Source organism: Brassica napus, chromosome C9, assembly GCF_020379485.1.
Source record: "Brassica napus cultivar Da-Ae chromosome C9, Da-Ae, whole genome shotgun sequence".
Taxonomy (NCBI): Eukaryota; Viridiplantae; Streptophyta; class Magnoliopsida; order Brassicales; family Brassicaceae; genus Brassica; species Brassica napus.
Window position 1 is genome coordinate 13,460,851 of NC_063452.1, and position 61,824 is coordinate 13,522,674.

The 61,824-nt window shown below is 32.7% G+C and overlaps 5 protein-coding genes, 1 non-coding gene and 1 pseudogene across 9 annotated transcripts; 4 read left to right on the forward strand and 3 right to left on the reverse strand.

The window, feature by feature from the left end:
- The first annotated feature begins 869 nt into the window (after positions 1-869).
- Positions 870-9,053, forward strand: LOC106398032. Its single transcript, XM_048767674.1, has 7 exons — positions 870-1,050; positions 6,447-6,581; positions 6,660-6,930; positions 7,018-7,333; positions 7,415-7,877; positions 7,936-8,259; positions 8,497-9,053. Exons 1-7 carry the CDS (start codon positions 870-872, stop codon positions 9,051-9,053), a joined length of 2,247 nt encoding a protein of 748 aa, XP_048623631.1.
- Positions 6,908-7,014, reverse strand: LOC125593799. Its single transcript, XR_007329690.1, has one exon. It is a non-coding gene; the product is annotated as a small nucleolar RNA R71 (small nucleolar RNA).
- Positions 9,054-18,513: 9,460 nt separating the features above from the next.
- LOC111198360 lies at positions 18,514-20,897 on the reverse strand (annotated as a pseudogene).
- A 16,550-nt stretch (positions 20,898-37,447) lies between these two features.
- Positions 37,448-39,460, forward strand: LOC106401024 (peptidyl-tRNA hydrolase ICT1, mitochondrial). The gene is made up of 7 exons (XM_013841442.3): positions 37,448-37,868; positions 38,429-38,488; positions 38,578-38,660; positions 38,790-38,854; positions 38,936-38,969; positions 39,044-39,114; positions 39,198-39,460. The coding sequence occupies exons 1-7, from the start codon at positions 37,571-37,573 to the stop codon at positions 39,286-39,288; spliced, it is 702 nt and encodes a 233-aa protein (XP_013696896.1). The 5' UTR covers positions 37,448-37,570; the 3' UTR covers positions 39,289-39,460.
- Positions 39,461-39,688: 228 nt separating this feature from the next.
- LOC106401023 (lysine-specific histone demethylase 1 homolog 1) lies at positions 39,689-42,205 on the forward strand. Its single transcript, XM_048770045.1, has one exon. It carries the CDS (start codon positions 39,821-39,823, stop codon positions 41,924-41,926), a length of 2,106 nt encoding a protein of 701 aa, XP_048626002.1. The 5' UTR covers positions 39,689-39,820; the 3' UTR covers positions 41,927-42,205.
- A 9,466-nt stretch (positions 42,206-51,671) lies between these two features.
- On the forward strand, positions 51,672-55,396 carry LOC106399919 (aspartate aminotransferase, cytoplasmic isozyme 2-like). The gene is made up of 12 exons (XM_013840362.3): positions 51,672-51,829; positions 51,974-52,045; positions 52,162-52,223; positions 52,310-52,393; positions 52,577-52,676; positions 53,247-53,367; positions 53,527-53,690; positions 53,776-53,913; positions 54,028-54,149; positions 54,405-54,499; positions 54,585-54,705; positions 55,192-55,396. Exons 1-12 carry the CDS (start codon positions 51,776-51,778, stop codon positions 55,274-55,276), a joined length of 1,218 nt encoding a protein of 405 aa, XP_013695816.1. The 5' UTR covers positions 51,672-51,775; the 3' UTR covers positions 55,277-55,396.
- Positions 55,397-59,351: 3,955 nt separating this feature from the next.
- LOC106401515 (non-specific lipid transfer protein GPI-anchored 7) lies at positions 59,352-60,635 on the reverse strand. 4 transcript variants are annotated; one of them, XM_013842049.3, is made up of 3 exons: positions 60,207-60,635; positions 60,085-60,126; positions 59,352-59,643 (listed from the first exon to the last, which is right to left on the reverse strand). In XM_013842049.3, exons 1-3 carry the CDS (start codon positions 60,517-60,519, stop codon positions 59,546-59,548), a joined length of 453 nt encoding a protein of 150 aa, XP_013697503.1. In that variant the 5' UTR covers positions 60,520-60,635; the 3' UTR covers positions 59,352-59,545. The 4 variants fall into 4 exon arrangements, with proteins under 4 accessions (XP_013697503.1, XP_013697504.1, XP_048626004.1 ...); XM_013842050.3 differs by having other exon boundaries at positions 59,352-59,640; positions 60,207-60,633; XM_048770047.1 differs by having other exon boundaries at positions 59,352-59,640; positions 60,204-60,619.
- Positions 60,636-61,824: the final 1,189 nt, after the last annotated feature.

Below are 61,824 nucleotides of genomic sequence, written 5' to 3' on the forward strand. Positions count from 1 at the left end.
AATTATTTCCTCTAGATATCGTTGTTTGCAAGCAAATCATGAATCAACACTATCGATTACAATATCTTATAAACATATAATCATACTCTCATTAGCACCATAAACTAACATTTTTTATTAATAACTTGTTATGTGAGTTAATGTTGTAACCAATCATCACAAAACTTGTGGTTATTTATTTTGTTTTGTTAAAAACGTATGATCTTTTACTCATACATGAAGGGGTGACGTATATTCCTTATCAATTATAGTTCAATGGCAACAACGCCAACATTTTTGAAATAGTATAGTATATCAGCACCAAAGTTCAGATATGTAATGTTTAACTTTAATATAGTTGTATAATAATCTGAAGTCGGACAGTATAGGATCAGTATGCGGATATATATATAAAACGTGTTACGATAAAGCTATAGTTAAGACTTAAGAGAGTGACTGACAATCTGCTCTCTTTCATAATTGATGTTTGTTTTTGAGACAAATCACGTTTATATCGCCTTTTCTTAATTAGGTATGGAAGATTCTACTAGTTTGACAAATATATGAACTAAAGTCCGTTTTGCTTTGCCGTTGTATGTGCTAATAATAAGTTAGTTTAAAGAAAGAAAAAAAATACTGCTCTTCAACCAATTGACACAAGATTTTCCTTTTCCAAATTGGCACACTTTCAGATTAGTAAATATTTGCATTAGCACATGCCTTTATTGGGTAAAGAATTCTAGAGGAGTTATTAAATTTTGAAATTCCATTCTTATTGGTCTGTGAATTTTTAAAATCTAAATAGAATCCATTGTTATTGGAGTGATGATTTTTAAATTCCACTCAAAATCCTTTGTTATTGGAATAATAAAGTTTTCAGCAATTTGGATATGGACCATATGGATACGCTTAAATTGGCGGAAACAGAATCGACATTGTGGGCTGAGGCACAAGTTGTGAATGACCAGAGGATGCCACCACCAATAATAGATATGATATTGCCGTCGATCCCAGGAAGATGGTGTTTCACAGATGGCTCGTGGAAAGAGGGGGTTACTTTTTCAGGGCAAGGTTGGCTTAGTACTTTGGAAGGTTTTAATGGATTGTTGGGGGCGAGGAATGTTCGGGCTAGTCTTTCGCCTCTTCATGCGGAGATGGAAGCGCTACTATGGGCAATGGAATGTATGAGGAATTTACGTCAATTTCAGGTCACGTTTGCAACAGATTGTTCTCAATTGGTGAAGATGGTTTCGGAACCAGAAGAATGGCCAGCATTTGCAAATTATTTGGATGATATCAAGATCCTGAAAGAGAGTTTCTCCCGATCAGAGCTTATCTATGTACCACGAACGCACAATTCAAAGGCGGATAGTCTAGCACGCAGTGCTAGAAAGCAATCGTCTTTCGTCGTTCACATGGATGAAGATTACCCGGTTTGGTTTACAGAGTCAGTATGAGTCTGTATTGTTGATGACAAAAAAAAAAAAAAAGATTCTATTAAAATCTATTGTTATTGGGATGTAAATTTTCTTTGTTTTTACTCATAGTACTCAACTTTGAGAATATCATCTATACCCATAAGATTTTTGAAATCAATGTAATAAAATACACTCACATACAAAAACTCAAATTGAAGAATGAAATAATATACAAATCACAATTTTAACATAATACAATTCACAACTTAAAAAAATAGAAAAAATTAAAAATAGTTTTAAAAAAGCACTTTCGTATTTTTTAATTAAATATTTCAAAAATAATAATTTAAAATTTTTTTACAAAAATTCAAATTTAAAACATATATTTCGAAACTATATAATTTTTTATTATTATATATATATCTATATAAAGTAAGAAGTATAAATTAATTTTTTTGGTCATTTTATTTCTTGAGATCTTTTTTTATGACAAAAACTTTTTTAAAAGTTGTTTAAGAATTGCCTTAATTGAAATAATTATCTTTCCTTTTTTTTTTCTACCACCATTAATTTCTTAATTTAAAAGTTAATAACAATCAATAGAATTCTATACACAAGTAATGAAAATCTGTGTAAAAGTATTTGATAAAATCTGTTAAATCTAGTTAACTTGTAAAATCCTCTCAATTATTAAAATCATCAAATTCCACAGAAATTCATGTTCCAATAACCAATAAGTTACAGATTGATTTTCGATATGACTGACTGTTTTTAGAAAATGGTGTGAAAGGCCTTAAATACAATAACAAGAGTTTATACCATTTGGGTTTACAACTTAGCTTATTTTATGAAACAACAATTATTGGGATTAATTCATTTACATATATATGACAATAATGCTCAATTCTTTCCTTACATAAAAGCTACGGAATTACCTAATATGATTAACATATATATATATATGACAATAATGCTCCATGATTAATATATATGAGATTTAATAACAATGTTTGTATCATATTTATTTTATATTTAATTTTATATTATTAATCATATTAAATTGTATGAAAATTTTAGATTTTTTTTATGTATTATTTTTTAAATTTTTTAAAACAACTATAAATTACTAAAAATGTTAAAAGTCCCACATTAAAAATTTGTGATCAATGATTTAACTTTTTTTTGTCCAAACAAGATAAAAATGATCATAAATAGTATGAATATGAAGTCTCATTAATAGATATTCATATTATATATACATATATTAATATAATTTAAATTAAATTATATACTATATAAAATATATAAAAATGTTAATTTCAAAATTTGCATTGAAAAATTATTGAGATCTTAATATTTTACTTTTGAAATTTGTGTTGAAAAATCTCACATTAAACGTTTTGTGATTCACGGTTTAAATTTTTGTTACATCAAATATAAAAATATTAATAAAATCATATGAGTAGTAAGTGTTAATAATAAATATTTATATTAAAATATAATATATATATATATATATATATATTTCAATATCACTAAAGTTTAAATATATACCATATAAAGTAAATAAAATAATTGCTTTGATTTATTTACCAAAAGCATGATTGTAAATAAACAAAAGATATTGGTTTTGATTTATGTGCTTACTTTAATGTATACAAATTATTTTTTAAATATGTGGTTTCTAATATGTTATTTGATCCCGACAATCCTAAAACTACACTTCTTCAAATCGAAATGATTTTTAATACTGGAACACTATATATATATATATATATATATATATATATATATATTATTTCATTCTGATTAAATAATTTAGTCTTGATTTTTATTCCTAAAAATTTTTTAATGAAATATCATGACAAGATTCCAATCACCTCATTTTGAGTTTGTTCGAAGAATGAGAGATTTGATCATCCGTCTAATGTTTGTTTCTCCCTAATATCATACCTAACTATAATAATTGTAAGAACGGGATATTTGAACTATTTATTATAAGTTTTCTGATTTATAATTCAAACAGTTCTTAGTTTATACATATTTTACATATACTAAAATGACAAATTATTATATATATTTTTATTGGTATACTCTTAAGTAACAAACCTCAAAAGCATATGTTAATAAAATAAGTAGTTTGTTTTGTTGTTCTTAAATTAGATGATTTTTAGATCGAACCGGTGAATATATACTAGACAAATATTTATATTTTGAGTCTGCATTTATATTCTATAATAAATTGATATATTATATTTGAACACTAAACTGTGAATAGAGCTTGCCATTGATTTTCGTCGAAATTTTGATTCTTAGATATGTTACAAATGTTCATCTTTTTGAATTAACACTTATGTAATTCACCGAATTCACAAAAGAAGTTAAAAAAACAACAAAACTTATATCATTGAAACAGAAACGAGAACAAAAGCACAATTTTATAGAGGTAGAAAATGAAACCACTTATGGAGAGTCAATAGTAAACAAATCGAGAGCAGAAAACCTAATCCCCTTTCGTCATTTTACAATCGATGTTGCCTTTCTGGTTTTGTTGATTTGTGTCATCCGCAAAACCTATTTTTTTGTGCATAGGAAGTCTTGAAAATAATTAAAATTTTATGTAATATGTTAACTCTTCACCAACGATGATACATTTAACAGACCAACATTTTACAATAGATAAAGATTGTAGTGTTGCAAAATATTAAAAATATTTAATGAACAAACATTAATATAAAAAACTCATCCCGTCCATCCGCGCGGGTTATCATCTAGTTAAACTAGTACTAGTAAAACAAATAAAATTACAAAACTTCAAGTACACACTATACGACACACACAAAATAGCAAATAAAAACAGATAGTTTACAAAAAAATAAAGCAATTAAATCACTAACAGAAATTAAAAGTGATTTTAAAACACCAAAATAATTGATTAGGAGCTAATATAAAATAATAATGAAAATAACGTTTTTATGTATTCAAATAAAATAAGAGTAGTCTCTATTTTTATATTATAAAAATGATGAATTTTGTTATAATTTTATTTAAAAAAATTATTGCAAGAGAAATGATTTTATATAAAGTTTTAATTTAAAAATTTATGTAAAAATCAAATGAAAATTCTCTATTTGTACAATTAGAAATGTTGAACTTTTATATATAATATAATAAAAATAAATAAATTGATTATAAAAATTAACTTCAAGTAATTGTAATGAAAAAATTACAATTATTCAATAATATTACAACACATGTCATTGACTATATATAAATTGCTTTAGTTGATGACATGTGTTCTTCATGACCCCACATTTTTAATTTTCAAGTGAATTGAATCTACCTAATCAACTTCCTTCTTTCAGCATGTCCATTGCATATGGCCTAAAAATTTACCAAAACAGTTAGAACATTTATACAAACAGTATACCAATGAATTTTTTCATTTATGGTCTATGATTAACTATAAAAAACTAAACACTAGATGAGTAAAGGATAGATATCAATACGAAAATGTCTAGAAAACTTTGTAAAATGCTTTTTTATACAATATACAGAATGTTAAACAAAAGTTAAAACCAAAATATTTTATAATATGAGTTCGAATAGAAAAACCCAATTACTTAAAATTTATTTCTGATTATAAACAAAAAAAGTATGGGTTTCACGTTATAGAAAAAAAGTAAATTATACATTATAAGAGATTTTAGTATGATGCAAGAAGTTCTTTCAGACGTGAATCTCATAGTGCAGTTCACGATGGTGCAATTGGACTTAAATTCTTATAAAAGATGTAAAATTGTCCACTATACTTTAATATTCTGTAACATGATAATTAATCAGCGATTTCATCATCTTTTTCTTATGATATCTGGTGGAGTCGTGCGCTGTCATTAACTCTCTTGGTGATAGATTTTCCTCGATTCGCTAACTGGCCATCGGTGTTTGTCCTCTTCGTATTTGGTGTGGTGATTTTCCTTTTAATAGGGTGTGATTTTCTGATACTTGATTTTCGATTTAATGTCAGCTTTTGTCCATCAACATTCAGGTTTGGTGGTGTCTTTCCGGTGGTAGAGATTCGATCATTCTATATTCAACCTATCAGTTTATGTTTGTTAGTCTTACGGATTAATGGTTTGTTCCATGTTCAGTCCATCAAGGGAAATTTCAAACATGACCACCATCGGCGTTCCTCTTCGGTGAACTGATAAGAAAATCCTTCTCAATAGTTTAAATAAGTCCAAGCGTTAGGCAGTGGTTTATGGCTTTGGTGTTGCAAGAGATTGTTTCAAGGATTGTGCGGTCATGGCCACTTGGATGAAGCAGTTGGGATGTTAGATACTTTTTTATAAGATGTCAAGAATGTTTGTACCGGTTAATACATATAAGTCTCTCCTTTATGGTTTAAAAAGAAGAGGATATGCTTTCCATGGAGTTTGTTATTCGAAAAGACGAAGATATCACTAGGAAGCAATGGACGGTTGTTTAGGATTGTGTCTAGGTCTAAAGTTGATAGATTGATTGAAAGATACTACCTTTACATTGAAACTTGATCACCCAAGGTCAATTCCCTTAGCCCATGAATTCTCCATCTCATAAGAAAGAAATGCTTTGTTCTTTATTGCATTTTAGTAGTATTCTCTCTTCAAAATCATCTTGCCAATTGATAGCATTTAGATTAACCATGGTCTTGCATTCTCTTTGCTTTAGAATCACTTAGAACTGGTTGGACATACTTTATACTATAACATTTGATTAGGAGCCTTGAAAACTTCTAACATCAAATTGGGGCCGTTGTCAAATTCTAAGTTGATTGTGACATTGAGATTTAGTCACTTGCTTGAGACTAAGTCAATTTTTGTTTAATTGTGTTATTGCATCTCTTTCTTTTTCTACCTTTGAATTTCAGGTGTATGATCACAAGAAGCAGATGTGCAACAAACCTAGTTCCAAGAGTGGAACACATTAGAGCACTTGAGAGGGAGATTGCAAGACAGAGAAGAGAAGTAGAGCAACATGCTCACTTGCAAAGGTTGGGGTTTGATATAGAGAATCTGCCTCAAGATGGTGATGCCCTAGGGGGCATTGATCCAAGAGCTGATCACCTTCGACCACAGCGCCAGCCACAACATCCACCGCGCCAAGCTCGTGCCATTGGAGCCTATGATCAACCTCACATTAATGGTCATAGGTTGGGAATCAGAGCACCACCAGTGGAGAACAGCAACTTTGAGATCAAGTCAGGGCTGCTCAACACCATAGAGAACAACAAGTATCATGGCCTTGCTGCTGAAGACCCTTTTGATCACTTGTACAAGTTTGATAAATATTGTGGCTTGTCCAAGACAAATGGTGTTTCTGGAGATCCTTTCAAGTTGAAGTTGTTCCCTTTCTCTTTTGGAGACAAGGCACACCAGTGGGAGAAGACTCTCCCAAGTGACACTGTCACTACTTGGGAAGAGTGTAAGAGAGTTTTCCTAGACAAGTTATTCCCTACTTCAAGAACAGCTAAGATCAGGAATGAAATCTCTGGGTTTCAACAGAAAGGTCTAGAGAGCTTCAGTGAAGCATGGGAGAGGTTCAAGGGCTACTGTTCTCAATGCCCTCATCATGGTTACAGCAAGGAGATTTTGCTTAGCACTTTCTATAGAGGAGCTCTACCACAGTGCAGAAACATGCTTGATACTGCCAGCAATGGTTTCTTTTTGGGAAGAACTGAGGAAGAGACAGAGGAACTGGTAGAGAACATGGCCAAGAGTGACTCGGTCTACAGTGAGGAGCATGATAGGGTCAACAGAAGTGATGATCAGCAGACAGAGAAAGAGATCAAGTCCTTGCAAGAGAAGATGGATTTGCTTCTTTCCAACCAAGCTAAACAAGAGCAGATGAACTTTGTGGGTGGTCCTAGTCAAGAGGTTCCTCCTAAGGTCAATGAGGTTGATGGTTTGGAAGGCCAAGAAGAGATATGCTTCATCAACAACAATTGTACTTGGTACAGGAAGGAACCTAACTTTCAGTACAACAACTACCAGCAAAGGTCTTACTCCAACAACCAGCAAGGAGGCTACCAGCCAAAGCAGAACACTCAGCAAGGGAGCTATCAGCCTAGGCAAAACATCCCTCATGGTTTCAACAATCACAGCAATCAGTCTACTCAAGTCCAAGGAAGTTCTTCACAAGCTCCAGCTTCAGATACAAGTGTGGATGGAATGTTCAAAAAGCTCTTGGATTTTCAGGCAAAGAATGAGAAAACAATGGGCTATGAGTTCAAAAACATTCACTCCAAGATTGATGGAAGCTACAATGAGCTCAACAACAAGATCCGAAATTCGGAGAACCAGTTTGCTTCTATGAATTCTCAGCCAAGTCGCCAACAAGGGTCATTACCTGGAAAGCCAGAGCAAAACCCCAAGGAAACAATGAAGGCAATCACCCTAAAGAGTGGTAGAGAGTTGCCTCCAAGAGTTCTCACCAAGGATGGTGAAAAAACAAGGTGGGGAGGTGGCCATCAACATTGATGATGAAGTGGTGATTGTAGATGAGAAGGTTGATGAAGAGATTCTGGAAAAGATTGTTGAAGCTAAGGGTAAAGAGAAGGTTGGAGAGGAGAAGAAGATAGTGAAACATGGTGAAACTGCTACTCTAACGAAGGAATCGTCTTTTGTTCCTCCTCCCTTTGAGCCAAAGCTGCCATTCCCTGGAAGATTCAAAAGACAGCTATTGGAGAAGTACAAGGCACTCTTTGAGAAACAAATGAGTGAAGTTCAGGTCACAATGCCCATCATTGATGCTTTTATGTTGGTCCCTCAGTACAGCAAATTCTTGAAAGATGATGTGGCTGCAAAGAAGAAAGATATGGAAGGTATGATGATCTTAACACACGAGTGCAGCGCCATTATCCAGAGGTTAGATGTTCCAAGAAAGCTAGAAGATCCATGATGTTTCACCTTACCTTGTGCTCTAGGACCCATGGTGTTTGAGCGGTGTCTATGCGATCTTGGAGCTAGTGTCAACTTGATGCATTTGTCTATTGCAAAGAAGCTTGGATTTACTCAATACAAGAAGTGTAGACTCTCTTTGGTGTTGGCTGATGGATCAGTGAAGATTCATGTTGGTATCCTAGAAGACATTCCCTTGATGGTTGGTAACTTTGAGATCCCTACTGATTTTGTTGTGTTGGAGATGGGTGAGGTAGCCAGAGACCCTTTGATCCTTGGAAGACCATTCTTAGCCACAACAGGAGCTATTGTGAATGTTAGAGAAGGAAAGATTGATCTTCATCTTGGAAAAGGGAACATCCTCCACTTTGACATCAATGAAGTGATGAAGAGGCCAACCATCCAGAACCAAATTTTCTACATAGATGAAATGGATGACCTGGCTGATGAGCTTCTAGAGGAGTTGGCACTTGAAGACCATCTACATCATGCTTTAACAATTGAAAGAGAGGTCCAAGTGATTGAGAACAAGGAAAGTGATGCCTATGTGAAGGTGTTGGATTCTCACAAGGGGATTGGTGGTGAGGATCAAAATGAGGAGCTTACACATGAGATTCAACATGCTGCCTCAGCTACTCAACAAGAAGACATTCATCAAGAGGACTGGAGTGAACTAAGGCGCCTAAAGTGGAACTTAAACCTCTTCCCCAAGGTGTAAGGTATGCTTTTCTTGGCCCTAATGAGACTTACCCTGTGATAGTGAGTAATGAACTGAATGAAAATGAATTGTCTAAACTTTTGAATGAACTGAAAAAGTATAGAAAGGCAATAGGCTACTCACTAGATGATATTAAAGGGTTATCACCTTCTTTATGCATGCATAGGATACATCTAGAGGATGAATCTATGACTTCTATAGAACATCAAAGAAGGTTGAACCCCAACTTGAAAGATGTTGTTAAGAAAGAGATTCTAAAACTCCTAGATGCAGGAGTAATCTATCCTATTTCGAATAGCAAATGGGTGTCTCTTGTGCATATTGTCCCAAAGAAGGGTGGATTAACTGTGGTTAAAAATGATAAGAATGTACTAATTCCAACAAGAACAATAACAGGACATAGGATGTGCATAGATTATAGAAAATTAAACTCAGCATCTAGAAATGATCATTTTCCATTGCCATTCATTGATCAAATGCTTGAGAGACTTGCAAATCATCCCTATTATTGTTTTCTTGATGGGTATTCAGGGTTCTTCCAAATACCCATACATCCAAATGATCAAGAGAAAACAACATTCACATGCCCTTATGGTACCTTTTCTTATCGAAGGATGCCATTTGGGCTATGTAATGCTCCAGCCACCTTCCAAAGGTGCATGATGTCTATTTTCTCTGATCTTATAGAAGATGTTGTGGAGGTGTTCATGGATGACTTCTCTGTCTACGGATCTTCTTTTTCTGCTTGTTTGTCCAATCATAGCAGGGTCCTAAAGCGTTGTGAAGACACCAACCTTGTGCTGAACTGGGAAAAGTGTCACTTCATGGTTAAAGAAGCGATTGTGCTTGGACACAAGATTTCAGAGGAAGGGATTGAGGTGGAGAAGGCTAAGATTGAAGTGATAGTTGGGTTAGCTCCACCAAAGACAGTGAAAGACATTAGAAGCTTCCTTGGTCATGATGGGTTCTATAGAAGATTCATCAAAGACTTCTCCATGATGGCTAGGCCAATGACTAAGCTTCTATGCAAGGAAGCTGCATTCAACTTTAATTGGGAATGTCTAGAAGAATTCAACAAGTTGAAGGACAAGATGGTTAGTGCCCCCATTGTGCAGCCACCAGATTGGGATCTCTCCTTTGAGATAACGTGTGATGCTAGGGACTATGCTGTGGGAGCTGTTCTTGGCCAAAAGAAGGACAAGAAGACTCATGTGATCTACTATGCGAGTAAAACTCTTGATGAAGCCCAAATGAAGTATGCTACAACTGAGAAGGAGCTGCTAGCCATTGCCTATGCCTTTGAGAAGTTCATAAGCTATTTGGTTGGATCAAAAGTCATAGTCTACACTGATCATGATGCATTAAGACACCTCATGGCCAAGAAGGATGCTAAGCCAAGACTGTTGAGGTGGATCTTGCTGTTACAAAAGTTTGACCTAGAGATCAAAGACAAGCCAGGAGTTGAGAATGGTGTAGCTGATCACTTGTCTAGACTGAAGATTGAGTGTGGGATCCCCATTGATGAAGGGCTTCCAGAAGAACAAATCATGGCAATTAGAGCAGTGGTAACAGTTTGTGACACTGGAAAGAAGCTTGAAGAGGTGAAGGCAAATGAAGAGAAAGGTCCTTGGTATGCTGATTTGGTGAACTACTTAGCTTGTGGAAGAGAGGCAATGGGTCTTGAAAGATATGCTAAGAAGAAGTTCTACAAAGATGTGAAGAGATACTATTGGGATGAGCCTTACCTCTACGTCATTTGTAGAGATCAACTCTATAGAAGAGTAGTAGCTGAAGAATAAGTTGAAGGGATCCTTACACACTGTCATGGATCATCCTATGGAGGCCATTTCGCTACTTTCAAGACTGTTTCGAAGGTGTTACAAGCTGGGTTTTGGTGGCCTCATATGTTCAAAGACACTCAAGACTTTGTCGCTAAGTGTGATTCATGCCAAAGGAGAGGGAACATCACCAAAAGGAATGAGATGCCCCAAAATCCAATTCTAGAAGTGGAGGTGTTTGATGTATGGGGTATTGATTTCATGGGACCATTCCCATCATCTTTTGGCAATAAATACATCTTCGTAGCCGTTGACTACGTCTCCAAGTGGGTGGAAGCTATAGCAAGTCCCACCAATGATTCTAGAGTGGTGATCAAGATGTTCAAGAGCACTATCTTTCCAAGATTTGGAGTCCCAAGAGTTGTGATCAGTGAAGGAGGATCTCATTTCATCAACAAGTTGTTTGAGAATCTTCTCAAGAAGAATGGTGTGAAGCATAAGGTTGCAACCCCTTACCATCCTCAAACAAGTGGTCAAGTTGAGATCTCCAACAGAGAAATCAAGTCTATTTTGGAGAAAACTGTGGGAACTACAAGAAAAGATTGGTCTATCAAGCTAGATGATGCACTTTGGGCTTATAGGACTGCTTACAAGACTCCTTTGGGAACCACACCTTTCAACCTTGTGTATGGAAAGGCTTGTCATCTACCAGTTGAGCTTGAGTACAAGGCATTGTGGGCTGTTAAGTTGCTAAATTTCGACATCAAGAGTGCCAAAGAGAAGAGACTTCTCCAACTCAATGAGCTTGATGAGATTAGACTGGATGCTTTTGAGAACTCAAGGATTTACAAGGAGAAAACCAAAGCTTTTCATGACAAGAAGATCTTGAAGAGAGAATTTAGTGTTGGAGATCAAGTGCTTCTCTACAACTCTAGACTGAAGTTGTATCCCGGGAAGCTCAAGTCAAGATGGTCCGGTCCTTTCAAGATAAAGGAAGTTAGGCCATATGGGGCAATTGTGTTATGGGACAAGAATGGTGGAGACTTTACAGTCAATGGACAAAGAGTTAAGCTCTACATGGGAACCACAATGGAGGAGAAACGAATCTCGGTTTCACTCTCCGACCCCGTCACCGCCTAGCCAAAGGAAAACAAAGTCAAGCTAGAGACTTAAAACAAGCTCACTTGGGAGGAAGTCTCATGTCTATCCTTGTAAATAAAAAAAAATGGAGTAACTCACGCGGGATTGCTTACCCGCGTGACGCGAGCTGGAGAGATCTCGAGCGGAGCAAACACGGGTTACCTTACCCGCTCGCACGAATTTGGTCGGTGACGAAAATCTCACGAGGGTTGAGGTCACGCGGGTTCCTCTACCCGCTCGCACGACAGTCGCATTCGGAGATATTATGACGCGGGGTAAAGCACGCGGGGTCGCACGAGTTTCTCCTACCCGCGTCGACGGGTCAAAACCCGCTCAGGTATGATTTCTACCCTTAAACCCGGTGACCCGACCCAACAACCCGACAAACCGACCCGGTTCAACCCTAAAACACCCCCTACCCGCGTCTCTCTCTCCCTTTTCCTCTATCTCGCTTTCACAAAACATCCAAACCTCTCACACCAAATCACCCCATATCTCACTCAATTCTCCACCAAACCACTCCATTCTTTTTCCTAAATCCAAGCTTTCGCCCCTGTAGTCTGTTTTCTTGATTCAACTTGTCATTTCCTTTCATCCAAAGCAAGGTATTGTATCACAAAGATCAATTTCGTAGGCCTCATGAACCCTAGAAATTTGAACTTGAAATTTGATTTTTCTCTTGCTTGATTCTTGTGAAATAGACTGGGGAAAACTTATATATCATGTTGGGTTGTTGATTCTATGGTGAATTTGAGTTGAATTTGAACTTTGAAAATTAGGGTTCATGAGATTTGGGGATTTTTCGAAACTACTATAATTCCATATGACTTTGGCTTGGTTTGGTTAGTTAGGGTGTTTGAGAACTTAATTAGAGAACTTTCTAATTGAAGAACTCATTTGATGCTTAAATTTTGCTTAAAGGCCTTATTCTTTGCTTACATCCATCTCTTGTGGCCTTATATCAATAACTTGTGTGCAATGTGATAGTTTTGCTTAAGCTAAGTGATCATGAATTGAATTCACATTTGCATTATCAAGTTTCCTACTTCCATTTGCTTATCCTTTTCCAAGGTTTAATATTGTCAGGTACAAATGGGTAGAAAGGATCAACACAAGATAGAGACCGAGAAACAAGAACTTGCCAAGCAATAGACTGCTAGACATGGGAAGCCTTTAACCTCCAAATCTACAACGGGAGGAACTTCTAGGAAACAAGCCTTGGCGGCAAAGAAGAGAGATGGCAAGCGGGTTATAACTGCCGAGGGAGTGGATGCTAGTGGTAGAATGCTAGCCCCTCCCAAAAGATCTAAGGAACCAAAAGGCAAGGAAGTAGCTCTTCCTCAAGTGGAGGAAAATGAAGACATCACTGAAGAAGATCAAGCTCCCCTCAAGAAAGCCACAGTGTTTAAAGGGAAGAAGGTTGATACTGAGAGGGATAGAACCAAGACACCAACTGAAGATGAGCTATATGGGCATTTGAAGAATGGTGTGTTATGGCCTCCAACTCGATTTGCGGATATCAAGATTATGGAAGAGTTGGAGATAGGTGACGACATTACGCAAATGTTGGAGCACATGAACATGCAAAGCTTCTTCACTATGGCCTACCCTCCCTATGAAGATGAGTCATGTCAGTTCTTGGCATCATTAGAGGCCACCTTTCACACCACCAAACATGTGAGGCAAGGATGGGGAAAGATCAAATTCAAGATCCATGGGAAGGTTTACTACGTGACCTTCAAGGAGATTGGACAAGCACTTGGTCTTAAGGATTTGGAGGAATCATCCATCCCCATACCTTATGATTCAACTAAGGAGGAGAACATTGCCAACATTGTTTGGAAGGTGTTGGCGGGGAAGAGTCGCAAGGCAAGCCGCGACAAGAACGCCTTCATTCGCCATCCTTCCGTGTGCTATCTCCACCGGTTGATTGTCCACACCATTTTCCCAAGGAAAGAACCAGACACTGTTAATGATGAGGAGCTACAACTTCTTCACCAAACCGTCCAACATTATGCTCACCCATCTCAGTTGCCTCTTGTCAGCACTGATTTCTACAAGAATTTTGGAATGGTGGGATTCTTTGTGAAGCGCCTCATCCACTACAAAGAGTGGGCTTGGACAACGAGTGACTCGGAACCTCAGATTGGAATTGGTGGCTTGATAACTCCACTGATTAAGTTCAAGGATATACCCTTAGAAGATGATCCAACTGGTCCCGCTTTCATGGATGGAAGCTACTTGAAGAAAACTCAGTACTTCAGTGGAAGGTTCGAGGGAACTTGTGTCTACTCTTACCTACAGTCTACAAAGGAGGTTGAAGTGCTTCTCCCAAATTGGGACCTCACGAGCTTGACGCGACCAGGAGCTATTAGCTTTGATATTGGGGAAGAACACCTCCTTGGACCCCATGGTCCTCTAGGCCCCATGAGATCTCCCAAGAAGAAGAAGACTGCAGATAGATGTGGTGTGTTCCAAGAGGACACTTCCAGTTTAAACTCTGAGCTCCTCTATGGTCCTCCTCGTTACCACTTTGAGCAACGTCCTAGAGTCTTACCCAATGGTCCCCTTTGCCAAGCTCATGAGCATATTGGCAACCTCCAAAGGTGGAACAAAGCTCATGACATAACTATCTTCAAGCTCAAGGACAAATGTAAGAAGTTGAGTAAGACTGTGAAGAGGCAAGCAGAAGCTTCAGCTCAGTTCATGAAGAAGGTGGCTGATCTACTGACCAGAGGAGCTGTGGCAGGATGCTCATCAACAGATTTTGACTTCCTTAACCCCAAGCCGCAGCCCCCAATAGATCCTTTGGCACTCAGTTTCCCCGCCACCAAAAAAAAGCTGCTCCGCCGGAAGAGAAACCCACCAGCTCAACCATCAGATTCAGGAAACAAATCTCCATCCCTTGCCTCGACAGATAAGGAAGCTGACACCGAGGATGAGGCATCGGCCTCTTCCCACGCTCCCTATTGAGGTACTCCTCCACCTTTCCATTGTATATACCAGTTTTTCTTTGCATTTATCTCTCCTTTCGGTATCTCCTTCAACTTCCTAACACAGAGACTGTGTGAACTAAGTTTGGGGGAGGTACCAAGTATTTGATCATGTTTTCTTTGATGATTTGAGTCCCACGCATTGCATTGTACATACATATATGCATAGAAAAACCAAAAAATTTGAAAATTTTGAAAAACACAAAAAGAAACGTGTAGTTGCATCACTTGCACTTTTAGGATTGAGTCTAGAGCATATAGGTTGCATTCACTTGCATTGGGAACAATGATTTAAAATGCCTTGTAAAGTAACTCTTGTCTAGAACTCAAAGTGATACCCTAGTTAAACATATCAAGTAGCTTAAGCATCTCTTGAAAGCCTTGCACGTTTCGAGCCTTGAAAACTCTTCTTGAAACTTGTTTGCTTGCTTGATATTGACATTGTTCTTAAGATCAGCTCCAATCTGAACTTGGCTTCAATGAACTTAATCTCTCTTGCATATGGGAATTTGCACACTTGATCATGGATCTCATACACATTTGAGTTATCTTATTCCTTTATGCCAATTTTTGTTAACCTAAATGGCACTCCACACCCTACAACCCTAACCATTCTTTGAGACCAAACAGTGAATTGCATGAGTGAGGCCTCTTTTAATAGCTTGTTATGTGCAAAATCTTGAGAGTATTGGAGGCGACATAGATTGGTTCTCATCTCTTGTTAGCAAAATGAGCTAGCATTTGGGAATAGTGAGAGGGGTTTGTGTGTTCTAAATTTCAATATCTTAGGTTTGGGGAGTAAGAAATATGAGAAAGATGAACGAAAGAGTGTCAATAGAAAAGAAAACTCTAGGGACAAAAGAAAAGTATGAAGCCCTAGATTATGTACAAAAGAACCTTCCCCCTTATAAAAAAGAAAAAAAAAAGAGAGAAAAGAATCAAAGAGAAGGTGGGGAAGGAAATGAGAAAGAGCTAGAGCATGTAAAAAGTGCATTAAAATCCCTAGTTGGTTGAGTCAAAAGAAAAAGAGAGTTGTTCATTGGGTGAGTGATGTGAGTGGGTGTTATTTTGGTTTTTAGATGATGATAAAATGGTAGAACTTGTGATCACTTAAAAAAAAAGGGTAGAATGATGAGAATGAATCTATGTATGCATGAGTTGCTTCTAGTCTTAGATAAATTTTGCATAATGATCAAGCTCCTTGTTTTTGAGTGATAACCACCTTGAAATGATAACATTTGAACCCTTCTCTTCATTCATATTTGACCATTGCTTACCTAGCAAAATGATTGAGATCATGTGCCCATTTGTGAGAATTCACCTTGTGTGCGTGTGTGTGAATCAATGTGAGAGCTGGTTGAAGGGACTTGTTAGTTGATGAGTATTGCGACTTGTGTAGAGGCATAAGAGTAGGGATAGGCCTAGAGAAGCTAGAGTATAATAAGAGAGTTGCTCATGCTATTTGCTATGTTTCTTTAGGATGTTAAGTTGAGTGCTAGGAAGTGTTACTTTTGGCTATGAATTCCCACCTTCAAACCTCTCTCCTATATGAGTTCTTGCAAGTTCACTTGAAGACAAGTAAAGAACAAGTTTGGGGGAGTTGATATCTTGCATGTTTGCATTGTTTTAAGTCTCCATTTTGCACATAATGATCATATAGATTAGAAATTTAACATCTTTAGGATCCATATTGCATTCATATGTCTTTATCAGGTATTGGAGTGTCCTATGGAGTGATTGGAGGTGTTTGGAAACATTTTGGTTAAAAAGGAGTGAAGAATGAACATTGTTCCGGATCAGACGAGTTTAACTCGGGTTAAGACAACACGGGTTCACTCACCCGCGTCGCCGAGTCGAGAGGACGCAACATGAGCTCCAGCGCGGGTCGAACGACGCGGGATCCATTACCCGCGCGCATGAAGAAGCAGCATCATCGACGATCCAACGCGGCTTGGATCACGCATATGGCCTACCCGCATGCACGAGAATGGAGCTGCTCGACGTCTTGACGCGGGTTGCGCTCACGTGGGTTCCCTTACCCGCATCACGAAGAGAAGGAACCGATAGAGTCACGCGGGACGGAGCCACGCGGGAGCGCCTACCCACGAGCATGACGGAGAAGCCTCAACGACGATCCGATGCGGGTTGGCTGACGCGGGTTGTGCCCGTCCATTTCTACCAGAGTCGAAACTTATCTTTAGTCGGATTTTAATGTTTTTAAGGGGCTTTTTAGACTTTTTAATGGAAACCATTAGGTTTACCAATGACATATAAATACTCTTGTAATCCCAAAGTTGGGACTTATCTTGTTTTCTGTCTAATCAAAATGGAACCTTTAGGTAAAAGACCTAATCTTGATCATTATCCTTTGGGATTGCTTTGTTAATTTGATCGCTAATCATGATTAACACCAAATCATCATTGATTCTTGGGTTTATCATGAAGATTAGTGAGTAGTCATACTTGGATTCATAGGTTAGGGAGATTAAGGGTGATTAGGCTAGATCTAAGGTGTTGTAGCACAAATCCATCTTGTTCCTTGCTAGTAAAGTGCTTTAATACTGTTTTAGAGTTGACCTCTCTAAAGTTGAGGTTTAGGCATTTCACACTCGAAAGGTGTTCGATGAAATGCCTGAACCAACTCTACTAAGCTTTTAACATTCTTTACCAAAGAGATTTGATGTTAAAGGTGTTAAGATGGCTAATGGACTTGAAATTAATGATTGCTTAGATAATATTCAACCAAAGAAATTTGATGTTTGAGTTATCTTGGTGAATGAGCATTCATCTAGAGATAGATTTTGTTTAGGATTGTGTCTAGGTCTAAGGTTGATAGATTGATTGAAAGATATTACCTTTAGATTGAAACTTGATCACCCAAGGTCAATTCCCTTAGCCCATGAATTCTCCCATCTCATAAGAAAGGAAAGCTTTGTTCTTTATTGCATCTTAGTAGTATTCTCTCTTCAAAATCATCTTGCCAATTGATAGCATTTAGATTAAGCATGGTCTTGTATTCCCTTTGCTTTGGAATCACTTAGAATTGGTTTGACATCCTTTATACTATAACATTTGATTAGGAGCCTTGAAAACTCCTAGCATCACTGACAGAAGCAGAAGTGGATGCTTCCCTACATTTCACTTGAACACATGGTGTTTCATTGAAGTTGAAACTCAGGAGATAGATACAGATGTGATTTTTAAAACATTGATTCAGATCAAAACGTGTAAGCGAGTATAGTCACCTCGGTGTTGATATTGTCACTAATTGCAGAAACGGTGAAGGTGCGGTTGTTTATGGGGAAATTTTATGGCGTGACACCTACATGGAAGACAAAATCTTGCTTTCGCGGATTCATAATAGCCAGAGTGAGAGGGATACGACGCACAAGATTAAAACAAACTGATTAATTTACTCCATCAAAACGGCATTGTTTGCGGTATTGATATAAATTATCTTCTTTGATCATCAACAGTCTAATTCTGTATTCTAACATCTGCAAATTGATCTTTGTCAATGGTAATTGAGACATGTAATCAAGTAGCATCAGACTCTAAACACGTTTCACATAGTATATCACTGCTTCCAATATTTCCTTACACTGGTGATAAAGAAAAACATTACTAATGCAATTGAGGTGACTGAATAAATTTTCTGTACATGTTTCAATGCCTTCTTTTGTTTCATTTGACAAACAATCAAACTCACCCAAAAACTCACGCTTTGACTCGGTACACATCCTTTTATGTTCAGCTCCATTGAGGAAAGACAAAGCACAAGCCAGTTTCGTTACGACCTGAGATGATTTTGCATGTTCCTTTTTGGTCTGTGCCCTTTGAGGTAATCTTAGACTTGAGTGCTAAGCTACTTATTTGTCGTAACCTTCGAGGTCACCGAAAGAAACATCATCCTCATTCCCTGTGAACATTGGAGTCCAATCATGAGCATCATCTTCTTCTTCTGGCCAATCACCATCATCATCATCATTGGGTGTTAGGCTTAGGCTTGCACCACTTTTCTCGTTCTTACGGATTGGTTGTTCCTAGATAACAGCTTTATCAATGAACTCTGCATTTTCAGACCCGCGATCTGGCGTTTCTCGAAATCGGGATACATGATTGAAGGAGGTTCAAAGGCATATATTCTTGGAGAGAGAAACTCATGGGGAGCATGGTTGTAGTAACTCGAAGTTGATGGTGTAATATATTCCTTAAGAATATCTCTATAGCGTGTGTCTGTGGAAGTGTTTTGATTCTGAAGCTATTTCATCCACAATGCCCTTGCTTGTATCACCTGCAAATAAAAAAAATTATCTTGAGTAACAACAATTATGTTTGTATTTAAAAAAAAAACAATTATGTTTGTGTGGATGGAAGAAGACTGAGGGAGGGTTACCTGTGGAGAGGACGAAAGTTGAGCATTATGTTTATTGAGCCGTGAAAGGAGAAGAACAAAATAGACTTTTCAGAAGTAACCAACAGTATATGGCATGGACAGAGTTCTATTCTCAGTGCAGCTAACCTCGGAGCATGACGTTCTATATCTAAAGCATGACCTCTCTGTGCATCAGACAAACTGATACAAAATTTTCAGATGAGAGATGAGGACGAAGAGTTACAAAATTTGAGCCTTCTTAGCCTCAAAACACTTTGAATAAATAACTTCAAATAACTTCAAAGTGTCGTAATGCATCAGACCCAACTCAGCTAAGAAGTGAACCATGTTCTCCATCTCCGGGTCTGGATTGGTAGCTTTGATGAACCTCGCAAGGAACACATATTGTGTTGGAACTGTCAAGTACCACTCCAGACTTCCCAAAATGGTTTTCTCCATCACGAGAATTTGCTTGTTCTGGTAAGAGTTGTTTGTGATGTATATAACAAATCATTGACATGTTCACACCAAAATCAGCTCTACCTGATAATAATATTGTAAGCATTATGATATGTATGTTACATCACATACCTGAGGAGGCCAGATTTCTTCGTATTTAGAGGCTATGAGCAAAGCACTAACGCCTAGAAGCTGTAAGTCTCTCTTGGAATAGTTTTTAGAGACAGGAACAGATCAATTATGTTGATGGTGAGGTAAAGCGTCTCAGGAGACAGATCAAACTTGACATGAACGTCTAGAGGCCAGTCTAGAAGAATTGATCTCATCTTTCGTTGATCTCAGTATGTGTCTGCATATACATCTAAGGCTTGCTGCAACAGGAAACAAAACATAAACATTAAAACGTATCCATAAAGCATATTAGAATAAAGGTTCTGACAATAAGTACCTCAACCTCTTTGTAGAAAGCGTACATGTCCTCAACATACTCCACAGCACCAAGGTCATTGTCTTTGTCCGCGGAATCAATATCAAGAGTTCTGGAAGCAGCAGCCTAAAGTCAAGTATGTAACCAACCAATCAATCACAAAAAGCATATTCAAATGCCGATTTTTAAAAACCAAAGAAACTCTTACCTTGCTTCGAGCATTGAGAGTGGAAGAGTATGTAACTTTCTTCTTGGATGCAACATCGTGTCTCTGATCCTGTTTAGCTTTAGCAACCTCGTCTGTGTCTGGACTGATCAAAATCACTTAGTGTTGCTGCTGCGGCTGCGGCTTAACAACAGCTCTTGCTTTCTTTTGAACCGCTTCTGCTTTCTTGGCTACATTGATTGGCTGTTTAGTGATAAGACAAAGAGGGACAGATTCAATAATCATATGTAGTCTTGGAAAAAAAAAAGAAGAGAAATAGAACCTTTTTGTTAGCGTTTTCAAGCTACTGGGCACGAAGTCACGGTTCAAGGGGCGATTCAACTTTCCTGCTTCGACTCCGGGGGAAGAGAAGAGATGTTTATGATGTAGCCAAGAGCACGACGGTTCTTTGCTTCCGCGATATGACCACCTGTTGATTCAAAAACATAATTACCGATTTGAACCGATCAGAAACAGCCATACGATCTAAATCTTCAATTATTATGATGATCCTAGGGTTAAGGAAAAAGGGAATAGTTGCTCAAAAAAATGAGAAGGGGATTAGATCGATCGAAAACCGTTTCGGAGGAAATATACAGGTATATAGAATTATTCATGGAGGTTTTCTCGTAATTAAATGTTTATAACACTAATTGCCAAAAGATACAATGAACGACATGGAATGCAAAGAGATGAGAGGATGAGAAGTTAAACTTCCGATGTTAAGGAAAACAAAGGCGGTGACGTGAACTCCGGAATACGAAAACGATGAATGAAGCCCTCGCCGTCTGAAACACAAAACGTAACATTTAATTATTTCCTTTCCCATCAGACCAAACACTGAGGCCCATATCCAACTTAAAGACAAAACACCACTTTCATTATCAGACCCAAAACGAAGGCCCAACCAAGCCTATTAATGTCTCATTGATCGAACCAAAAACACGGGGGACTCGGACCAAACAACAAATGACGCAAAGTAAAACGTGGGTCCCACAAACATTAAAAAAAAAACTGACGTGGATGGCCTGAGAAGAGGGGAAAGTGTGGCATTATATATACTTAAAGCATTGCCCCCGCGCAAGCGCAGAGTTGTGGACAGAGTTCTTGTTTCATTTCAATATTTTTGCTAGGGTTATTGTAGTTGTGATTTTTGCGTTTTGAGTTGTTTTCAAGTTTTTTTTATTGTTATAGGGTTAGAGTTGTGATGATGAACTATGTATGCATTGTTCTACACTTACGAAGGACTAAACTGTGTTAGTAATGTGATTGGTATAATTCGTGTTGTTGTTTGTTGTGTCACTGAGACTTATTGTTTGTTTTTTTTTTAATTTGTTTCTTTTACTGTTGAGAGTATATAAATTATATTAAAGTTGTTGAAAATACTTTTTGTTTCTGGATATTTTTTCTCCAGTTAGTCGTGTAAGTTGTGTGTATTAAGTAATAATTTTTATTATCCTTATTATGTTTGTTATAAGTTTTTATTTTATTTTTAAACTTGTTGTTCTTACCGGACCTTTAAAACAAATACATGAAGACTTGTAGAAATAACTATAAGATGAGTGACAGTTCTGAGTATTTGGGCTTTAATGAGTTTTAAACGAATTTATGTATTTTTCATAAGAAGATAATAGCATTGGCTTGTTGACATTGGGAATGTAAGCTATTTTTATAAGACAAGAGGAGTGAGCAGGTGGAGCTGTTGTTGCCGCATTTGTGTCTGTCGGGATTGTCTCTTGTATCTCTTGTTGTGATTGTGTTTGTTTATTTTTTATTTGATGGGTAATATGTAAACAAAAATCATTGTTAGTTGTATTTATCAGAGTTCATAACTTACTCTGCTTTTTGATTTAGGTAATTTCATTGATCTTGGTTGTCGTATTCGTCTTCTTCGTTGCAAAAGTAAGTTTTTAAATTGTTAAATAGCAGACCGTGTAGTTTGTATTTGTTTAGCTGACTCGATGTATGTGTCGTTGCGAAAGTAAGTTTGTAAATTGTTAAATAGATGGCCGTGTAGTTTGTATTTGTTTAGCTAACTCGATGTATGTATCGTTGAGTTTTAGTTGAGGTGATTGGTTTGGCATATTTGTTTTGAAGTTTATTTCTAAGATTAGGCAAAAAAGAGAGGTGATCATTAATGATTCGTCTTTTTTGGAATTCTAAATTTTGATGTTTTGATTGTTTGGGTTGTTGTGGTTTCTTTTAAGATGTAAAATAAAGATTTGTGTAAAATTAGTTTGATAAGTAAGAGAGAAAAATAGACGACCACAGAATTTGAGTAGGAAATATTTTTGATTATTGATGTTAGCACAATATAGATAATAGTATAAAGAGAATTGTGTGGTGATTGTTTCTTACGGATCAATTAGGAGACGTATAACGACTCGAGTTGTTTCTTTGCTAAGGCCAGATCCTTGGACATAACGGATTTGCCCAACTACATCTGCGAGTTTAAATATCATTTATGATAACAAAACATATTATAAACTCAGATGCAATATGATAATATATACCTGAGAGTTATAGGTTTGTGTTCGCAATCGCTTGGAAATTGTCAAACAGTCTAATTATGATTGAAGATTGTTCTCAGGAGCACCCGTGATGACTTTATCAATAATAGTTGGTGAAGTGAAACGAATGAGGAATGGATGATCAATTATCTTGTACATGCTTGAGCATCTAGCAACCTCAAAACGATCGACTTTCAGTCTTTCACAATGGAACCGACTTTCAAAGGTGGTATGTAATGATTAGCACGTCCGACGGGAATAAACCCATGAATCACGGAATCTGCAAATAATATTATTTAACAAAGATCAGGAAATCAATTAAAAACAATTATATTAAATAAATGTGATAAATCGAAGATTAACTTACTTTTTCATCAAGGAAGAGAACCGTGATTCCCATAAACTCACTGTCTTTCTTGAAGTTCAGGGAGTCCCATAAGCGAGGAGGTTAGAGGCTATTCTCTGGCTACTACGACCAACACGGAGAGACTCGAAGGTTGAGTGACGGATGCCAGGAACGCCGGTTTGAGGAACTGGAGAGGCAGAAAGACATTTTCTAGAAGATCGTTAAAGCTAAGAGGAATCAATGAGTTTTGTGGAGATGCAAATTGGGTTCATCAAAGATGAGAATCATATATATAGGGTTTAAAGAAAGGCTACAAATCAGGAACATTTAAGATCAATCGATTTAAGATGGGGAGATGAAGAGTTCACCGTTGAAAAAATAGATTACGAACAGACACACAACGCGACTCTTCAGACTTGTCTAAGACAATGATGAAAAGAACCCTAATCTCATGTTAAATGAAGACAGTTTACATTATGAAAAAAATTATAATTGTTGTTTTTTTCATATAACGTGATGAACCTCATTTAAAAATGAAACTCATAATACACTTGTAGGCCCGACCCACAGAGAAAACCGAAGAAGCAAAGGTTTCCGACCTTCATAAATATATATTAGTTTAAGTCATCAATGTACAAAGTATCCCTTAGTTTAGTGGTATAAATGTTGGTGTTTATATCTCAATAACCCGGGTTCGAACCACAAGTTTGACACTTTTTTCACTCGTTTTAAAAGTGGGACCCACCAAAATGATGACGTGTCGTCTCAGGAGTGATGCAACTGCCTCATTATATTATAGATTAGGGATTAACCCGGGCTACGCCGGAGATTTTTATTTTTTTCTAGTTTAAGTTGTTAAATTATTTATATTTAGGTCATGATATATGTTTATATAAATGTTAAGATTCATGTCATAATTAAAATTTATTTTTAAATTTTAACACGTTAAATTAACATATTTTTTACTATTTAAATATTTTTTTGTAATTTTGTTGGCTATCTAGTTATCATATTTGGCAAAACTATCTATTGAGTGTTGGAATAAATGTTTTAGATATTTAATTAAACTGCAGAGTATTTTCGGATCGACCACATGCTCAACAATCGATCGATCCGTAAAAAGATGGTCGATCTCCTTGGCCAGGTAAGTACAATTTTAGCAAAAATATCTTTGATTTTCAAATATTAAGTATATAACTATTCTTTTGAATATTTTTTTTTGAATTGTATTTTTTGATTAAATTATTGTATTATAATGTTTATGTAAATATTTTTTGTGATGTTTGAATTTGTGCTGTTAGTATACTTAACCTAGATGATATTGATGTTTAACAATTTTTTTTATGGAAATAGAAAATAATGATATATCAAAACTTATCTAATACTTGTTAAATGATAGTATAATGTAAATTACATCCATTATCTGAAAATAACCATTTGTTGTTTTCATTTTTTTTAAATCAGAAATTATTTTTATTTAAAAACATTATTCATATATAATATAATAGTTTAAGTTTGGAAGATTAATCTATATATATAAATTATGTATATTTTTTAAAAAATAATTTAAGATATTATATATTGAGTAACTGAATAAAAGCTGAATTTCTTATCTTGAAAATGAAATATTTATATTTTTGTCTTCATGTTATACTCACCAATCCAGCATTGATATTTATAACTCATTATGTTTTTTTTAAAAAACTTAGTCTTAAGTAATTAACAAATTTAATAAATTAAATTCATCACCTATAATGTTCTGTAAACTATATTTGAAAATTCTCTAAAATTATATTTTAAGCATAATATTACTATTATTTAATTTAAGTTATTTTAAGCATAATATATGCTAAACCAACTTAAATTATGTTTACAATAGGACCATCCTAAACCGGTTAATAAACCAAAAACAATACTAAACCAACATGAACCAATACCTGATTCGGCGAGGAAAGAAGTGTTTCGGGATAAACGCTTGAATGGTTATTAACTGTAATGGTTTGATCATGAAAGAGTAATATGAATATTAACAATAAAATTATGGATTAGATTAATTTAAATTTGTAAGAATACCTTTGAGTCTATGAAAAGCAATTCAATTCCCATGAATAAGTTTGGCTTTTGGAAGTTGCGGGTTTCCCAACAAAGAATCCACCTAACAAAAAGTTTGTTGTTATAAAAAAATCTCTTTCAAGGTCATTAAAGGTTTTTGGGACGGCAAGAATTGATGGTGGAACCATTTTTTTGCTCGAGTGCTTTGAAGTTTTCCTTAATAGTGTGAGGTTGATGTTGATGGAATAATGAATTTTATAGGGACTTTCTTGATGTAAAACTATAAATTTTTTTAAAGTGGTATTTCCATTTTATATAATTTACTACCATTTTAAGATAGATATACATTTTAAGATATATGTTTAAATCTTAATGTACTTTTTCCATTTTTTTAAATGTTTATTTCCATTTCTTATATTTTTTATTTACATAATATCTATATTTATATTTTATATTTTAAAATAGATATTTAAATCTTAATGTACTTTTTCCATTTTTGTAAATTATATATTTACTTATATTATATATTTTACATTTTAAGATAGATGTTTAATGCTTAATGAACTTTTTCCATTTTTTAAAAAAGAATTGTGTATTTACTTATTATTATATATATAATTCATATATTATATATTTACATTATTTACTTATTATTTATTTTCCTGTATATGTATTTCCATTTCTTGTACTTTTTATTTACTTAATATCCCTATTTTACATTTTAAGATACATGTTTAAATCTTAATGTACATTTTCTATTTTCTTTAAATTGTATATTTCCAATTGTTATATTTTCTATTTACGTAATATCTATATTTTAAATCTTAAGATATATTTTTAAATTTTAATGTAATTTTCCATTTTTAAATTGCGTATTTACTTATATTATATATTTACTTATTATATATTTTTCTTTTTATTTTGTATTTCTATTTCTTATACTTTCTATTTACTAATAATTTTATATTTTAAGATAGATTTAAATTTTAAGATATATGTTTAAATATTAATGTACTTTTTCCATTTTTTTAAATTGTGTATTTCCTTTTCTTATACTTTCTATTCGCGTAATATCTATATTTTACATTTTAAGAGAGATGTTTAAATATTAATATACTTTTTCCATTGTTTTTAAGTTGTGTATTTCTTTTTCTTATACTTTCTATTTACTTAATATCTATATTTTACATTTTAAGATAGATGTTTAATATTTAATGTACTCTTTCCATATTTTAAAAATTGTGCATTTATTTATTATTGTATATATAATTCATATATTTATAATATTTACTTATTATTTATTTTTCTATATATTGAGTATTTTTATTTCTTATACTTTATATTCAGTTAATATCTATATTTTATATTTTAAGATAGATGTTTAAATCTTAATGTTTTTTTCCATTTTTAATGTAAAACGGCAATGTTTAATAGAAGAACTTGGACAAATAGTCAAATAATTATATTTATGTTTTTTTTCTTTTATTTATAAAATGGTAATGTTAAATTATGGAGATAAGCCATTTTTTAGTGAAAAATGGTAATCTTACATATGTTTAATGTAATTTTTCCATTTTTTTATGTTGTATGTTTACTTATTTTTGTTATTTTTAAATGTAAAATGGTAATCTTACATATGTTTAATGTAGTATTTCCATTTTTTATGTTGTATGTTTACATATTATTTATTATTTTCGAAATTGTATATAATTTTTTTTACAAAATAGTAATGTTACGTTATGGAGATAAGTCGTCTTTTTTTTAGTGAAAAATGGTAATCTTACATATGTTTAATGTAGTTTTTCCATTTTTTATGTTGTATGTTTACATATTATTTTTTAAAATAAAATTGTAAAATGGTAATCTTATATATGTTTAATGTAGTATTTCTATTTTTTATGTTGTATGTTTACATATATTTATTATTTTCGAAATTATATATTATGTTTTTTTTTATAAAACGGTAATGTTACATTATGGAGATAAGCCGTCTTTTTTTTAAGTGAAAAACGATAATTTTACATATGTTTAATGTAGTTTTTCCATTTTTTATGCTGTATGTTTACATATTATTTATAATTTACGAAAATTAGTAATATTAAAATGTAATACTATATTTTATGCCACGTGTCATCTTTCGGGAGAAGTTTTTTTGCTGATGTGAACGCTCTATGGAGCCTCAAAAGGTCCATTTTATTAGTAAGGAATTGTGTATTTCTATTTCTTATACTTTCTATTTACTAATAATTTTATATTTTAAGATAGATTTACATTTTAAGATAGATGTTTAAATACTAATGTACTTTTTCCATTTCTTTAAATTGTTTATTTCCTTTTCTTATACTTTCTATTTGCGTAATATCTATATTTTACATTTTAAGATAGATGTTTAAATATTAATATACTTTTTCCATTGTTTTTAAGTTGTGTATTTTTTTTTTCTTATACTTTCTATTTACTTAATATCTATATTTTACATTTTAAGATAGATGTTTAATATTTAATGTACTTTTTCCATATTTTAAAAATTGTGCATTTATTTATTATTGTATATATAATTCATATATTTATAATATGTACTTATTATTTATTTTTCTATATATTGAGTATTTTTCTTTCTTATACTTTATATTTAGTTAATATCTATATTTTATATTTTAAGATAGATGTTTAAATCTTAATGTTTTTTTTTCCATTTTTAATGTAAAACGGCAATGTTTAATAGAAGAACTTGGACAAATAGTCAAATAGTTATATTAATGTTTTTTCTGTTTTTTTATAAAATGGTAATGTTCCATTATGGAAATAAGCCATTTTTTTTAGTGAAAAAGGGTAATCTTACATATGTTTGATGTAGTTTTTCCATTTTTCAATGTTGTATGTTTACTTATTTTTGTTATTTTTAAATGTAAAATGGTAATCTTACATATGTTTAATGTAGTATTTCCATTTTTTATCTTGTATGTTTACATATTATTTATTATTTTCGAAATTATATATAATTTTTTTTTTACAAAATAGTAATGTTACATTACGGAGATAAACCGTCTTTTTTTTATTGAAAAATGGTAATCTTACATATGTTTAATGTAGTTTTTCCATTTTTTATGTTGTATGTTTACATATTATTTTTTAAAATAAAAATGTAAAATGGTAATCTTTCATATGTTTAATGTAGTATTTCCATTTTTATGTTGTATGTTTACATATATTTATTATTTTTGAATTATACATAATTTTTTTTATTTTTTTTTATAAAACAGTAATGTTACTTTATGGAGATAAGCTGTCTTTTTTTAAGTGAAAAATGGTAATTTTACTTATGTTTAATGTAGTTTTTCCATTTTTTATGCTATATGTTTACATATTATTTATAATTTTCGAAAATTAGTAATATTAAAATGTAAAACTATATTTTATGCGACGTGTCATCTTTCGGAAGAAGTTTTTTTTGCTGATGTGGACGCTCTATGGAGCCTCAAAAGGTCTCTTTTATTAGTACGGACTAGGGATTAACCCGGGCTACGCCCGGGATTTTTATTTTTTTCTAATTTAAGTTGTTAAATTATTACATTTAGGTTATGATATATATTTATATAAATGTTAAGATGCATGTCATAATTAAATTTTTTTAAAAATTTTAACACGTTAAATTAACATATTTTTTACTATTTAAATATTTTTTTGTAATTTTGTTGGCTATCTAGTTATCATATTTAGCAAAACTATCTGTTGAGTGTTGGAATAAATGTTTTAGATATTTAATTAAACTGGAGAGTATTTTTGGATCGACCACATGCTCAACAATCGATCGATCCGTAAAAAGATGGTCGATCTCCTTGGCCAGGTAAGTACAATTTTAGCAAAAATATCTTTGATTTTCAAATATTAAGTATATAACTATTCTTTTGAATATTTTTTTTTTGAATTGTAATTTTTGATTAAATTTTTGTATTATAATGTTTATGTAAATATTTTTTGTGATTTTTGAATTTGTGCTGTTAGTATACTTAACCTAGATGATATTGATGTTTAACAATTTATTTTTTTCTGGAAATAGAAAATAATGATATATCAAAACGTATCTAATACTTGTTAAATGATAGTATAATGTAAATTACATCAATTATTTGAAAATAACCATTTGTTGTTTTTAGTTTTTTTAAATCAGAAATTATTTTTATTTAAAAACATTATTCATATATAATATAATAGTTTAAGTTTGGAAGATTAATCTATATATATAAATTATGTATATTTTTTTAAAAAAAATTTAAGATATTATATATTAAGTAACTGAATAGAATGAAATATTTATATTTTTGTCTTCATGTTATACTTACCAATCCAGCATTGATATTTATAACTCAATATGTTTTTTTAAAAAACTAAGTTTTAAGTAATAAACGAATTTAATAAATTAAATTCATCACCTATAATATTCTGTAAACAATATTTGAAAATTCTCTAAAATTATATTTTAAGCATAATATTACTATTATTTAATTTAAGTTATTTTAAGCATAATATATGCTAAACCAACTTAAATTATATTTACAATAGGACCATCCTAAACCGGTTAATAAACCAAAAACAATACTAAACCAACATGAACCAATACCTGATTCGGCGAGGAAAGAAGTATTTCGGGATAAACGCTTGAAAGGTTATTAACTGTAATGGTTTGATCATGAAAGAGTAATATGAATATTAACAATAAAATTATGGATTAGATTAATTTAAATTTGTAAGAATACCTTTGAGTCTATGAAAAGCAATTCAATTCCCATGAATAAGTTTGGCTTTTGGAAATTGTGGGTTTCCCAACAATGAATCCATCTAACAAAAAGTTCGTCGTTATAAAAAATCTCCTTCAAGGTCATTAAAGGTTTTTGGGACGACAAGAGTTGATGGTGGAACCATTTTTTTGCTCGAGTGCTTTGAAGTTTTCCTTAATAGTGTGAGGTTGATGTTGAAGGAATAATGAATTTTATAGGGACTTTCTTGATATAAAATATACATTTTTTTTGTTTAATGTGGTATCTCCATTTTTATATAATTTACTATCATTTTAAGATAGATGTACATTTTAAGATAGATTTTTAAATCTTAATGTACTTTTCCATTTTTTAAAATGTTTATTTTCATCTTTTATATTTTTTATTTACGTAATATCTATACTTATATTTTATATTTTAAAATAGATATTTAAATCTTAATGTACTTTTTCCTTTTATTAAATTGTGTATTTACTTATATTATATATTTTACATTTTAAGATAGATGTTTAATGCTTAATGAACTTTTTACATTTTTTTAAAATAAATTGTGTATTTACTTATTATTATATATATAATTCATATATTATATATTTACTTTATTTGCTTATTATTTATTTTCCTGTATATGTATTTCCATTTCTTGTACTTTTTATTTACTTAATATCTCTATTTTACATTTTAAGATAGATATTTAAATCTTAATGTGCATTTTTCATTTTCTTTGAATTGTATATTTCCATTTGTTATACTTTCTATTTACGTAATATCTATATTTTAAATTTTAAGATATATATTTAAATCTTAGTGTAATTTTCCATTTTTAAATTGCATATTTACTTATATTATTTATTTATTTATTATTTATTTTTCTTTATATTGTGTATTTCTATTTCTTATACTTTCTATTTACTAATAATTTTATATTTTAAGATAGATTTACATTTTAAGATAGATGTTTAAATACTAATGTACTTTTTCCATTTCTTTAAATTGTTTATTTCCTTTTCTTATACTTTCTATTTGCGTAATATCTATATTTTACATTTTAAGATAGATGTTTAAATATTAATATACTTTTTCCATTGTTTTTAAGTTGTGTATTTCTTTTTCTTATACTTTCTATTTACTTAATATCTATATTTTACATTTTAAGATAAATTTTTAATATTTAATGTACTCTTTCCATATTTTAAAAATTGTGCATTTACTTATTATTGTATATATAATTCATATATTTATATATTTATAATATTTACTTATTATTTATTTTTCTATATATTGAGTCCTTCTTATACTTTATATTTAGTTAATATCTATATTTTATATTTTAAGATAGATGTTTAAATCTTAATGTTTTTTTTCTATTTTTAATGTAAAATGGCAATGTTTAATAGAAGAACTTGGACAAATAGTCAAATAGTTATATTTATGTTTTTTTTTTCTTTTTTTTATAAAATGGTAATGTTACGTTATGGAGATAAGCCATTTTTTTAGTGAAAAAATGTAATCTTACATATGTTTAATGTAGTTTTTCCATTTTTTTTATGTTGTATGTTTACTTATTTTTGTTATTTTTAAATGTAAAATGGTAATCTTACATATGTTTAATGTAGTATTTCCATTTTTTATGTTGTATGTTTACATATTATTTATTATTTTAGAAATTATATGTAATGTTTTTTTTACAAAGTAGTAATGTTACATTATGGAGATGAGTCGTCTTATTTTTAGTGAAAATGGTAATCTTACATATGTTTAATGTAGTTTTTCCATTTTTTATGTTGTATGTTTACATATTATTTTTAAAAAATAAAAATGTAAAATGGTAATCTTACATATGTTTAATGTAGTATTTCCATTTTTTATGTTGTATGTTTACATATATTTATTATTTTTGAAATTACATATAATGTTTTTTGTTTTTTTTTAAAACGGTAATGTTACATTATGGAGATAAGCCGTCTTTTTTTTTAAGTGAAAAATGGTAATTTTACATATGTTTAATGTAGTTTTTTCCATTTTTATGCTGTATGTTTCCATATTATTTATAATTTTCGAAAATCAGTAATATTAAAATGTAAAACTATATTTTATGCCACGTGTCATTTTTTGGGAGAAGTTTTTTTTGCTGATGTGTATGCTCTACGGAGCCTACAGAGCCTCAAAAGGTCCCTTTTATTAGTAAGGACTAGAGATTTTTTCGTCCCTTTTATTAGTAAGGACTAGAGATTTTTTCCGCGCTGCGCGCGGACTATATTTAATAAGTTTTTCAGTATTTTAGTTTCTATATATTTGCTTTAATTAATCTGTATAAATCATGTTTTCTGTAAATTATTAAATATAAAATATGTATTAATGATATCTTTGTTAATTATTGGACCAAAAGAGTCTTGAAATTATATTTAACAATAGGGGATCAATATACATAGAGACATCTCAAGTGAAGTGGAAAGTAATGATATTCAAAATTAAGAAGACAGTTTGGTAAACAAAAAAAGTTAAAAGTTGGAGAAAAATATTTATACAAATTTGAATTATTTTTAAATGTTAATACAAATGGTAAAAAACAATGTTTACTATTTTCTTATAAACATATCATAGAGCCAATAACTTTAAATTTGACTTGTATCCGTGATCGAACCAATAATTTGGTTATTGGATATGCAATCCAATTTTTTTCTTCTAAAACCTGTTATTTAAAAATCTGTTAAAACCTGCAAAAATTCGTCTGGGACAACTGATAGATGAATTTTATTTAATTTTCTGTAATTTTTTTAATTAGTTGATTCGTTTTTTTCTTTAGTCATATATAATACTCACTAATTTATTTGATTTCTGATTCTTTATCTTACGAAGAAAAATTCACTATACATCTAAAAATTAAGTGAATAAAAATGAATATAACGAAAATTAATTAATGTGATTTGACATTTTTTACAATTAGGAGAATTTTTTAATTTTATTAAATTTATAAAAAATCATAATTTCCATAATATTCAAATACATAGATAATGTAACTTTAGTCAAAACACAAAATTTTATCATAGACTATTATGATATTTTATGAAAAACTAATATCACGAATAAGAAAAAAATATGAGAAAAATAAATTGAAGTTGTTTTTTTCTGTCTATCTTGAACTCCATAACTCTCATGTAGATTAATGTAGTGTTACTTTTTTATTCTAATTCATGTAGATCAAATTGAATTAAGAGGTTATATATTGTAATTTCATAGATTACTTACTATAGTAATTTCACGGATTGGTTAGCACAAGCTTCAACTTGACTCTATACAAAAATATAATGAAATAACATATTGTTCTCTTTCTTACCACTGCTTCCAAAATTACATGAAGCCTTTGTCTAAGCCCTAATATGTTGCTTCCTATTTGTAAGAAAGTAAAATTTTTCCAAACTTCAATGGTTCGAACATCTCTTTTCCACGTTGACCTTGTTGTGCCCAATATTATTTTGCATTCCTAAGCCGCAGAAGATTTTATCATCCTGAGAAAACAATTAGATTAAAGATTAGTTTCATACTATCAATATTGGAACACAGTGGAGTGCAACAAAGTGACAAGTATAAAAAGTATAAACCAAAAATTACAATAAAAAGGTATATAAACCAAAAATAACCTATTGGATAAATACAAAAGTAAACAATATTCAAAAGAAAAAAGGATAGACTAATACTAAACAAACCAAATCAGCTTTAGTTCAACCAAAACAAAAAGAATAAATGTTATTATTTTAAAAGTATGTAATTTATAATAATATATTGTAATAATAATTAAAGTCAGTTTGCGTATTCATTGAATATATTTTAATCCAATATGAGCAAACCAAAATTAAGGAAAATGGAACCAAACCAAAGTTACTTAGTTACAATTGTAGAAAAGTGAATGTAAATTTCTGAAAATGTTAAATATGGAGGTCAGATGATAAGAAGGTAAAAAAAAAAATTTTGTACTGATTAACGTAGAGAAATATTACCTAGAGTTATGTAAATCGAAAGTACACTCCCCGCAGATTCTTTACATGTGGCCAATGAGTAGTCAGACAAAAAAACTCTATCAAATGGATGTAGTCAAACAACATAGGAAACACACATCGATAAATTTGGATATCTTGCTTGCTTTAGATTATAGGCATAGTAGATTTGGGCTAAAGGGTGCTAAAAAGACCACCAAACGCCAAATATGGTAAATGATGAAAAGTGATTAAACTTAGCGTAGTATCTAAACGTGACGGTTTATATTTGACTGAAAACACTCGTCTCCGAATTATGTCCCATTTGTGGTGTAAACCCAAGCAAGCTATTGTTGTAACCATCCATATAATGATCATATATCATCGAGGAGAACTGAAACTTAAAGGAGTTTAGGTTGTGAATACAGCGATAGAAAACTCACCTGATACTCTTGCCATGACAACCTTCCCAAGTTCCCAGCATCAGAAATATTAATGTATACATCAGACGACTCTAGATCATCCCTCCGGCTTCTGGCACAATCTAGATGTGCATGACATCTTGCATACCTTATTATTCCTCTGCATATGAACCAACATAAAAGATGAATGTAAGAAATATATATACATATATATATAGTGTGTGTGTGTGTGTGTGTGTGTTTGTGTATTTATACAGAGAAAGTATGAAAGATAACATGCAGCAATCAACAATACCTGAAGACATCCGGTCTTTGACCATATTCAACATGCTGGCCAGAGTTTGAATCTTTCCATCTTGATGCTGAAATAAATGATTATATATTTTAATAAGAGCATCTCCAATGTAAAACTCCATTTTTTTCTTCAAAATGGAGTAAAATTGCTCCAACCCTACTCTATTTCCCACTCCATTATGAAGTGATGAACAAACAAAAAATAAACTACTCATGGAGTAAATTTCATTATGGAGTGGCCGAGTGGGATATGGAGTTGGGTTGGAGCATTCCTTACTTCATATCCACTTTTACTCCATTTTAGAGGAAAAAATGGAGTTGGGGTGGAGATGCCCTAAGAGTACAGATATTTCACAAAACGTGGCAGAGATAAAAGAGAGCAAATAAGTTGAAAAAGACTACACATGATAATAATTTTAGAATACTTGCATGAGCAGATATGGTTTGAACAAAAATCATGATCAAATTGCTTACGATTGAGCGAAATCGTTCCAAACATCCTAGAGGCTATGACCAAGCATGTCTGTGACCTGGAATAATTATAAATCTTTTTTATAAAAAATACCTTAACAATCACAATGTATAACCATGCTCATACTTAAACTTGCCAGGTGTATGCAACAAAGGTTACTCTGAGATGGTACATACTGGGAGCTCCTAATATGTAAAAAACATGAGCATGCCTTATTGCTTCTTTGTAATTGCCTCATGTAGATTACATATTTTGCAACCTTTGATAACATAACAGAGGTGAAATTCTGCACCAGTTCTGTCTACTGCATAGTCAAGAAAGGTATCTCAAGATGCAAATATGAAACATAATACCTGAGTTTTTTCATACATTTAAAACAAAGAAATCAAAGTAATACATGTGAAAAATTACTACCTTTGCTTAGAGGGAGAGAGGAGAATATCTTTGGAGTTGCTTCTGCATTACTGCATAGACAAACTTCGGGCCTCAGTGTTCACATGGAACCTTCAACAAAGAAGAAACACTATTTTGTAAGATAATAATTTTCTATACAAAACATGTAGCTTACAAATGGATATGTGATACAAAGTTCTCATCTGCTCTTTGTTAATATATATATATATATATATTTCATGAAATATACTCACAAAAGAAAACATAAAAGATAATGTACCTCTGTCTGATTATGTAATAATTTTCTTACTTTTCATTTACATTATATGGCACATAGGCACGATCTTCCTTGGCAAGAAAGTTATGTATCCTTCATAAGTATATATTTACAGAAGAGTCTTCCTCTATCTAATATATATCAGCACTAAAACTTACAGTTTCGGAAGAAGAAATTTCCTTTTTTTTTCTTGGTAAATAAGAAGAAAAAAATTTCACATATGAAAAATAAAAGCTTGTAACGGGAATGGATGCAGAACACTTCATTGAACTCATTATTTATGAATTTTAAATCATTTATGACACACTAAAAAGTATATAAAAGAAAAGCAACCCGATGGCACATAAGAATTATATGTCCGTGAGACTTGTTAGAGTAATAAATCAGCGTGGTGATTTCAGTAAGAGAAACCAAGTTAGCTTAAAGATGCGACTACCATAGCAATCAAGCTAAACACTTTGAGCTACAAACGAAATATTTATGAAAAGAGAGAACATGCATCTCACAGGCCAAGCAATTGAAATTGCAAACAAACCATTACTGCAGAAAGAGGAATATCTTCTCAAATGCAACCGGTAAGAGTTTTAAGCCTACCTCTTCCGCTGGCTCTCGCCTACATAAAAGTGGATGGCAACTTTATTTTTGTTAAAGGGATAGTAAAAAGGATATAAGAAGTAATGGGAATGCAGCATCAGAATACCTTATTGGAAGCGACGGATCACCTTGGTCGTTCAAAAAAAAAAATAGCGATGGATCACGGCATGATATATGTCCGACCAAGAATCTTTCTCATCGGATCGGAGATGGAGAAGTAGTTCGTGAGAGACGTGAGTAAGATATATAGGGTGAATCTGGTGGAATTAAATCGTTAAGTTGCCATTGGAGTGTTATAGTAATGAGGCTTTGATGAATCGAAGTGGTGGAGAAGCCGTTACGCTGGAGAATCAGAACGTCGAAGTTCGGAATACGAAGAGCAAGAGACATGTCGTGTTAGTACAAATAAGAAACTTAATAGTTTTGATGGGCTTCCTATGCGGCTCAGATTGATGACAAAATGAATTACATGGCCTGCTTTAATAAATTACATGGCCTGATTTTGCTGCAAGTTGGATTTGTCCGTGGAATTTAGAAAATGAGATTGTCTGACATGGCAAAACTATAGAACATAATTGGTTGAATAAAAAAGCACACGTGGACTGCTTAAGAGTTGAGTATATCCCCTTTTAGTATTGTGATGATGATTTTATTTATTTATATTTGTATTTTTTGTTTGTAATTTTATGTTTTGCTACTTTATATTAATAAATAAAGATAGTTGTTAAAAGAAAAAAAAAACATAACTGATGGATATGTATACCCATTTGGGCTAATACTCTCCCAAGCCCATTCTAAAACTACGATTGGGCTTTTATATTAAATCTCGGTACCTGCGGTTTTGAACCGTGAAATCACGTTTGAACTCTTAATAACCGGGAAATCAAATTCCAAACCACCAAGCAAACATTTAACTTTAATAACCGAAAATTTGGCAGCCACGCAAAGCTAGGGTCTTCCGCATTTCGTCGTGTCACTGTTCATTGACATCGGAAACTTCTAAGCCACAGAGCGCCCTGACAAAAAAAATGGCGGCAATCAGGACGATGACGAACTTGATCATACGCGAGTTTATCCACCACCCTCTCCTCTTCCACTCTTCGTCGAAATCGTGCCACTCTCTTTTCCCATCGCTCCGTCGCACTCCCGGGATCGCTCGGGTTCACTCCAGTTCCCGATTCGGATCCTTCCGATGCGCGGCGTCGAATTCTGGTGGCGGTGATCGGAAAGTTTCGTCACGGTTGTCTCAGGTGCAACAGATGCTTCATGAGGCGGAGGAGAGAGCTAGCTCTGCTGGCAACGAGCCTACTCCTCAAATCACTCTACGTAAGTTTCAGTTTGTTCTAATCTCAAAACGATGTCGTTACTCTTTATCTGATTGAAACATCTTTGGGTGATATTAAGCTCATTTACGGGGAAAGTTTGTAGATTTAGTGAAACTTTGTATAAACAATGTTATAGGAGCTTTGTTCTGTAGTGGTTTTGATTGGACATTTACAGACAATGTTATAAGAACTCTGCTATGTAGTGGTTTTGTTGGAACATTTACAGATAATGTTATAAGAACTCTGTTCTCTAGTCATTTTGATGGAAATATTTACAGAAAATGTTATGATAACTCTATTCTGTAGGTCCTTGTGATGGAGAAATTTAGAATTTTGATTTGTTTACATAGTTTCATTTGCTATCTCTTTGGTACTTGCAGAGGATGTTACTATCGACAGTGTCATAGAACTGTGTTCTGTAGTAGTTTTGATCTGTTCGCATAGTTTTGTTTGTATATGTGTTTAGTACTTGCAGAGTTAGTGAAACTATGTATCGACAATGTTATAGAGCTCTATTTTATAGTGATTTTGATAGAAACATTTTCATTTGTATACGTGCAGACCATGTTACGCTTAACTTTGCTAGAAGCGGTGGTCCTGGAGGCCAGAATGTGAACAAAGGTCTGACCTTTATAATGTAGTTTGTGACTACTTGGTGTATCAATGCTTGTATATCCTTCACATGTTACCAGCTTTCTTTTTTTATTCAGTGAATACCAAAGTAGATATGCGCTTCAATGTGAAAAACGCCTACTGGTTAAGTGAGAGGATCAGGGAGAAAATCTTACAGACGGTTTGTTTTCTACACTGTTATCCCTTGTACAATACTATGAGCAAGATTTTCTATCTCTTGTCATGTTCCATTTAGCAAGTAAAGATATTTGTGTACAAGTTGTTTGATGTTTGGAGCTGATCTCAACAGGAGAAGAATCGGATCAACAGGGATGGAGAGCTTGTGATATCTTCAACCAAAACCAGAACGCAGAAGTCAGTAACCTAATCACCTTCTCTCTTTTGTTCCTTTTTTCAAGCAAACTCTCCCATTGTCTAACAGTATGTTTTACGCAGAGGCAACATCGATGATGCACTTGCAAAGCTACAGGTAAACTTTCTAATTGAATGTCACAATCTTTGATTCTGTATGATGCTGAGGTGTTTTGGTTTAAACTTCAACAGGCGATTATTGATGCGGCTTCGTATGTTCCACCTCCACCATCAGAAGAACAGAAGAAGAAAATCGTAAAGATGTAAGAACCAATCCACCTCCATGAATCCATCTCTATTCCTTCACATCCTCAACGCTTACCAGGTCTTTTCTTACCATTTTCAGGGCTGCAAAAGCTGATGAGAAACGGCTTAAAAGCAAAAAAGTTCTTTCGGACAAGAAAGCAGCCAGAAGAGACCGCAGTAGTTGGGATTGAACTTAAACCGATACAATGGAGTTCACGTTGAGTCCAAAGCTTTAACTTAGATGAGCATGTCATTTTCTTGGCGTTAACTGTTACGCAACAATAACAAAAAAAATATCATTCAACACTTGATTCTATAGTTGATATATATTTTTACTGTCTAATGAAATGTCTTCTCCTGATCTTGCGTTTGTGTGTTGAATCAAGGGAAATAGCTACACAAAAAACCCAAATTAGCTAACTAACCAAAATCCCATTCTTTCTTTTCCATCCTCTTCCTATCTCTCTACTCTCACCCTATAAATCTAATTTTAGTTTTTTTTTGGCTATTTCACAAATTCTCCCTTGAATCAATACGTTTAAACTTTAAACAAACGCTTATTGCAATGGTTTTTGCCCATGTTTTCAGTAGCGTTCCATTATTGGGCCAGGCCCATATATAATGGAGCTTTGAGTTTAGCAAACGCCGTCGTCGTCGTCTTCTCTCTCACTCACTCAAAACCACAAACGCTACACAGATACACAGATCGTAAGCTTCACTGCAATGGAGGAAAACCAAGAGATCCGACCCGAAAGCCCGGAAAAACCGAAGATGGCCACGGATAATTTGACCAACGCCCAAGCCTCTCCAATGAAGGAAGCCGCCACGCCCTCCAACACCGAATTAAACAGCGGCAAAATCGACAAGGACGTCGCCGCGGCGGATCTAAACCCTACACCCGCCGAGAAGTTGCAGCCGAGCGAATCCGACGAGGAGGTGGATCTCCCAAGCATCTCAGAATCCCTCGGGGAAGAAGAATCGTCCGATCTCGTAACAGAGCCACAATCCCAAAACCCTAATCCACTAGAGCCGGGACCCAGGGCAAGAAAACGACGCCGTAGGAAACGTTTCTTCACGGAGATAAACGCGAACCCAGCTTTCCCTCGTAACCGCCGCAACAGCGTCGGAAAAGAGCTCGATTCCGAAGCCATAACCGCAATGTCGGTAGGGTTCCCCGTAAACTCGCTCACAGAGGAAGAGATCGAAGCAAACGTGGTTTCAATCATCGGAGGTAAAGAGCAGGCGAACTACATCGTCGTGAGGAACCACATCATCGCCTTGTGGAGGTCCAACGTCTCGAATTGGCTTACGAGAGATCACGCTCTTGAGTCTATACGATTGGAGCATAAAACGTTGGTCGATACGGCTTACAAGTTCCTCCTTGAGCACGGTTACATCAATTTCGGTTTAGCTCCGGTTATCAAAGAGGCGAAATTGAGGTCCTTTGACGGTTTAGAGCCGCCTAATGTGGTGGTTGTGGGTGCCGGTTTAGCCGGTTTGGTGGCTGCTAGGCAGTTGTTGTCGATGGGGTTTAGGGTTTTGGTTTTGGAAGGGAGAGATAGACCGGGCGGGCGGGTTAAGACCCGGAAGATGAAAGGTGGGGATGGTGTTGAAGCAATGGCTGATGTTGGTGGGAGTGTGTTGACTGGGATCAATGGTAACCCTCTTGGTGTGTTGGCGAGGCAGCTCGGTTTGCCTCTCCATAAGGTTAGAGATATCTGCCCATTGTATCTACCTAGTGGTGACCTTGTTGACGTTGGTGTTGACTCCAAGATAGAGGCTTCGTTTAATAAGTTGCTGGATAGGGTTTGTAAGCTTAGGCAGTCGATGATAGAGGAGATCAAGTCAGTAGATGTGCCGTTAGGTGAAGCGCTCGAGACTTTTCGTTTGGTTTACGGTGTTGCTGAGGATCAGGAGGAGAGGATGCTCTTTGATTGGCATTTAGCGAATTTGGAGTATGCGAATGCGACCTTGTTAGGGAACTTGTCGATGGCGTATTGGGATCAGGATGATCCGTACGAGATGGGAGGTGATCATTGCTTCATCCCCGGTGGGAACGAGACGTTTGTGCACGCTTTGGCTGAGAATCTGCCTGTTTTTTATGGGAACGTTGTGGAGAGCATTAGGTACGGAAGCGACGGGGTTGTGGTTTACGCGGGGGATAAGGAGTTCTCCTGCGACATGGCTCTCTGCACTGTTCCGTTGGGTGTTCTGAAGAAAGGCGGCATTGGGTTTGTTCCTGAGCTTCCTGAGAAGAAGAAAGAAGCGATTCAGAGGCTCGGGTACGGACTGCTGAACAAAGTGGCGATGTTGTTTCCTTATAACTTCTGGGGGGAAGAGATTGATACGTTTGGGAGATTAACCGAAGATTCGAGCACGAGAGGAGAGTTCTTCTTGTTCTACAGCTACTCTTCTGTCTCCGGTGGTCCGTTACTTGTAGCGCTTGTAGCTGGAGACGCCGCGGAAAGGTTTGAGACGATGTCGCCTACTGATTCCGTTAAAAGGGTGTTGCAGATACTACGCGGGATTTATCACCCGAAAGGGATCGTTGTTCCTGATCCGGTTCAAGCGCTCTGTTCCAGATGGGGACAAGACAAGTTTTCGTACGGTTCTTACTCGTATGTTGCGGTGGGATCTTCCGGAGATGATTATGATATTTTAGCTGAGAGTGTTGGAGATGGAAGAGTGTTCTTTGCTGGTGAAGCGACGAACAAACAGTATCCGGCTACAATGCACGGAGCCTTCTTAAGTGGAATGAGAGAAGCGGCAAATATACTTAGAGTTGCTAGAAGAAGGGCATCAGAATCGGCTTCAAACCTTGCTAAGTGAGATCTAGTCGTTAGATTCATTTTTCATATCGAATCCTGGAAGTGTCATAGATGTTCTTTGGTGCTTGAACTTGCCTTCGTCTTCTGTATCAAGTTAGTGCTCTTCGAGTTTGACTTTGGCTTGTTCGACACAACATTATCGTCCAAGTTCATTAACTATGATTGTTGTGTTGGGGAACTTGGGATCTTGAAATGATATCATAGATGTTGTGTTTGATCTTCAGCTATGATTTGTAACAGTATCCTTGGATTTTCGTCTAATCATGTGTTGTTGGGTTTCCATGTTAGTCACAGAGAAAGGGTTATAAATCTGATTTGCAAGTCATTGAAACGCAGATCACGATGAAGAAAGTGTCTCTTTTCATCCCTTTTTTGTCTTCATGTTCTGCATCAAATCATTTCTCTTTGAGATTGGTTTTGGCTTAGACACATTATCGTCTTGTTCATTTCTTACTCTGGTGGAATGCTGGAATTTATGAGCGTGTGTGGCTATGATTGTTGAGTCGGGAACTTGTGATCTTGAAACGGTCTTAGGGAGTGTATTCAACCAAGAGTTTTAAGTGATTTATATTAAAATGATAAATTCACTTATTCAAACATTGATTTTAAAAAACACTTTAAAATCTAATGTTATTGAACTTGTCATTTCGTAAAACATTCTGAAATTCACTGTTATTGAACAAAATTTAAGTTGGAGATTTTAGAGTATTTTAATTGTTTCTAGAGTGTTTGAGGGGAGTTCTTTAGTTATAAAAATAAAAATCCAAATCTCACTGTTTTATATGAGATTCTAGAGTGTTTTAACAAAAATAATACCAAATTCTCTAATTCTCCTGCAATCATCTACAAACTCATTAAAAATCAAATTACTTCGAATTTCAGATTCAATACAGCCCCCTTAGAGATCTTGGCGTTTGATATTCAGTTTTGTTTGCTTGATATCCTTGTAATGATTATGAACTATTGGTTTTCCTTGCTAAGTCTAAGTTCATGGTAGAGTAAGGATTATAGACTTGATGTGCAGATCAATGAAACACTGATCAACAGGAAAAACGTTTCTCTCTTTTCATCTTGTTGTGTTTCTTCTTCATAAGCAACAAGTGTCAATGTGTGGACATTGTGTTGCAATGACTTTTGATTCGGATCGACCTCGTTCGATTGAATATTTTTATCATGTCAGTAGATTATCCAGTTTTTTGTTGCTTGGTTAATGAAAACAGTGAGGGAAATAATCTGGTTATGTTAGCTTTTGTTCCGCATTACAAAGTACAAACCATCAGAAGTCCCAGAGCGAATGGGATGATCTCTAGGTGTATTGTATACGTGGTTTGGTATCAACTATCAAGAGAGAGAGAGAGAAGAGACCAAGTCGTTGAGCTAATATAATATGATCCATCGTAAATTGTTAAATCTGCTTCATGTATGTATGTATCTAACCTATACTAAAAGGAGAATAAGCTCATCAGCTAGGCTATCCACCTAGGATTAATAAAATAAACCAATAAGAAATTTTTAAATCGCCATGTCAAACATTTATTTTTATCTGAACTGAGTTTTAGTTTGGGCTAACTTTACACTTTTATTCGGAATAAAAAGAGCTCATTTTTCTATCTTCCTCTCCGTCTCTCGACATTCCTAGATCCAGATTTTGTTTCTCCTTTTCTTTTCTCATTCTCTTCCTTTCCTTCATCGTTGATAGTACTTTCTGATTTGTGTTGAGAGTAAGCAACGCGGCAAGAGATGTGGAGGTGAAGTGTGCCATGGAAGACGACGGTGGCTTAAGGTCGTTGAGGTGTAGCCGAGCACAGCGACGTCGGATCTGAAGATAGTGGACCATAGCCATCTATCCCACCGACCACCGGCGGAGGAGGATAAGTATTCTTCGTGTTCGAGGTAACGATACCTACAAGACTCTGCCTTTATACAGATCTTATCTAAGCACAAATATACGTAGTTCATGGCTGCTTGAACTTTTATACAGATCTTAGTTTGACTTTTTTGTGTTCTAAGAAGTTTCAGTTACCTTGAGCCACTCTTGATCATTCAATGGTGATATTTAATCTCTTCTTCATTGTTTTGTTCACAGTTTCGTTCCACCAAATATCAAAAACCTACTCTGAAAAAGCTATATGGCCATCTGTCCTCACACTGGAAATCTCCCGTCGCCGTGTATTTCAACGACGTATCACCAGGACCAGCCAAATGAGAGCTACGAAATCCGTTAATTCATTGCAAACCAAACTATCCCCGTAGTAGCTGTTATATCCATTATGGAGACTTGATTTGGGTCAGTTCTGTTTTAAATCTTTATCCATGTTCATCGGTTTAGTTCTATGAATTATATATAAATCAATCAGTGAGGCAAGCTTTAAACTTTTGAAATGGTGCTTTTTTACATGCAGTGTACTCAATGTCTAGCTGAAAATTGTCATTAATCCAATCACTTGGATTGGTTTCGCAGGAGAACAATATAACAAAGCATCATGAACTTGCCATTGCGCGAAGCGCAGTAAGGTACACATCTGCATAGAGATATAAAATCTGATGAATTTCCCATGGGCCTAGGCAGGATATCGAACAAAGTATGTTTCTGACATTTCTCTTATTTTTATGAACTTTAAGGGGATGGTATGTATCATTGACAAGTCTCTGTTACCAGGTTTATGTAATTGACTTGGGACTTGCCAAACGATATTGTGATGCCAACACCAACCGCCACATCCCTTGCAAGTATTTGTTACTACCTTGTGATCCATTTGTAGTTGCTAAACTATCTATCTGTTTTAGTGTCTAGGTCATATTATATAACTTATTGCCTTTATTATAACAAGGATAGCAAAAACTTTACAGGCACGATATGCAAGCTGCAATACACATATTGGATATGGTAAGATATTTTCACCGTATGTAAACAGTATACTGGATCATCTGCGAATCTACCCTCATGTACTTTTTGTTTCTATTTGACATGACAAAACATTTCGATGATTTTAGCCCATAAACATTGTCAGTAAATGACTTGATTAACTCTGATAAATTATTACGTGCTTATGTTCAGCAACTTGAGTCATGTAGTATCACGCTGACCCACTAGAACAAGAGATTCAACAGGCCAGATCCCAAGTAAAAAGTTTACCTGTCTTTTCGTAAAAGTATGTACATATAGTTTATCTTTTTCACCAAATGTGTAAAAGTAACTATTTTGATTACTGATGGTTATATATTTAGGGCGTATACATTGGAGGGTCTCTTATAGGAGGAGATAACCAGCAAGGTGGACTACCCATTTGCCCCGACAACATCAGCTTTGGTACGTAACAGATTAATACATTTGTTTTGTGTGTGGGCGTTCTCATATTTTGAGACTGCGTAAATGTTTGAGTTCCAAGCTTACTGCGCTTCACTTATGACAACACAGCTGTCGAATACCTGGCCGAGAACAAGCTTAGGATGTTTGTTGATATGCAAGGCAACTTCAGAGCCATAACGTTTACCCGAATAAGATGATTCTTTTTGCCATATTCTTTTTTTAGCAGATATTTATGGATGTTGAAATGGAGAAAGTAAAATGATTCACAAGAGAATCTACGGTTCCATTACGAAATTTCTAGTTTTGTTGATGTTAAGACGAGCCTAAAACGTTTAGAGCTGATACAGTCTTGAAATTTAAACCTTCGTGGATGAGGAGTCAAAATTCATGGCTGGCTTGGTGAATATTGAGGGTCTTTAGCTAAGTTTACTAAAAACAATTTTTTTCACAGCTTACAACGATAGCTATTTTGATATTTAATTCGGCCTGGATTACAAATCTTATACTCCGTTCTCTTTTATTTGATGTTTTACAAACAAAAAAAAATTGTATCAAATTATTTGACGTTTGCTAAATTCAATGCAAAAAAGGGCAAGTTATGACCTTTTCAATCCTTATAATTACAAAATGAATTCAGTCAAAAGGTTAATCTAACGTTTATGATAAGAGTTAAAAGTTGATCAAAAAAAAAAAATAGAGTTAAAATAGATATTATGTTAGCTTTCTTAATTCATGTGCGGCATAGCATATGATAAAGCAGTATTACGCCTGGGCATTTCGGGTATCGGTTTGGTTCGGTTCGGGTTTTGGGTAGTTCGGATAGGGGCTAGAGGATCCATTTAGTACTTGACCTATTTTCGGTTCGGTTCGGTTCAGATAGTTTCGGGTTCGGTTCGGTTCGGATAGTAATGTAGGAACCGGAAAAAGTTCGGTTCTCATTGGGATCCGGTTCGGGTAGTTCGGATAATTTGGATAAAATATCGGTTATTTAGGGTAAGATATCAAATAATTATGATGATTTAGATAAAAAAATTGGATATTTCGGATTACTTTGGATATTTCGGATAAAACTATCTGGATAGTTTCGGATACTTTCGGGTAGTTTGGATACTTTATAACAATTTAGTTATCCTCAACTATTTTCAGATACTTTTAATAGAATTTTAAATTAAAAATATATATTTAGTGATGTTATATGTATATATAGTTAATATTTTTATATATTCGGGTACCCGTTTGGTTCTCGGTTCGGTTCCGGTTCGGTTCGGTTCGGTTATTTCGGATATAAAAATATAGGAACCGTTCGGGTATTTGAGGGTATTAGTCCGGTTCCAGTTTCGGGTATTTTGGTTCGGTTTCGGTTCCGGTTCGGTTCTTCGGTTCTGGTTATTTTGCCCAGGCCTAAGCAGTATGCTATAGAAGCAGTATGCTGCATGAGTTGTATGCTTTTGCTAAACTGTTTAATAGGATGATTGATAGAGCAGCATGAGTATGCTATTTAAAATTATTATAAAAATTAATATATAATATATAATATATTTATTTTAATGATATATTTCTAACATATAAAATTAAAAAGATAATATAATTAAATTTTATTTAATAATTTAAGAATAATGTTTATATCAAAAAAAATATTTTAAAATAAATATGATAATTAAAATATCTATTTAAAAATAATATTTAACGTTTAAAATAAATTAAATTAAATTAAATTTTAAATGTGAAATACGTTTTTTAAAAAATAAAAATTTTGTTGTAAATGAGTTTTAGAAATCAAAATTTTATTTTCTGGATATAAAAATAATTTTATGATATTATTAAACAAAATAAATGAATTAATTATATATATATATTTTTAATTTTATAAATTATAAATGCAAATGCTTTTCTAAAAGCTTCATACGAGAGCATTGAATTGGCCATAGAGCATTTGGAGATCATTAGCATTTAGTAAATGTTCTTCTAAATGTTTTGTATCAATTGTTGATTGAAAAATGTAGAGTATAATAGTAATGCTAATGCTCTACCAATCAATGTCTTGCACGTAAAACGTCATTACGGAGTATTTAGTTTACAATAGATAATTGCACATTTAATATTCAGTGCTCTGTGCTAATGTAGTTGTTGTGTGTGTTGATCATTTGGACATGACCAAACTACTTAGAGATTGATTTGGATATGCACAAGTTCAATTACATATCGAGAAAAAGAAATCCTTCAGGATAGGATCAAGAATGAAATCCTTCATCTTGGTTTAACTATTCAGAAACTTGACCAGTCTCTCAAATTTTTGATTGGTATGTCTTTTGTTTGTAGAGTGTAGTTGAAGTAATTTTTGTTCTTTCTAACACAATCTCTATCACCAAAAGAACTTTATATCAAATATTGTACTATGTTAGGGTGAACAAGATTCATTTCGTGACTTACTGATATGTTACACTTCTAACTAACAAACAATGATGAGATTCCAGATCCTATTCACTACAAAGATCACATAAGAGAAAAGAATCAATCAACTAATCAACGGGGAAGCAAAGAGACAAAAGCAAAATAGAGAACATGCTCACGTGTTTGTATTAAAGAGGCAAAAGGAAAAAACAATGTCTTTTATTGTTAACCAATGTAACTAAATTTGCTCTGAAAACCCATTTGCTCAAAAAATACCGACTAACAGCTCATCCTTATATCATTCAGACAATTGAATGATAGAAATATTCCCAATTAAGGAAATATACCAGAAATACATTCTAAAGAAATTTAGGGTTCAAACTTATAGTGACCTGGTACGTTTAGACGCTAACAACATTGTGGGCTACATCTTTGGTTTAGTTTATTTAAATTTAAAATACCAATTTTCTCCTGGACCTACAAGTATATGTTATAGGTCAAATATACATAATGAAGTGTATATATCTTCAAAATCCATAGCAAAAATGGAGGTTGTTATAGATTTAGTTTTGAATAGGTACACGCTAAAACCAATAAATAAACGTATATAGTGAATTAGAAAAATATTTAATTAATAAATTAGATATAAAATTCTCCACAGTTTAGTTTTATTGCTGACTTTTTGGACAAAAATCCTTTCAACTTTTTGGAATAGTATAGAAAATACAAAGTCAAGTGATACTTGATAAAAAAAAAATTTAAGATACTTATGAATAAAATTATGAAGCAGACTCCTAAAAAAGATAATCGAGTTAATAATCACTGGTAATATGAACCAAAATAAATGTGAAAATAAGTTATAGAAACTGTTTTTTTTCAAAAAAAGTATATAGACTCTGTTATGTTATACATTTTTTACTTATTAATAATATTTTTTTAAACTTTATAAACACTTAAAGTCTAGCATTAAACAAATGTTGATGACAACTTTGAGGATTATTTTAGCACATTTTTAGTATTGTTCTACAATGGGCAGGCGGTTATCAAAACATCATTGTAAATGGCATCAACTTATATAGATTCTAAATACCATAAAGAATTTCCAATACCGTAATTTAGAACTCAATTAAATCAAAAGTGCAAGCATTACAAGCAAAAAATATAAATATGTGAATATCTACTATGTTAGAATACTGATGTGGCATGTTTTCAGATTTTGCTCATGTAATGGTTCATTTCTATCGCAACCAGATGAACTTTACTTGTGATTAATAATTTGTGTCCATGATAACCTCATATATAAGGGCAAACATACTTGGATCATAACCTTTTTGGGATCATAACTTAGGTTTAAGTATTTTTTATTCATTTCACATTTTCTTATATCCTTTCATATGTATCTTTAGATTGTAAAAATGATAAATTTTCAGTTTTACTCATTTCTAATTCAATATATGGTTTACATTTTAATAAAAAGGGATGTAATTCTGCATTATATATATTAAATACATTGGTATTTTTGTCTAATCTCGGGCGTAGCCCGGGCAAAATCTCTAGTATTACTAATAACCGTATATTTCTATCTATCTCATGTCTTTTTTTTAATATACACTAGCTTTTGACCCGCGCGAATGTTTGTTCTTCGTAATTATATGTTTTTACTTTAAAATGATTTTATAAATATAATTGTTTATGTTCTTGTTATAGATTCATATGTTATTGAGTTTTGGCATATTTGTGTTTGTTCAATGTGTTTAGGATTCATTTATAAATTATGAAATTGTGTTTTCTTTTATTTTGCTTTTTTTTTCATTTTACTTGGTAAAATAAATATTAAAATGTAAAATATTAGAGTTTTAAGTATATTGTGAGTTTTATGAAATTAAACTATAAATATCAGGATTTAAAGATGAATATAAAGCTCAAATTTTACATTGATATTTTTTTTAAAACAAATACATTATTTAAATAGAAACATAAAAAATATATTAAAAAATAAGTACAGATTTTTGCAAATTTTATTTAGCAAGCCTAAATTTTTTATACCTATGTATATTTGAGTTATATAATATAACAACTAAACATATTATTTACAATTTGCTGTTTTAAATTGGTAACCAATTTTGATATTTAAATTTTATTTAATACTCCCTCCGTTTCAATTTAAATGTCATTGTAGAGTAAAATTTTTGTTTCAAAATAAGTGTCATTTTATAGTTTCAATGCAAAATTTATTGACTTTTCTAATCTATTTTTTTATTGATTAAAATGTGGTTACGTGTATTGGTAATGATGTTTTTTTCTAGTAAATATATAAAATTAAATGTTTTTTTAATTTGTTTGTGCAAGTCTAAAGCGACAATTAAAATGAAACGGAGGGAGTAGTATTTTTGTTAGTTATTATTTACCCTATTACTGATAAAATAAATAAAATTTATAAAAAGTTATATATCAAAATTGGTTACCAATTTAAGACCGGTACATCAAAGTAAACCAAACTAAACCAATTTTTCTAAGAAAAAAATAAAAATTAAACATAAAACTAAAACCTAGTCTAAGCCGTCTTTGTCTTCTCTCCTTCTCCGCCTCTCTTCTTCTTGTTCGGCTTCACCAGCGTCGGTGAAGAGAAGACATGCTATGTCGCAAGTCTTCGTTAACTTCCTTTCTCTACAGAAGAATCAAAATACAAAAACAATTAGAAAATTAAGTTCTCCACCTAAATTAATAAGTGAAGCATGAGATTCGAAAGCTTTAGGAGTCATAAGCATGGAACCATTCACAATAGTTGTAATCTAGTTAGTTCTGTAATTCGCCTAGACACAAAAAGAAGAAATCAATCACACAATGAATCAATCCTTCATTAATGAAATTAAGTTATACTGTGAGAACTTCATCTTTTATAGAAGAGATTACTTACATTGCTCACATCGTTCCATCTTCGTTTTGGCAATGGCATGTACTGTAGCTCTTCGTCTTCCTCATTTTTTGAATGTTAATTCAATGCTAACCCAAAGCCAAGTATGTACACCGTGAAGGAAGATGCACAACGGATTCGGAGTAGATGAATGTAGTACCTGCCATAAACGATTCCTGAATTAAGGTAAGGATTTATGATCTCGCTAAGTAACGAGGGTTAAGAAAATTAAATTAAACGCTGTGTTTCATGTCAGTGACATAAAATTCTAATTATTGAAGAAAACTAAGAGTTTAGTACAAATGTACTTCAGTTTTAATAGTTTAGATTCATGAAGCAGATTTACACATTTTCTAAACAGAAATGATATAATTCCAGTAAATAACAAAGAAATATTCTAACGGAAATGATTTTTTTTATTTTCATTTTATAATTAAATAAATCCACTAACAGTTTAGTTTTTTTTTTACTGCCATTCTATTATTCAAACTTGAGGTGAATTGAATAACCAGATCGGAATAAAACAACTAATAAAATGTAACTCTCTATGGAAGGATCTAGCAGTCTTAGCTAAAAAATCTAAAAATTGATTGCACGCTTCTGGATCATGGATGATGTTGAAATCCGAAAAGCATATCAGCAGCGTCTCTATCTTTTCCAATTCTGTCGCAAAGCTTGGCCAGACATAAATCTACTCACAGTTGAAAAATTAAATCCAATAGAATTGGATACAATAATCCAGATTTATTGCTCAAAAAAAAAAAAATCCAGATTTAAAAAGTCAGAAAATTATAAAGAATAATGAGAAAGTTCCGTTTAATCCGCCGAAATATAAGAACATGCACGCACCGATGATACTCGTGAACAACTAAGAAAATACTTTATCTTAGACCGTTACGTTTTTTTTTTTTTTTTTGTCTTTTTCGGTGGCACTGGGCATGCCTTTCTCACACAACATGAAACACGGCTCTTATCGGTACGGTACACCTAAAATCAAATTAAAAATGACCATATGTCTCAGTTTAAATATATTATTTTCATATAAATACAGGTTTTTTATTTAAGAAATGAATCTTTTATCTGTTTAAAAAGGCAACTTTATATTTTAAAAGAATTTGTTTAGTTAACCTAATCACGCTTTGACTTCACATGACACTCCTTTAAGTAACTGGTCGACGTTTTCTAATGTTTATCCAAATTTACTTCAACATTTCAACTGAGTCAAACGTTTTCTCATGGATTCTAGTTTTTCAAGCATTGTTCCTGCTCCCCAAGATCACATACTCACTGTATCTACTAAACTTTACTCTAAGGCTCTTACTTAATGCATGCTTCTTTCTTGTTTTATTTATGTTGCTTCCATCAACTTAGTCGTTAACTGATTCTATTAGTGTACAAGTTGTGTTTAACTTTAACGTTTTTATTACAAACAGGTATATTTTGCTAGTAGAGATGATCTTAGTCCGGTTAAGTTGAATTTAAGCGGAGGTTCCTATCGGTCTGAGGTAATTTTGTTTTTTTTGTTGCATGGATCTTCACTAGTAGAGATGATCCTAGTCCGGCCTTTTTTTTACGTTGCATGGATCTTCACAGTCCTTGGATTGTTTTTTTCTTATCAAAGGAAGGAAAGCCTCTTGTTCTTCAGGCTGTGAGGCGAGCTGAGCAACAGTTAGCAAATGACATGTAAGCCTCTTGTTTGTAAGGCCGTGAGACGACTTGATTTTTTGGTTTCTTGTTTGTTATTTTTTTTTTTTTGGGTCTACCTCAAGGTCTCGGGATAAGGAGTATCTTCCCCTTGATGGACTTGCTGACTTTAACAAATTGAGCGCCAAGCTCATCTTAGGTGATGATAGGTAATAGATTCACTGCTATTTATCTCTTCTTCTTTTTTTTGGTCAAACACTGCTATTTATCTCATATTTTTTGTTTAAAAAAAATAATCCCAGGTTTGATTGGATTTTCTTTTGTAGCGAACTGCTGGATTTGATGTTTTTTCATTCTATTATATATATTGTTTCTTTTTTTGTTTTGGGCAGTTCTGCAATGAAAGAGAATAGAGTTGTTACGATCCAGTGTTTGTCTGGTACTGGTTCTTTGAGAATTGGAGCTGAGTTTCTAGCAAAACACAACCAAGAAGTAAATATTTCTCACTATTCATTTATAATTTGGTAAAATAACCTTTAAATTTTATCATAATGAGTCATGACTACGTACATGTAACTTAGTGTTGTGATTGTGTTACCAGTCTGATTCACAATTATGTAATGTAATGCATGTTGTTGAAAAACTAAAAAAATATTCTTAACATTCAGACAGATGCAAAACGAATTAACCATACTCACAAAACTGTGAATATGTTATAAAAGATAGATTTGTGTCCGAAAGACTTATTGATGATAGCTCAAATGAGCTTTATTATGCAGAGAAATAAAGAACGTAAAGGATCTGTAAGTTGTCACCAAGAATCTAAAATAGTTTGATTGATCTCTTAAAAGGTTTAAAGAAGGCTGCAACTATAGGCAGCCAAAGTTACAACCAAAGAACATTTAACAACATATTTATATCAATCTAGAAACCCTAATACATAAACTATTGAGACTTCTTAATGGATCATAAGTGGGCCTTTAGTGTGGGCTTCAATAAAAACTTGCAACAAATCTCAAGAGTTCTTTTAACTGAAAATTATGTTTCGCTCGTTGCTTTCAGCGTGTCATATTCGTTTCAAACCCAACGTGGGGGAACCATCCTAATATTTTCAGTTTGGCGGGTTTTTCTGTTGAATATTATCGTTACTATGATCCGAAAACCCGAGGACTCGACTTCAAAGGTTGATTTTGTAATTCTGTCTACATGCAAACTCTTTGTCTATCGTATTCATCATTGTCATGTTTTGTTGGCTTCTATATATGCATTACTCATTGATTGACCCATTCACAAATGATGTTTAGTGTGTTACACCAATCATAAATTCTTAACATCAAAACAGGCATGCTCGAGGATCTTGGCGCTGCACCGTCTGGAGCTATAGTGGTATTGCAAGCTTGTGCGCATAACCCCACAGGAGTTGACCCAACACTCCAGCAATGGGAACAGATTCGACAAGTTGTGAGATCTAAAAGCTTATTACCGTTCTTTGATAACGCATATCAGGTAATTCATATACGTATTTGCTTTGTTTCTTTGTTTTACCAACAAACGAAAGATTTAGGTTTATATGTTTTCCGCTAATTTTCAGGGTTTTGCTAGTGGTGACCTTGAGTCAGATGCACAAGCTGTTCGAATGTTTGTTAATGATGGAGGTGAATGTTTGATAGCTCAAAGTTTTGCCAAAAATATGGGTCTTTATGGAGAGCGTATTGGCGCTCTTACCATTGTAAGGAACCAAACTTAAATCTATTCCACACGCAAACGTAGAGCTAGGCGCCTAGGTTTATATAACTAAAGCATTTTGAAAAGTTTATATAATCTTTGTGGGTGTAATGTGAAGGTATGCACCTCAGAGGATGTGGTTAGGAAAGTAAAGAGCCAACTGCTACTTGTTGTGAGACCTATGTATCTTAGCCCACCTATTCATGGAGCATCAATTGTTACCACAATTCTTAAAAACAGGTAGCTGTTATTATAGGAGCTATAATAGTTCATAAATTATTTGAAATGCCTATGATTATAACAACATTAATTGTTGGAGCTTGAATATACGGATCTTGAATTTGATTCTTGTTGTCAACAATATGCATAATGTCGGTTTGAAAACGTATAGTGCATGCATTGATCACACTTGCACATAAAAACCAGTAGGTTACATACCTTTTCTTATGTGAACTCAGATTACGCTCAAAGTTTATGTGTATACATTTTTGGCAGTGATATGTACAATGACTGGACGGTTGAGCTGAAAGGAATGGCTAACCGCATATTTAGCATGCGCAAACAGTTAAATGAAGCTTTACAAGCTAGAGGTTTGGTTTAATGATTTTTTTCCTAAAACTTTTTCGTTAATTGAATCATTCAAAAGTTCTGATCTGTACCATTTTGTTCTTGAAGGCACACCTGGTGATTGGAGCCACATTATCAAACAGATTGGGATGTTTAGTTTTACGGGGTTAAATGAGAAGCAAGTTCGCTTCATAGCCAAAGAGTATCACATTTACATGAACTATGACGGGTGAGGGACATTGTATAACTTATCTTCAAATGTTAAAATAGAGTTAACAGCAAGAAAGAAAACCATCTCCAATATATTTTCTATTTTTCTATAAATTTTTTTAAAAAAATATATAATAGAAAAGACGCTCTAATATATATCTTTAAAAAAATAGCATTTGTACTTTTCTCTAAATAGATTACTCCTGTAAATCTACAGAAGATACATCAATTTCTTTTTAGAGTAAAAATAGAGGTGAGTAAGAATAAATTTAATGATTTATAACATTTAAAGGTAAAAAAAGCAATGGTTTGGAGATTTTCTAAAGCAATTTATTGAGTATCATTTTATTCTGAACTAAATTCTGAGCTAAGATAGGTGCATATAAATTCTAAGAAAAACAGCTGGGAAGATCAATGAAACTTGTCATCTCACTTATTCACCTACCATGTTGTAGGATGTGATTTCCTTCTTTTCATTCACTTTGGTTGTAAATGCTTATTGCAGGAGGGTAAGCATTGCAGGTCTAAGTTCTAAGACAGTTTCTCAACTCGCTGATGCTATACATGCTGCAGTTACCCGTATGGCCTAATCTAGCGATTGTGTTCTTTGTTGTATAATATGTCTATGATTTCTTTTGCTTTTTACATTTCAGAAGCGAAAACAACCAAGCATATATTGTGTTTGATATCTATATGATTTTCTTTTTTTCCTGATGGGTTGTTAAACCGAACAAAATGAGGATGGTGACCGTTATAACAAACGAAGAACGCATAACACTGACTCATTACTCAAACATAAACAGCCAGGCAAGCAACCAAGTTCCAATGGTTAAGGAAGCTAAGCATAACCTCTAGCTTCTTCAAGAAAAGGAAAATGGAGTTGCTGATTTCAATACCCGTAGCTATTCCTTCTGATGAATAGTTTTGGACCTCAGAGCATAATCAACGGTAGAGCTGGACATTTTATTCGTTAAATTTGATTTGATTCGTTATTCGTTTCGATTCGATCAGAAAATTCTGGATATCCGTAAATCTTCGAAGCAAAACAAATACTAAAAATCAATATCCGTTAAAATCGAAGCAAATCACAAATATTAAAATTTTTGGAAGCGAATATCCGATCAGATCCGACAATATAAAAATATATGTATATCTTGATTATATTTAAAGTTTTAAATGTATAAGTTATATAATTATTATTGTAACATATGATTTGACAAATTCTATTCACATTATTACTTATATAAAAGTATTATATAAAAGAAAGTGAAAATTTTTATGACAACTATAATTTTTTTTCTTAAGTTTTTGTCTTATTATAATTTTTAACTAAGTTTAAAAAATTTACAAAATATGTAGTTTCATTACTTCTTTTAATTTTTATCTTATATATCATGCAAAAAAATATTTTACAAAACAAATTTGTATACAAAATTTTAAGATTATTTGTATTAATAAAAAAGATGAGATATCCGTAAGTATTCCTAAATATCCGCAAATATCTATTTATTTTTCGGATATCCGTTTTTCCGAAAATCCGTATTTTTCCGAAGCAAAGCAAATAAAAAAATTAGATATCCATGATATACGAAGCAAATCACAAATACTTTCAAAAACTTGGATATCCGATCCGTGCCCAGGCCTAATCAACGGTCAAGTCTCTTGGGCACAATTCTTTAAGCATTTATATTAATATATTACTACAATTTATTTATCTGTTTAAATTTAAATGCTGAACAATTAATATCATCAATAGGAAGAAAACACCCGTAGAAATCAGCTCTTCCCAATTGTTCAACGTTTCTTAATCACGAGTCGTACCTCACCATTTCATCTTTCTCTTTCTTACTCTATCTTATTCTATTAATATTTGTTTGAGGTACTCTTCTATAGAAACTACCACTAGACCATGATTATCGCACGATCTTTAATGGGTTTTTAAACTAAATGAATGATTTAATTAAATAAAAAATAAATAAAAACTGTGTTACCGATGTTAGAATGATTGGTGATCAATCCTTAATCAGCTTGTTGTTGTTTTTTGTTTCTTTTTTCCTTCCAAAAAAAAGTTTGTTGTTTTTTTCCCATTTAATCTTTTTTTCTTATCTCATTTAATCTATTTTTTTCATCTTCTACAGATATTCCTACAAATATCGTCAATATGATGAGTGTTCGAACTAGAATTTGTGATAGACAAATGCATTAACAATTGAAAGCTGATTTGGTTGAACATATATGGCGTAAATTTAGACGTGATGAAGACAACAATTGAGCTCGGATGTTTTTTCAAATTATTCTCGATTATTGTACTAGTCTTTATTTTTATGTTGTTTTTAACATCTATGTTTTAAATGTTATCTTTTACTATGTTTTATTTAATAAATAACTAGATTTTTATCCGCGCTTTCAAAGTGCAGATTTATTTTCCTTTTTTTCAATTGACAGATATTTAGTAAATGTCATATTTCATATATTTGTGTTTTATTTTATAAAAGACTTAAACTTTTTTTCTTTCTTTATTGTGTTGCATTTTAAATGACTATTTATGTTTAAAAAATTAAACTTTATTTTTTTAATGAATTAAGTTGGTATAACTCTGATAAATTAATTTTATTATGTGTTTAATATTTTTAATAAAAATAATTATATATTTTAATAAAGATTTATACTTTTCAATGAAAAAATCAATTTTTTTTATGAATGCTTAAATTATATTAAGAAAAGTAAAAAAAAATTAAGAATGGTTGAATTTTTTTTTTTGAACTTGGACTAAAAGGCCCAAAGAAAAAAAAATGTGAGAATTAGATCTGATTTCTTAATCGGTCCAAATGGCCCAAGAGAGATCTGATGTGCACAGTGGGCTAGATCCAAAAAAATGGTCCAATATAGATGTGTTATAATATTAATTGATTGCCCTTTTAATGAAACATGCAATGTTAGTAAAGAAATGGCAAGCTAAGGTAAAAAAGATAATATGATTCTGTTTTAATAGTATAGATTTTTTTTTAACCCTTAATTGAAAAACTCCCATTGGACCACTCAAAATTGGAGTTTCTTAACTAGAGTTCTTAAGTCCACTTAAGTACATTTATATAATTAAATTATCATTAAAAATACCCAAGTGGGTTTGATGGTATAATCATGGTCTAGTCATGTTCTCAAAAACGTAATATCTCGGCTTTTAGTTTGAATGGACCCTATTCAATTATTAAAATGGACCCTAATTTTTATGTATTTTCATATTTTAGTAAAAAGTATTTGTAGTTTGTTATAAAAGGGCCCTTATATGTAAAAAAACGTGAAAACAAAATTGGACCATGTACCCTGCGCCTTGCGCAGAATGTGATTATTAGTTTCATTATTTTTTAATAAAGACATATTAATCTGTTTAATTTGGATATCAGTTCGGTTTTAGGTTGTTTTTTGGTTTTTAATCACCTAAAATATAACTATCATTTTAAATCAGTATTTATTTGGTTTGTTCGGTTAAAATGTTTGATGTTTTTTTTTTTTTTTTCCTGTGATAATCAAAAATTAGTATTATTTGTTTGTTTTCATGTTATGAATCTTAGATAGTCGTGATGTCGAATCAATCGTTTCCATATTATAGTTTCTAAACGGATAATAATTAAAAAAATAAAAGAAAATTATTAAGACAAATCATTTTACTACAATTTGGTCGATAGTAAAAGAAGCATTAAAAAAAATAATATTTTAACTTAAAAAAAATTAGATATTTCAGTTGTGGTAAATACTTAGTTATAAGGTGCTCACGTCAATGTGAACATGTATGTGTGTATGTAAAAATATATAAAGATGGTTGATAAATATATAAAGATACTGTTAATTAATATTAAATGATTTTTTTTTCAAAATAATACATTAAAAATAAAATTCTTAAAATGAAATTATTTAAAAACAAAAATATTGTAAAATTTATATAAACTATAATATATAACTTATATATAATTCTTTAAGTATATATGTATATATATATATATGCATATAACGGATCAAATTGGACATCCGTTTTTATAAATATTGATATTTGTGATTTGCTTTTTTTTACGGATATTGCATTTTAGTATTTTATTTGCTTCATAGAGTAACGGATATCCGGATTTTTTGGTTCGAATCAAAACGAATAACGAATCGAATCAAAATTTATGAATAATTTGTCCAGCTCTATTCGTAGACAGTAAAAATAACGTAAAAAGAATCATTCATGTGAGTTTTATATTAAAAAACGTAAAGTACTTAGTGTGAACATATTTATGTAGAGTTTGGCTGAGAAGCTAAACTCTCTACATGTGACACGTATCCATTTTAGTGTGAACACATTTATTGTAATGATTCTACACGTGACATATATCGAATCTCACATTACAATGTTTTTTTTACTATATAAGGTATATAAACATGACACAGATAGGGCCAAGTAAGCAAGCAACCAAGTACAAAACTTTATAGCTGCTTCCTTCCCGACGATTCTATGTAATTTCTCCCTTTACTCCATACTTGGTAATTAGAATTCCATTAGGGATACTTAAGGAATTTTTGTTGTTGTATTCTTAAAACTAGTTATCTAGCAGCAATGAGCTCATTTTCTTTTTAATTTTCAATTTCTATCATAACAAAAATCATACTCGAAAGAATCACACTGAATAAACAAACATCTTCCAATCCCATCAGAAGAATTAAATCCAATAGTTATATAATGTTAGAACATGGACACAAATGACACGTGAACAATAACAAAACTTTATTTCATCCTTAATATAAGTTTACCACAACAAGCAATCTCGAGAATTAAGAGCTAATAATAAACCGGTGAACCTGGTAATTCCGGTTAAGTATTTTCAGAAGAAGATGGTTGAAACCAAAGACAAGATCATGGTGGTGACTCCATAACCGGCGAGCTTGTTTCCAACTCCGGTGCCGTTTCCTCTATTTCCTGCTGTTATTATATATAAATACATACGATAGAGAAAAAGGTCAACACAACAAACAAATGAATGATAAATATAATTTTGAATTTTTTTGAAAAAAATATTTAACCTAACATGTTATTGATTATTATTCGAATAATTCAAGTCAATATCGGAGGCAAAAGAAAGTACAAGAAAAAGCTATAGCATTCACACTCAACACTGAAGTCTCGGGAAAAATAAAATTTATGCGTTCTTGACTTGTTGACTTAACTAAAAACATACTGTATGATTTTACAACTAAATTCCGGCTAATTAATCGAATAATGAATAAAATGGTACTATAATTCACCAAACAAGACTTGAAATTAAATTCTAAAAATTGATAACCCAATAAATATCCGAGAAAAAATATTCGATACTATTTTTCAGTTTAAAAAATGTGAAGAGCAGGTGAAGTTACTTTATACCTGGAGGAGGTAAAGAAGCTTTTGGCGATGAAGCTCCAGTACCTGAAAAATAAATAAAAACATTATTCTAATGACTAATTAAAATTAATAAATCTGAGAGATCTGAAGAAGTCACAAGCTACCGGAACAAGCGGAGAGATCAGTGGTGACGTCACATCGACGGCTGAGATTTAGAGCTTGTGCAGTACTGACGTTGAACTGAGAGAGCAAACCAGGAGTGTTGTAGACGGTGCAGAGGCATGGAAGCTCATCCTCCACCGCTTCCTTTATCGAGTCACAACAATCCTTTGGTGGCTTCGTGGTCGTTGTCAGAGCACTGAAGCACGGGACTAGCTTGTTTACGCACGTCGTAGCCGGTTGCGCTTCCACCTGCTGCAATGAAACCAAAATCATCGCCGTCATCGCAGCCGCAAAGATCATCGTTGCCGTCGCCATTTCCTTCTTACTCTCTTTCTAACGGAGGTCCGTGTTTATTTTTATTTCTTGTAGGTTTGGGATTACTTGTGGCTTTTGGTTTTGCTTTTGTTCGGTTTTAAATAATACAAAGTTGCTTATTATTTATTTATTTTTTACACTATTTAATTTATATATGTGTGTGTCTTTTCCTTTTCTAGAAATAAACATTTTGTCGTTTGAAACAAATGTTGATCTCCCATATATTTGACGAATAAAATTCAATGTTTGACAGGTAAATTATAAATTCATTGAAAATGATGTTCCGTGATTAAATTTACGCGTCTTATTTACTTTCTACACTATTTAATATTATATATATATGTGTGTATGTGTATGAATTTTTTATATTTTAACTAATACTTTGTTTGTTTAGAGCATCTCCAAAGAGAAACTTTATTTTGTCCAAAATTCTATATTTGAAGTTTAAAAGTGTTCTTCTCCAAAAACAAAACTTTAAACTCAACTTCAAAACTATTTATATTTTATAATATGGTCCTTATATTTGTCATAATTAATTTGAATTCATAAAACTTTGTAAATAACTAGCACATAAATAAACATAATACAACAATATTAATTAATAAAATATTCTATTAAATATAAAAATTAAATAAAAATAACTTAATTAATATTAAACTTCAAACAAAATACCATATTCTTTCATAAAATGATTTTCGTAATGCATATATGTATTAGTGCATTTCAAAGTAAAAATGGTTTTCCTCATTTTTTATTTTGTAGATTATGAGTTAAAAGTTGTTGAAATCAGGTAATATTAATATTTGTAAATACATTAGATCGGAATAAAAAAGTAAAAGAGAAGCAAAAAATATTGTTAAAAGACTAATTTATTTTCGATGATATTGACACTCGTGAATATATCCGATATGAACAAGAAAGAATTGTACGAAAATACATCAAAAACAACAACAACAACAACAACAACAACAACAACCATCTTCGGTTACCCAAAACATCTGGACAATATTTGAAAATTTTGAAGGTTCTGGATCAAACTTATCTGACTATTAGTGTTGTTGTAATATTTAAATTTTGTGTAATAGTTATGTCTTCATGTATTTTTTTTAAAATCTTTTTGTTAAGTTTTTTTTTTTGTATATTGTTGTTGTCTAAATCTAGCTTAAAATATTTTAAATCTTATTTTAAAGTTTTATTTAATTTTATGTGTCAAATTTAAAATCTGTAAACAAAATTTAAAATATTTATGAGATATTTTTTTTTTAAGAATTAAAATAATAAACGAGAAAATATTTATGAATCATA

Coding starts and splice junctions, on each gene's coding strand:
- LOC106398032 (XM_048767674.1), top strand. CDS start 870: ATGGACCATATGGATACGCTTAAATTGGCGGAAACAGAATCGACATTG. Junction 7,878..7,935: donor AAGAGTTCTCACCAAGGATG/GTGAAAAAACAA, acceptor TGGTGATTGTAG/ATGAGAAGGTTGATGAAGAG. Junction 8,260..8,496: donor AAAGAAGAAAGATATGGAAG/GTATGATGATCT, acceptor CTGATGGATCAG/TGAAGATTCATGTTGGTATC.
- LOC106401024 (XM_013841442.3), top strand. CDS start 37,571: ATGGCGGCAATCAGGACGATGACGAACTTGATCATACGCGAGTTTATC. Junction 38,661..38,789: donor GGGAGAAAATCTTACAGACG/GTTTGTTTTCTA, acceptor TGATCTCAACAG/GAGAAGAATCGGATCAACAG. Junction 38,970..39,043: donor ATGCACTTGCAAAGCTACAG/GTAAACTTTCTA, acceptor AAACTTCAACAG/GCGATTATTGATGCGGCTTC.
- LOC106401023 (XM_048770045.1), top strand. CDS start 39,821: ATGGAGGAAAACCAAGAGATCCGACCCGAAAGCCCGGAAAAACCGAAG.
- LOC106399919 (XM_013840362.3), top strand. CDS start 51,776: ATGGATTCTAGTTTTTCAAGCATTGTTCCTGCTCCCCAAGATCACATA. Junction 52,677..53,246: donor TAGCAAAACACAACCAAGAA/GTAAATATTTCT, acceptor CGTTGCTTTCAG/CGTGTCATATTCGTTTCAAA. Junction 54,150..54,404: donor ACCACAATTCTTAAAAACAG/GTAGCTGTTATT, acceptor CATTTTTGGCAG/TGATATGTACAATGACTGGA.
- LOC106401515 (XM_048770046.1), bottom strand. CDS start 60,519: ATGGCGACGGCAACGATGATCTTTGCGGCTGCGATGACGGCGATGATT. Junction 60,127..60,203: donor TCTCTCCGCTTGTTCCGGTA/GCTTGTGACTTC, acceptor TTTATTTTTCAG/GTACTGGAGCTTCATCGCCA. Junction 59,644..60,084: donor AGCTTCTTTACCTCCTCCAG/GTATAAAGTAAC, acceptor ATATAATAACAG/CAGGAAATAGAGGAAACGGC.